At 48.5% G+C, this 71,889-nt stretch overlaps 1 protein-coding gene across 1 annotated transcript; it reads right to left on the bottom strand.

The window, feature by feature from the left end:
* Positions 1 to 2,123: 2,123 nt before the first annotated feature.
* Positions 2,124 to 56,459, bottom strand: LOC103082015 (cadherin-like protein 26). Its single transcript, XM_082931485.1, is given in 15 exon segments — positions 2,124 to 2,156; positions 2,249 to 2,326; positions 7,400 to 7,637; positions 11,714 to 11,910; positions 13,514 to 13,728; positions 15,671 to 15,782; positions 15,980 to 16,140; positions 17,696 to 17,849; positions 17,907 to 17,964; positions 42,509 to 42,871; positions 43,309 to 43,361; positions 43,703 to 43,710; positions 44,224 to 44,231; positions 54,317 to 54,557; positions 56,438 to 56,459. Coding segments are annotated over 15 exon segments (1,941 nt in total).
* Between the last annotated feature and the right edge of the window lie 15,430 nt (positions 56,460 to 71,889).

Raw genomic sequence — 71,889 nt, forward strand, 5'->3', positions numbered from 1 at the left:
TGAGACCTGTGTTAATAGTGTTGTACCACAGTCAGTTTTCTGGTTTTGAAAGCATACTATGGTTATATACAGTGTTATTCTTGGGGGGAGCTGTGTGAAAGGTACACAGAAACTCTCTGAACTATTTTTACAACTTCTTGTGAGTCTGAAAAGTCATGCTAAAAAGCAAAGCCGTAGTTGTAGAATTTTTACATGGAGTGTATAAAGGCGAGTCGGGGTTCAATTTGGCAGGAGGTATGGAATCACTGGGCTGGAATCTGCCCAGGGCCAAGGCCACTGCTCTTGATCTTACAGATGATCTCTATAAGAGATGGACACAGGGAAATGTATCTACCTGTGGCTATTCTGAGAAGTGTCATATTTGATCTGCATTATCAAATAACAACCCAGGAACAACCAACGATCACAATAACTAGGTAGACAGATGAGAAGGTTTTCACTGACTATGTGTTTGCTCTACCCATATCACAGAATCTTGTAGAAGGGCCGCCTCTCAAGGGAACCAGCTGTCAGTCATCAGTGAAGTCCCAGCAGGAGGGAGTGAGCTTGTGGAACTCACCAGAGTCCCCAGCACAAAGCGGACTTGGTCTGATGCACTTGGCGAAGTTGGCAGCATTTTGCCTAAATCCTGGGGGAAAACGCTGGGGGAAACTCCAAAGACAACACGTCTCCCTCCAGTTGAAAACGAAGGCACAGCTTTCCCTGCTCAGATACTCATATGCAAATAAAACTGGCATTGTGATGGGGGAGGTGGTGGAGTGGGAGTAGAAAAGGAAAGGTGGAGAGAAGCAAGGAAAAGGGACTATAGTGAAATGGAACTGCATGCCCCAATGTGACCTGAAGACGTAGATTCTAACATTCTACTGATGACGTTATAGACACCTGACAATTGAATATGCCCACGGACAAGATCTAGAAGGTAACACAGACAAATGAAATTGCTTAGATTTAGGGATAGGAGTGTGAACAATTTTTGCTTTGGGTTTCTATTATTTTAATATAAGCCCTTCAATCATGCAATAAAATTTCAAAGAAAATAAAGCAGGCAATGGTCCTTAGCAACAGTTTTAAGATAGTTCATGTCTTGTCACAGATTTTAAAATATCAGGTTATCTGATAAATCATAAGTGACAACTTCACTTAGGGAAAGTATGTGAATGGCTGTCGACTCAACTAGCCACCACAGGTGCACTTACTATTTGCAGGACATCATAAAAGGAACCCAGAGACACTCCAAGAAATAGAAGCCACAGGCCTCGGTGTCCTCCCCTGCAGATGGGGCAGCAAGATACCCTCCTGCACGGGTCTGGTGAAAATGCAGTGGGATTATGCTTGTAGAGTGCAAACCCCAGGGCACGGTCAGTGGATCAGAGCTCTTAGTGTGCTTACCAGGAGCAATGCTCTGGCCTCCGGAAGCTTACAGACCAATTAAGGAAAGAGAGGCCCCCGCCAGCCCTGCAGGAGTCTCCGCACTCCCTTCCCCTGGGAGCATGGACTGGTGGGCAGATGCCCTCTGGACCTGGACCTGCTCACCCCAGCCAGGCACCTGCCCAATAAATGACGGCAGCCCTGGGTCAACTCGCTCTTTTTCAAAGTGGGATCATCGTCCTCTTTGAGAAGGGAAGGTTCAGCCAGTTCGGGAACAGGGTTTTCAATGACATTGAATTGCACAGCAAGAAAATTAGTCCCTTTCTAATTCCTCTTCCATACTCCTAATGACAACAAGGAGAAAGTGTCCATCGGGTGCCAGCCTGGCTTGGCTCTCTGTCTCCTTCCACCTTTTCTACCTGGAATTACTGGGTTCTATTTCTATTGTGTCTGTGCCCCACTTACCTGCTCTTTATACAAGCAAAACTGATTTTTCATTTACAGTTGAAATATAACATTTCCTATTTAAAGAAGTGTATCTCATTGGTATGCAAGTCCATTTAAAGAAAAAAAAGTTTTTAATACACTAGTGCAAGTGGCATCTGCATGTGGCAAAAAGTCGTAATGGTAGCACTGGACGGACTGGAATGTGGGCCCTGAGTCATCTGACACCTGAGCTGGGAGGCGAAGGCATGTGAGCTTGAGCAGAATTGCAGGGCCTTTGCAGGTGGGGCCGGGGTGGAGGCAGGTATGGATCAGGCCTGCAGGGCATCATTCTGGGTTGGGGACTGGGGGAGCAGCCAGGGTGTCCCCAACCAGGGGGACCATCAGCAAAGCCCCCGCTCTGTTTCAACCCAAGCAGCAAATGACCCACACTTACCTTAGCTCCCAGCTTGGCGCCTGCCTCGGCTGTGTTGATGGACAGGGCTGACATCTGATCCCTGACGTATGACCTTTCCTGTGGGGCACAGGGAAAGAAATATGACAGGAGCTGAAATTACAGATGGCGGTAATAAATGCAGAGAGCAAGGAGTATCATCTCCCCCAGATGCGTTATTCTACGCCATCACAGAAAGCATCCAGACTCTGCAAAATACACCTGCCCTATAAAGCAAGAGGACATACTTGGGGAGGGGATGCTTTTGTAATTGCTGGTTAGGAAGTGGAGTTTCTTGTTGTTTAGTGTTTCATGTAAAGTGATGGTAAAAACAAAAACCAACCAACAAAACCAAAAGCCTTGTTTCACTAGGGCCTCAGCATCTAAAAGCCTGTACTCATCCTCTTCTAAGACTCACAGTGAAGGCTCTTGGGGTCACCACGGTTGGGCAGTGCTGTGTGCAGCCTTATCCATTTCTCATTCAACCAATATTCACTGAGGGACTCAAAAGCTGATGGGTGCTGGATTTCATTCTGTAAGAGCTCACCAGCTTCCACCACAGAGAGGGCAGGCCCCTATGCTATCTTGCAGACCCTCTTGATTGGGGGTGTCCAGCGGCAGAATAGGACAAGGTGGGTGGAATCAGTGATGGCATCCGGGATGAAGGAGTCTTCCCAGGAGTGTACAATGTCCCCGGTGTGTGAATGCAGGCTGGTATATTCAGGCTAATGGAGATGGGTAACGGAGAAGCGTGGACACTTTGGGGTAGCCTTATTTACCAATGGCTACAAAGACATAATTGGTAATTACTGTTAATAATACTAGTAGTAGCAGCCACTGTTTACTATGTACCAGTAATTACTAATTTACATGTGCTATTTGACTAAACTGTCCAATAAGCTTGAGAGAAAAAGAACATCATTGATCTCACTTTATATATGAAAGTCGAGGATTGGTTAGATTCTGTATCTGATAAGACACAGTTTGGGAACCGAAACCCAGGTTTGTTGGATCCCCGTTCTCAGAGCCCTAAGATACTGTGGCAGGAACGGGGGTGTGTCCTGGGCTGTGAGTAGCAGATGAGAGGAAGGACATCTTCTGGGACAAGATGAGCTAGAGGCCCCTTGTCCCGGATTGGGTGCTCTTGTGCCTCTGATAGCTGGCCCTTGGTCAGTGCCACCAGACCCCCTCCAACCTGCCGGCCTAGCCCTGCAATGACCAAGCTTCCCTTCCACACACTCTGCTTCTGTAGCTGCTCCTCCTTCCCCAAAAGACAACCACTAAGCAGCTGGCCAACAAGAACAGGCATTACCAGCTCCTCTCCCACCTTGGCAGTGCCCTCAGCCAGTGCCTGGGGAGACGCCCTCCCCACTGGCCTCCTTCCAGCCAGGCAGCCTCAGCTCCACCCACCAAGTGGGAGGCTAAGCACAGCCCCTTGGCTCAGGAGCTCTTTCCATTTTCCTGGATGGTGGAGCATCAGAGCAGAGTAGAATTGCCTGAGGCAGGGAATTCTATCTGTCCCACAAAGCACTGTTGTTCGTCAGGACGGTTTCCTTCTTAAAATTACACAAACAAATCAAAACAGGTAGCTGCTATTCTCATAGCTGGGGGCAAGGGGCATTCCTTCTGGGAACCCAACTATCTAGGTAGTTCGGACCACGCCTCTGCCTTCCTGTCCCCACGACAGGGAGGGCTGGACGCAGGCCTGCACAGACACGGACTTACAGGTGTGTGCACCCTCAACGTGGTCCAAAGCTCTTACTTCCCCTTCCTTTGTGCCAACAGAGGAGAGAAAATGTGGGAAGAACCCTAGGAGTCTTGGTCAACCACCAGCTTCTCCAACCACCAATCATCTTTTAGAATATCTCCCTATTTATCCGAGCCAGGGACCAAAGTTAACTGGACTCTCTTTTCCCAAAATCATCTCACTAAGTCTCTTCCTTCCAGGAGAAAACCGAGGGTAGAGGTCTCAGACAACAGCAGATGAGGCAACCTGAATCTTCTGCGCAAAAGACAGTGTTCCCTTTTGACATTTCTTGGCTTTCGTCTTTTGGATCAAGCAGCCTTAGGTCAGAGTGAAGTGAAGACAGACAGGAGCGCTCAGCGCTTGTATCTCACGGCCCAGCTGCTGACAAGGGCGATGGAGCCAAGGCAGGGCCAGGATCAGAAGCAGCAGGTGTGAAAACCCAGCAGTCGCTGGCTGATTCCACCTTGTGTTGGAGGCTTGTGAGGTGCTGTCATGGGCTTCGTCTTCCTTGACCCATAACCGACTTGTGAGGCTGGTTTCATCCTCCCTCGCTCACAGCTGAGGATGCGCAGAAATGACTCGCCCACTGTGACAAAGGCCCAGGGTTGTCCCTGCAGGGCCAGTGGGCTCTCTGCTCCACCTCTGCTGGAGAGGCTGCATGAGTGGGTTCTGCCTTACTTCACCCCACACCACGGCCAAGAAGCCAGTGTGGGCTCACTTAATTAGGGAGCATAGCATGTTTTCCGTTTAGAGAAACTCCACCTGGCAAAAGTCACTTTTCCTAAACAAGGTTTCTCAGCCTTGGCACTGCTGACACTAGGGCCAGTGACTTTTCTGTTGTGGGGACTGTCCTGTGTCCGGTAGGATGTTCAGCAGCCTCCCCGCCTTCTACCCGCCAGACGCCAAAAGCATCATGCCCCCACTGCACTCCCAGTTGAGTTGTGACCACCAAAATGCCTCCACACTGCCCACTGTCCCCTGGGGACAGGGGGGAATGGGGGGGCAAAATCGCCCCTAGTTGAGAACCAATGCCCTAAAACAATAAATCAATTTAGTGGGGTTGGACAATTTTCACAGGACTTTCTTTCCCATTTGCTACTCAAATATGGTGATATGGTGAAATGAGAAAGGACAGTGAGTGAGAACAGTACGGCCACGCCTAACTCGCATCGACATGAAACACAAGCACTGAGTTCACTACCTGGACGGGGCAGCTCCACTCTCATCGTTCCACTTGATCAGGGTCTGGATGCCTTCCTCACGTGGGATAGAGCATCCCTGCCTCTGGCTTCAGACACAAAATAGCATCTCAGCAGGAAAAGCAGAGCGGCTGTGATGAGAGAAAGGCGGAAACGAGGTGCACAAGCTCATCTAGATCAGAGGTTCCAACAGGATCCTGTGCTGCTAACTTGTAACTCAGCCGTGAACTCAGGGGTCAAGTGCACCTTCATCATCTTTGTAGCCACAGCACTTAGCACAGCTTGGGGCACAAGTAGGTGCCAGATGACTATTTGTTGAACTGATTAATACCATGTGACCAGTAATATTTTATTATTTCCTTGAAAATTGAGCTTCCTCGTTAGCCTTTGCCAACCCTGGGAGCTTGTGTTCACTGCTGCCCTCAGCTATTATAAACCATACAGTCACCCTTAGACTGTGGCCATCTACAGGTTCCATGGCTGTAAAAGCTGCTGTGTACTAAGTAGAAGCTGCCTTTGCCAGGCAGGCAGCATTTCTGACCAGGGTGGCAACCTCTGATCTGAGTCTGGGACTCTGACGAGCCTGGGGGTTATTCTCAACGGCATCGCGCTGACCTCGGCCATCATCTGCTCCCCACCCCCGAGGACTCATCCCCCTGGCTCACAGCCTGGGGAGAGGAGCCGCATTCCCAGGATAGCTGCTGTATCTGCTGACCTGCCAGAGCTACGAACGCTGCACAGAGAGGGGCCAGGACCCCCTGGAGGAGCCCGGCTCCCGACGGAGGGCTCTGCACATGTGAATCCACCGGGACAGGAACAGACCCTCACATGGACAGTCTGCTTCTGGGAAAGTCCCTGTTTGTCTCCGAGGAAAAGCGGCACAAAGTACTCACCACGTGGGAGGCTTCTCAGCATTAAAAGTTCCACTGAGTGACCTGCAGAGGGAGAGGGACCTTAGCTGCATTGACTTGTGCATTTGTTCAGCTGCTCGGTGGGTATTTCCTAGGTGCCTCCCATGTGCCAAGGCTCTGTATGAAGTTAGGGTCGCCAGAGCGACCCTCACTCGGACACCAGCTGCAAGTGCAGGGGTTCCCAAGACCACCCTCAGGTTGATAATTCTCTAGAAGGACTCAGGACTCGCTGAAAATTGTATACGCAGGGTTAGGGTTTATTACACTAAAAGGATATGGATTCAAATCAGTCAAGGGAGGAAGTACATGGGGCAGAGTTTAGAAAAGTATCAAATGCAGAATTTCCAGCTCTCCTGCCCACGGAGTCAGGACCACATCACCTCCCGGCATCCATGAGTGACAAGATGCATGGAATATTGCCAACCAGGGAAGCCCACCGGGCCCTGTGTCCACGGTCTTTATCAGAACTTGGCCTTGTAAAACTGGTTAGCCACCCACATGGCTGATTAACTGACACCCACACGCTTACATGACCCAAAGGCCACACCCTAAATCACATTGCTCCTATTGATGGACACAAGATCCCCTCCCCTAGGTAAACAGAGACACTTTTATCAGGCAGGGTATTCCGAGGGCTTGGAGATCACCTCCCGGAAGACCAGACCTCTTTTGGGGTATGTTTCAATGCTTTACGGCACACTCTGGGTCTGGGAGATATAAACATGGACTCGCAGTTTCAACTAAAAAACAGGTTACGTCCTAGAGACCAGGTAATAGAAGCACAAAGTAGGATGTTGACACTGGATGCCGGTGGCTCCTCCTGGTAAAAGCACCCCGATTTTCCTTTGGGGTGCCCACACTTCCTGAACTCTCAGCCCATGCGGGTCAAGAGAGGCTTAGCCCAGATCCCAGCCAGATCCAGGTGTGGGCTCAGAACCAGCCAATCAGCACTTCTGCCCTCCCCACCCACGATGCTGAGCAGGACAGGTAACTCAAGCCTTGCAGTGAGGTACACCTTCTTGCTAGGTGCCAGGATGAGTCCCAGGGACTCCCAGCTGCTACCCTGCCACCTCCAGAGGACAGCCTGCCTTAAGATGAAAGGATCCAGGGAAAGGCAGGGCCAAGGTCCGGAGCTGCCTCCTCCAGGAAGTCCTCGGGGCCCCCAGCTCTGCTGACAGGCTCACTTGGCCTCTTTCTCGGTTACCTAGCTAACACACTCCTCTTTTGCTTAAGTCTGTGGAAGTCAGGTTTCTGTCCTTTTCCATCCTTTATCCCCGACCAATGCCAGTACACTCACCATGATTCTCCCCAGTCTCCACGTGTCTTCTGTGTTTGCCCACGCATTGTCCAATCTGAAGGTGAACGGGTGCAAGTAGGGCTGCTGGGCCCCGCCCTCCGCCTCGATGGGGCGGGGTCTGCCTCCTGCAGACTCCAGACCTCCAGGTATGGAGACCGTGGGTGAAGGGTGGGCGCGTGGTCGTTGGTATCTGACAGGAAGAGCAGCATGGGCCCCGTCCCCGTCCGTGGTGGGACACCTGTGGCGGGGGCATTCCAGGAGGGCTGCTGATTAACTAAAGAGGCTGCTCCATGCACACAGACCCCTGGGAAATTAGCGTTCTCGGCCTCTGGGGAAAGAACCACTCCATGGAAACACTGAGGCCGTTTCCCTGTCAAAGTCATAAGCTTTACTGCAGGGGCTCAATCTGTTTTCCTGCTTTTTTGAAAATTCAGAATATCTGGGCAGGATAAGTTAACAAAACACTTGGGCTTCCCTGGTGGCGCAGTGGTTAAGAATCCTCGAGACCTGGTCCGGGAAGATCCCACATGCTGCAGAGCAACTAAGCCCGCTCACCACAACTACTGAAGCCCGCGCGCCTAGAGCCCGTGCTCCGCAACGAGAAGCCACCGCAATGAGAAGCTTGAGCACCCCAATGAAGAGTAGCCCACGCTCACCACAACTAGTGAAAGCCCGCGTGCAGCAACGAAGACCCAGCGCGGCCAAAAATAAACACATAAAATAAATAAATTTATAAAAAAATAAAAACGCTTTAAAAAAAAAAAAAAAGGCGGCGGCAGCCATTGGAACCAAGCCGGAATGCCAAGCACAGCTATGGTTCCTCCTGAGGGACCCGCAGAAGGAAAGGCCTGTACCCACAGGTAAACACAGAAAAGGTGCAGCTCCACCAAAGGGCCGGAGAAAGGGAGTTTCCGTGCCTTCTCTTTCATGTTGTATAAAGGCTTTGGAAAAGGTCAGCAACTATCTCTCTGATATTTGACAGGTCATGGTTTTTAAAGGGACCAACCATACTGTAGGGATGGGAATACAGCACTGAATCAGATACAGGCTCTACATGGGTGTATCCAAAGCAAGGTCCAGGGACCAGCAGCTTCAGCATCACCTTGGAACTTGCTAGAAATGCAAATCTCAGTCCCCACACCAGACCTCATAATCAGAAACCACAAGGGTGAGGCCCAGCAACGGGCATTTTAACAGGCCCTCCAGGTGATTTTTATTCTAACTCAGCATGCACCTGCGTGGACCTGTGCTGGTCTGGAGCTCTTGGTTAGCTGTCCACAATGAGACAATAGCAGAAACTGAGAGCAAGTGTTGGGGAATTTTTAGTCAGTGGCATTTTACTGTGACCCGCAGGCACATAATCATTTTTTGTAATTTATTTTTTAATATTTTATAAAATTATTACTCCACAGTGAATTGGAAATTAAAAGAAGCAAAATATGGTCCTTCTCAATGGTTAAGTTGAGAAGCATTGCTCTAAGGAAGAATCTCAAACTCTCGTGCCCATGACGGTCCGAGCAGGTGGCAGAAATGAGAGAACTGCTCGGATGGGGATTGGGGCCAACCGCTGAGTGAGAGGTGGAAGGGCCATGATGCAGGACCCTCTCTATGCCCCAGATGATCGTGACCTCGTTGGACACAGACCCAGTGATGCCGAATCTTCCTCTTTTTCAGGAACATCCAGGTAAGTCGGGTTGTTAGCTTAATCTCTTGATTTTTAAATGATGGCAGCTTGATTATTTTTTTCTTTTTTTACTACAGTAAAATACACATAACATAAAATTTACCACCTTAACCATTTTTAAGTGTGCATTTCAGTGGTATTAAATATTTCACATTGCTGTACAACCATCACCACCATCCATTCCCATAGCTCTTTTAATCTTGTAAAACTGAAGCTCTGTACCTATTAAACAATAACTCTCCATTCCCCTCCCGCCAGCCCCTAGAAATTGGCATTATATTTTCTGTCTTTATGACTTTTGACTACTCTAAGTACCTCCTATAAGTGGAATCACACAGAATTTGTCTTTCTGTGACAGGCACATTTCACTTAGCACAATATCCTTAAGGTTCATCCATATTGTAGCATGTTGCAGAATTCCCTTCCTTTTTAAGGCTGAATAATACTCCACTGCACGTATAGAGAACATTTTGCTTAACCATTCATCCGTCAGTGGACCCTTGGGTTGCTTCCACGTTTTAACTATTGTGAATAATGCTGCTATCAGTGTGGGTGTACAAATAACTCTTTGAGACCCTGTTTTCAGTTCTTTTGGGTATATACCCAGAAGTGGAATTGCTGGATCATATGATAATTCTATTTTTAATTTTTGAGGAACTGCCATACTGTTTTTCACAGAGGCTGTACCATTTTACATTCTCATCAGTGGTACACAAGGGTATCAATTGCTTCACATTCTCCCCAACCGTTGTTTTCTGCTTTTCTTATGGTAGCCATTCTCCTGGGTGTGAGGTGGTATCTCACTGTAGTTCTGACTTGCATTTCCCTGATGATTAGTGATGTTGAGCAACTTTCATGTGCTTATTGGCCACTTGTATATCTTCTTTGGAGACATGTCTATTCAAGTTTTTTGCCCATTTTTGAATCACGGGTTTTTTGGTTGTTCTTGTTCTTGTTGAGTTTTAGAAGTCCTCTGTATTTTCTGGATATTAATCCCCTATCAGATATATGACTTGCCAATATTTTCTCCCATTCTGGCTTTGTACTCTGCGGATAGTGTCTTTTGGTGCACAAAATGTTTCCATTTTCATGAAGTCTGATTTGACTATCTTTTCTTTTGTTATCCGTGCCGTTGGTGTCATATCCAAGAAATCGTTGCCAAATTCAGTGTTGTGAAGCTTTTGTCTTATGTTTTCTTCTAAGAGTTGTCTTATTTTAGGTCTTACATTTAGGTCCTTGATCCGTTTGGAGTTAACTTTTGTATATGGTGTTAGGTTACCTGTTTGTGTCTTTGGATCTCAAGAAAGCCTCTTGAAGACAACATAGAGTCAGATCATGTGTTTTTATCCATTCTACCAATCTCTGTCCTTTGATTGGAGAGTTTAATCTTTCTATATATAAAGTAATTACTGATAAGAAGGGAATTAACTTCTGTTAATTTTTTGCCCACCCCGGCTCCCACAAGTAGTGTGCGCGATTCCAGAGACACGTGCACAGCTGCCTTCTGTGGGGCTGGAGGTGGGGAAGGGTAGCCCCTGGGGAAGGCACTGTGCTAAGAGTTGAAATGGATCAAAATTAACCACAGTTTACAGTCTGCCTTCCCCTGGAAGGTGCAAGCCTTCAACAGATTCCTGAGTTCCAAAATAGGTACATCAGACAGATTCTGCCAGCACAATTGTCTGGATGGGGAGAGAGATTCCTGGTGCTTCCCACTCTGCCACCTTCTTGGGGATTATCGAAACTTTGTTTTTAAAAACAAAACACTAAGCAACCCAAGTGTCCATCAAGGGATGAATAGATAAAGTGTGGTATATACATATAACGGAATATTATTCAGCTTTAAAAGGAAGGAAATTCTGGGGCACATGCTAGAACATGGGTAAAACTTGAGGACATTATGCTAAGTGAAATATGCCAGTCACAAAAGGACAAATCCTGTGTGATCCCATTTATATGACATAATTAGAGCAGTCACATTCATAGAGACAGAAAGTTGAATGTAGTGCCAGGTCCTGGGGGTGGGGGGAACGGGAAGTTATTGCTTACTGGGGGCAGAGTTTTAGTTTAGGAAGGTGAAAAGAGATGGATGGAAAGATTTTGCAGATGGACAGCGGTGAGGGTACACTGTGAAGCACAATATGAATGTACTTAATAATGTTGCCGAACTACACACCTGAAAATGCTGATAGTGGTAAACTTTACATACATTTTACCACAATGAAAACGAAAACACTTCTGTTGCCCAGAAGCCAGAGGGCTGCCAGTTTACAACCTTTGATAAAGGGGAACTAGAAATACATAACAAATTCTTTTAATACAAGAAAAATCTGTAAAAGAATTTTGTGCTAAATGCAAAGGAAACGGACAAGTGGATTCCACCTTTGGGGGTCAGAGACCGCTATAGAAACAAGAAGGCATTGAACCTGGGGAAGTGTGTTCTGGGTGGCTTCTGGTAGTCTCATAACTGGAATGGAGTCGTCCTCAGGAGCACATGAAAGGAGCTAATTTCCAACAGGAATCCTCTGGGGCATGTGGCTAATTCTGCATAACCCGCCACCCGTCCTGCTCCTGTCTCCCCACCTTATCCGGCTGGCAGTTCTGTCCGGATCAGTAGCATTAAAAATTCCCACCTGAGTCCCAGGCCCAGCGCCGACGCCTTCACTGACGATGAAGGTCCCGGGGAGGAAGGCGGCCGGGTCGCTGATGCCGGCCACCCGCACACTCGCGGTGGTGCTGGCCGCAGCCTGCGGGGCCTCTGCAGCCACCCCCCTTCGCAGGAGAAGAGCGGCTCCTCGTGCTCCACGGCCACGACGAGGCTCCGCACCGGCTGTCTCACAGTCCAAAGGCGGCCGCCACAGAGAGAAGATTGCATTAGCACCCGCAGCTCTGCTGGCCAGACGAAGCCTGCTCAGCACGCGTGTCACCGTCAACCCAGCGCCTGTGGCTTTTGTGCTTCATTTATTATTTACATCGTCTTTGATAACAATCAAAAGACAGTCATCAGCCCATTTTCAGATCACTTATGGAGTTCTCCTTTTCCCCTCCCGCTCCTGGTTGAAAAGAGCCACCGTCCATCAGAGGGTAATGAAAAATGCAACAAAAACCATAACCTAATAAAACATTAATGTGACAACTCTACTGCAGAAAAATTAGGGGAGCTTAGGGAAATACAGATATTAATGATCATAGCTATTCAGGGTACAAAGTGGTCAGTGACTTAAAAGGATTGAAAGACTCGGAATTTTTGGGAAATTCAGCCCCAGGCAGCTGGTGTGGAGAATCCACAGAGCCTTGCTATTCAAAGGGTGGATGTGGCCCGTTGGCATCACCTGGGAGCTTGTTACACTGACAGGCAGAAACGGGCCCCACCCCAGACCTACTAACTCAGGTCTGCTTTTGAACCTGACCCCCAGGTTGACTCACCTGCACTGCACCAGAGGCACTGGTCGTTCTAGGGTCTACTGAGAGCAATTAAGACTAAAGGCACTGGAGTCAGACTGCCCCAGTTTGAACCGCTATTCCAGCTGTGTGACTTCCTGAAAACAACCCAACCTCTCTGGGCTTCAGTTTCCTTATCAATAAATGAGACAATAATACTTTACTGCAGGGCCAACTCTCTACTAGTCACAGCAGGCAAACTGCCAGGAGCTCACAATCTTTTTACGGGTCCGTGCAAATGTTCTAATTTCTTTCAAACCCAGGAGGAAAAACAATGAACTCATAGGGTTAGAGAAAATATTTTAAGTGCTTTTATCACAACAGGAGAAAAAAATGTTAGGGACTATATAAATCTATTAAATTTTGTCTAAAACAAAAAATTTTAATGTTGGAGTAATTAGTCATATCAAAAATAATCTTAAAGGGACTTCCCTGGTGGCACAGTGGTTAGGAGTCCGCCTGCCAATGCAGGGGACATGCATTTGAGCCCTGGTCCGGGAAGATCCCACATGCCGCGGAGCAACTAAGCCTGTGCACCACAACTACTGAGCCTGCGCTCTAGAGCCCACATGCCACAACTACTGAGCCTGCGTGCCACAACTACTGAAGCCCACGCGCCTAGAGCCCGTGCTCTGCAACAAGAGAAGCCGCCGCAGTGAGAAGCCCACGCACCGCAACGAAGAGTAGCCCCTGCTCACCGCAACTAGAGACAGCCCACGCGCAGCAATGAAGACCAAGTGCAGCCAAAAATAAATTAATTAAAGAATTTAAAAAAAACTTTAATATTGATATGTATAATTTTGGTGGGAGGAGCCATGCAGGCAAAAGGGCTGAGGGTCCACATGGCAGAAATCACTGTGCAGCCCTGCCTTCCTCACTGGCCATGGGGGTCGGAACACACGGATCATCACCACTGTTGGCGCCTATTTCATTGCCAGGAATCCTACAGAAAGGGCCCCAACATCTACAGCTACCTGCGGGGATGCATTTACCTTGATTACATTTAAAATCCCTTCATTGGTCTCAGGATCAGTCAAAATGTCAAAATGACCCTCTTCATTGCCATTTAATATATCGAACTTCACTCTCCATGCTGACGTAAATGGCGAATCACCATCTTGGACCTCAAGACATAACCCGCCCTGGCTGGCTCGGCCTTCCGCCATCTAAATGTTATACTGACAGAAGCAATCATCATTTCAGTGTCCTGGAGAAAAAGAAACGCCGTTGAAAAAGAAAAAAAAGAAAGAAGAAAGAAAACATAGGCCTTGGAGACAACAACCTGGATATTTCTCTTGTGATTGAACTTGACCCCTAAGGATCTGAAACTCTGCCTGTTACAGCAGAACGAGCATCAGTAACAAACATCTCCTCCCTGCTCCTTGTGACTTGGTGTCTGAATAACTGAATAGCTGAGTAACTTTAAAAGTACCCTTCAATTCAACGTGATGCACTACTTTTTAAAGAATTTTTAAAATAATAATACATACCTTAGTTTATGCTGCCTAAAAAAAATCTAACTCTTCTCCTAAAATAGAGCTCTTATGATTATTTCAATTAAGACAATCATTTTTCTAACATATAATAGATCTTTCAAATAGCTCCTTATTCAACACTTTTGGTGACAAGATAATTTCTCTAGATGAGCACATCAAAATAACAGCATATATTTTCTCCAGCCCTACTTTTGGGAGCACAGCTTTTTACTAAGCCAGAGAAGGATTTTGAAACAAGACTCAAATATAATAAATATGTTTCAGTTATCATATACTGTTAGGTGAGGTGCTTTCATTGACAACATTTCAACTTTGGTCTATACAATTAATTTTTTTAAATGACAGTTAAAAAAATAATTGTAGCATTTATTTATTCAACAAAGGCTACTGTGTACCAGATCCTGGTTTAGGTGCTGTGAACAAGACAGCAAAAATCCCATCACCAGGGAGCTGAGAACTGAGTGTGTGTATGTTGCAGGGGTCAGGTTGGGAATTTAACCAGTCATCAGGAAAGGCCTTCTTCAGAGAGGTCAGGAGAAGGACATAAATACAATGGACACTTTCCTTTTAAAAGTTCATATAGGGCTTCCCTGGTGGCGCAGTGGTTGAGGGTCCGCCTGCCGATGCAGGGGACACGGGTTCGTGCCCCGGTCCGGGAAGATCCCACATGCCGCGGAGCGGCTGGGCCCGTGAGCCACGGCCGCTGGGCCTGCGCGTCCGGAGCCTGTGCTCCGCAACGGGAGAGGCCACAACAGTGAGAGGTCCGCGTACCGCAAAAAAAAAAAAAGAAAAGAAAGAAAAAAAAAGAAAAAAAAAAGTTCACATAGAAGAATGAAAAATGAAGAAATTGAAAGTAGATCATGACTGGTTTTTATTTTCTCTCTTAGCAATCTTCCGTATTTTAAGTGGTATGGTGTTTCCAAACTGATGGGAACAGTGGGTGCCAACACTTTCTTCAAGCCTGAGGACCTAGTAGCATGTGAAATCCTGTGTGGAACCCAATATATATAAATCAGGTGAGCTGGGAAAAGCCAGGCCCGAACCCACCTACCCATCTTTCCTATTTCAGAGCTCTGAACATTGTGTGCAAAGCTCAGGCCCAGACTTCTCACCCAGGGCCAGTCCTGCAACGTCTGCAGGTATTTTCAATTGTCACAACTGGGGGTGCTACTGGCATGTAGTGGGTAGAGATCAGGGAGGCTGCTCAGCATCCTACAATTCACTGGGCAGCCTCCCCTACCCTCCCCCGTACCCTTCCTCCAGCCCCAAATGTCAACAGTGTGGAAATTGAGAACCCCTGACGTGGATGGAGCAGGGATCCTCCGTCCTCCCCGAGCCTCAGTTCTCTTACCTGCAGAATGGAAATCACGCAGCAGCTCCAACCAGTAAGAACCTAAGGATCCATGTAAATGCTCTGAACACAGTTTCTGGCACAAAATAGTAAAAATGTAAGCTCACGTGACTGTTATTAACTGGTTCTCTATCAATATAGTTGACATCTTGATTCTAATTTACGTTATTTTGGAGCATTGCACACATCTTGGGTGATATGGGGAATTCCCTCAGCAAAACCAAGCCTAGGACGTGGAGGCCATCCGTGTGGGGACTTAGAAGCCGAGGCCGCGCAGGCGCCTTACACAGTCCCGGCTGAACGTGGCATGTGGTTGTAGCCGTCTCGCACACGTATGTGAACCATGGCCGTGGATGACAACGGTGGTCCTCCACAGTCCTCCGCTCTGATTAGTAATGCAAGCCGAGGAGCAGTCTAAGTGGAGAGGAAAAGGAAAGTCAAGCCCTTCAGACACAGGAAAGGGGAACGTTAATACAGAAATATTCCATTTTAGCAATTTCAGTAGCCAGTCTAGCCACAGAGGGTTTCTCACTGCAAACATAAACCCTAAGTCTGGGGCTCAGAGAGCGAGAACCCATTTCATTTTTCCAAAACAATAAAGTGCGCATAACCTCATGATCTAAGCATCCTGACAGTCGTATTTCTCTACTAATACGGTCAATCCAGAAAGCACTTTCTCTCAGTAACGGTGTCTGGGAAACAAGGAAGTAAAGGACATGAGAATTTGGAGTATTTTCTTGATCCAAATCCACTGTTAACATCTGAAAAATAGGTTGACTTGGAAAGAATGTTTTAAATTGTTACTGTCGGCCAAAGGCAGCCTATCAAACCAGTAGGAGGATGATTCTTTGCTAAATGGCATTGAGGCATACACCAGAGTGGATTAAATACTTAAATACAAAGTCAAGCTGTAGACATACCGGACAAAATAAAGAGGGATAAATAGTCATAAGGTCCAGAAGCACTTTCTAATCATGATTGCAAATGTAGCAGGCTTAAAGGACAAAACTGGTACATCGATTTTTTAAAGTGTGGCAAAAAAACTATAAGCGGAATTTAAAAGGAAATGATAAACAAGGAAAACATATTTGAAATACATATTGGCAGATAGAGACATAGACATTGTTAATATATATGTAGAAAAGTGACAATCACACCAGCAGAAATGGACAAAGAAAAGAACAAGCAACTGATAAAAGAAATAAAAATGGCCAAGAAAGCTGTCGTGTGTTCAAGCACTTAATAATCAAGAGATGAACACTGAGCCCTTTCATATGTTGCTGGGAGATGGATAAACTGCAACACTTAAGTTGTGTGTGCAGTTTGAACCAACAATTCTACCTGTCTGAATTTGTGCTTGGCAAATACTTGAATAGCACACACATTTAGCTCAGATATGTTCACTGAAGCATGTTTTATAAAAATAGCAAAAGGTGGCAAAATGGTTGGTTAAAAACCTTAAAGCATACCATAAAATAAAATATGACACAACAGGATGCTGTAGGAGAACACTGTTAGGTTACAAACAGCAAAATTGCATTTTTAAAGAGAAAATTCATAAATATGCACATATAAAAAAGCATGCCCATATATTTATAAATATTCGATATGTACACATATACATTTTGCACTACCATAAGGATGAAAAAAAGCATGTAGATATACGAATACACATTTGTAATTATATGTATAAATCTGTGAATATATACACATGTATAAATATAACATACCATGGGTATATACATACACACATATAAAATGCAAAGAAAAATATTGAAAGAATATAAACTAAAACATTAATTGTACTTACCTCTAATTGGTAGTATTAGAGATGCTTTCCGTTTCAATCTTTTTGTTTCTTGGAATTTTCCAAATTTCCTAGAGACAGTTTTGCAAAATAAATAATGCTTTTGTGTTATTAAAATAGATGCACATTTTAGTGAGGGTGGCTTGGATTTAAAGACTCACAGATTCATAGAAATTTCAGATGCCATCTTGCTGCCATTTTACAGATGAGAAATTTGCAGAGATATTCAGGATCCTACCACCCACCTCTGCTACTTCTTCCCTCATTCATTTGGCTTTATTTTAGATTGATATTTATGTATCAGCTCTTCCAACTGACAATTTTCACATCATTTCATTGCCAATACAAAATGAGGCTCGCAGACCTCAAAGCATTTTGCTCTAATCCACACCCTGCAACCTTTGGGATGTGAACAGGGAAAAGTCTCCCTGAAGACAGCTAGGACCAAGTGCCCTGTCACTATGCAAGCAGGAAAACCTTCACGGAACAGAGAGGACAGGAAGCCCCGAGGCCCCGTCATGCATACCTGCAGTGTGGTTCTCCCTCACACTGATGTTAAATTCCTTCTCAGGGAACTGGGGTGCATGATCGTTCACATCGCTGATCCCGATGTTGAAAATCAAGGATTTACCTACAATTTGTCCTGTTAAGCGATTCGCAACATCAAAATAAACCTAGGAGGCAGAGAACCACATTAATGTTGTACAAACCATTGATGAGATGACACTAACCCCATACCTGTCGGTGTAATTGTGTCCTGCATCCTTATCCTCCACAGACTGAAAGTTCCTGAGGGCAGGGATCACAGGGTCTCATTCACCCTGTGGCCCCAGGGATTGAGCACGGCGCTGGCACAGACCAGGTGCTCGACCAGCATCTCTAGAACAAATCAGTGCACTGACTTGAAAGATTACTTCATTCGTTATTATTAGCTTCAAATCTCAATTTCTCCACTTGTGTCAACATAGGCAAGTTGTCATAAGTCTCAGTTCCTACATCCTATCAGTCTTCTGATGAGAAATGAACACACTAATGAATATTGGTGAAACATCACAGAGAGCAGACACTTAAAAGCTTTTGGGAAAGGGAACATTTAAAGTAACGAGGACTGGGAATTCCCTGGTGCTCCAGTGGTTAGGACTCGGCGCTTTCACTGCCATGGGCCTTGGTTCGATCCCTGGTCAGGGAACTAAGATCCTGAAAGCCGTGTGGTGTGGCCAATAAATAAATAAAGTAACTATGACAGCCATTGACATACAGTGGGTTCTTAAACGGTCACTGCTGTTACTTGGGTACTTGAATAAGGAAGGTCAATTCATCTCAAACATGCATTTGAGAAGTCTTTCCTTTTAGAAGGTCTCAAATCAACAATTTAAGCTTTTATCATTAGTTTCTTAAGAAACTTAAAAAAAGGAGCAAATTAATCTTAAACAGAAAAAAGGAAGTATAAAGATAAAAGCATAAACAATAAGATTGAAAACAGCAAAATCAATAACGTCGATAAAATCAAAAGTTGATTGCCTTCCCATATAAATCTTGGGATCAGCTTATGGATGTCTATAAAAATTCTGCTAATCTTTTGAATAGGCTTGCACTGAATTTAAATTTGAGGGAATTGTCATCTTAATAGTCAATCTTTCAATCCATAAACACACTACATCTTTTCATTCAATTAAGTCATCTTTGATTTCTTTCATCAGTGTTTTATAAAAGTTTTGAGTAAACACATCCTGCACATATTTTAGATTTACACCTAAGTATTTTAAATTTATACCGAAGCACCTCATTTGTTTGGTGATATTGTAAATGATATTGTTTTAAAAATATTGATTTCCAATTATTCAGAGCTGGTATATAGACATACAATTAGTTTTATGTAGTAACTTTAAAATTGATTTTCATATGTTAAAAATAGGCAAAGGATTTGATCAGACGGTTTTCCAAAGAAGCTATACAGATGGCAAATAATGCATCATTTGTCATTAGAGGAATCCAAATTAAAAACCCAATTCAATACCTCTATACATCTATTAGAATGGCTAAAATAAAAAACCTGACAAACATGCAGAGCAATTGGAATTCTTACATATTGTTAGTGAGAATGCAAAATAGCTCAGTCATTCTGAAAAATAGTTTAGGAGTTTCTGATAATGTTAACATATGCTTTTCATGTGATCCAACAAGCCCACTCCTAGATATTTACCCAAAAGAAATAAAAACTTATGTTCACATGAAAATCTGTACGCTTTTAGCAGCTTTGTGAAAATTTTGCCAAAAATTGGAAAGTACTCAAGTGTACATCAAATGATGAGTCGGTAAATTATGGTACATCTGTAAAAGAAATACTAATCAGCAAAACAAAACAAATATAAAAACTTTTGCTGCATGCAACAATATGGATGAATATCAGATGCATTATGCCAAGTGAAAAATCCAGATTTAAAAAGTGACATTCCCTTCCCTGGTCGTGCAGTGGTTAAGAATCCACCTGCCAATGCAGGGAACACGGGTTCAATCCCGGGTCCGGGAAGATCCCACATGCCACGGAGCAACTAAGCCCATGCACCACAACTACTGAGCCTGCGTGCCACAACTACTGAAGCCTGCACGCCTAGAGCCCGTGTTCTGCAACAAGAGAAGCCACCGCAATGAGAAGCCCCTGCTCGCCGCAACTAGAGAAAGCCTGTGCACAGCAATGAAGACCCAGTGCAGCCAAAAATAAATAAATAAATTTATTAAAAAGTGACATTCCGTGTGATTCCAGTTTACCTTCTAAACAAGGTAAAAATGTAGGAACAGAGAACAGATCAGTGGCTTCCAGGGGTTAAGGGTTAGGGGAGGGTTTGATTATAAAGGAGAAGCATAAAGAAATTTCAGGGGTAATGGAACTATTCTGTAGCTTGGTATATTAAATGTAAAATACTAAATGTTTTAATAAAAAAAAAAACTAGTCAGACAAAAACATAACTATGTGCTCCTTATAAGGAGATACACCTTAAATATAAGAATATGAAAAAGTTGAAAGTAAAAGGGTGTATATATATATATATATATATATATATATATATATATATATATATCCTTTCTATATATGACCTTCTCTATATATTATCTTCTTTTGGTTAGTCTTTGAAGATACAGATAGGTAGATAAATAGACTGATTTTCAAAGACTCTCCAAAAGCATCTCATCTAGTTATCTAGCTACAGGTACAAAACTTTAAGGCAAGAAGTCCTACTAGTCATCAATGGGGACATTTAAAAATCATAAAAGCCTCAATCTGTGAGGAAGATATGACATAGCAATTCTAAATCTGCATGCACCCGATAACATAGCCTCAAGATATAAGCAGATAAGATTAACAAAACTAAAATGGCAAGCAGAGATTTTAACACATTCCTCTCAGACAGAACAAGCAGATAAAAACAGGTAATCAAGTATTTAAACAACATAATTAACTGACTTGATGTTGACTGATGCCATAAACAGAACAATCTATCTAACACTGCAATATACACATTCATTTCAAGAGCACATTGACTGTTTACCAAAATTGATCATATGTTAGGATATAAAGCAAGTCTCAACTAATCTCAAAAAATTACAACCATATAGAGTATATTAAGCTAGAACTCATTAAGAAAGATAATTTACAACCCCAAATGTTTGGAAGTTAAGCAAAGCACTTCTAAATAATGTATGGGTCAAAGAAGAAATCACATTGGAAATCAGAAAATATTTTGAATGAATGGTAGTGAAAACACAATAAATCAAAATGCATTTTCCTCTCATCATTCAAACTTCAAACCCAGACTTTATATGCATATTTTGATTCTATCGAGGCTAGCAGGTCAATAAAAGCTTGCAAGATGATTGTTTACAGACAACCAATCATTTTTGTATTTGGCAATAAGGGATTTTTGAGATTTGCCCATGCCATGACTCCTAGGTCTCAAGTTCCTTGTTGAAAGCATGTTACCAAAAAACTTTCTTCCTGAATTATATTCTGCTTACACAAAATGCTGGGTGATATAAATGTGTGATTCTTTTATTTTGTGTATCAGAGGCTTGGGTGTAAGGAAATAACCAGAAGCCTTTCTAAATCTGACAGTGTGGTGGTGTAAAAGTTTCTGCTTTGCTAGCTTCTTGGAAGATTTTGGAGTCTTGCAAAACTCACCTCATAGTGAATTGGATTGAAGAAGTATTTATGGAACGAAAAAGCAGAAAAGGCAACAATAACCTACACATTTGCCATTGACAAAGGAGCATATGTGGTGAAGCCTCCATTGATTAAGGAGCCATGACTGCACAAGGCTTTGTTTATGTCCCTGATTTGTGCGCCGGAACAGAAAGACTGCCAAAAGCAGAAAGACTGTGGGCCACGTCCACGTTAATCATTCTGCTTCAGCCAAAACACGCCTCTAAGAGATTCAGGAAATGCATCATCACCTACTTATACAAAACAGCTATTACATGTGAAAACAAACAAAAAGGCTGCCTGAACCACAACAAAAGCCTTGATTCTGTTTTTTTGCAAATAACAATACCACCTAGCACTGCCTAATGTTTGCTTGCAGGAAAGGGCATTCTCTGGAACTGCTGAAGATGTAAGCAAACTGAAGCATCTTGAGAGAACAAGTGTTTCTCACGTGATCCCTGCTGCAAAGATCCTCCCACCATTCTGCTCTGAGCAGATGCTAAAATTGGTGTGCGTGCATGTGTGCCTGTGTTCCTGTGTGCAATGAAAGCTGAGATGCCAGTGGGAATCCTCAGGTCATTTTGTTTCCTTGAAAGCCAGTTACACCCCGTCACTACCATATTTTTTGCAAATGATTATGTGAAGCCGTAAGGACACACAAGATATTAGATATAAAAAAATATAAGCAAAGGCAACAATCTTCAGTCCACTTCTGAGAGCATCTTCTTCAAGTGGTTCATCTCGGGGGATGGACCATGAGACTGCATCAGCACCAATGACCAGCTCTTGAAGACCAAGGTTTTAAGGGAAGAGGCACCATTGTCTTAGTCATTTACCTTTAGGGCAGAGGAAACAGCTAAGGACTCAGTGACCACATCAGAGGGAGCCAACAATGACCCTGCTCCTCCAAGTGAGCAGTTCTCTAGTACCACAAATGTACCTGTCATGTCAGTGACAGGCCGATTTAGAAACTGTGAAGAGAAATTATTGTTCTTGCACTAGGTCAAAATGTTTAAACTGAATCCTTAATTTTCATAGAATTGTAATAAATTTTGAGCTTATGTATGTTGACAGCATATAGTAAAAATGCTTGGAAAGACATAGATGTAAGGTGATCACTTCTGTGAAATCAGACCAGAGTGGAAAGTTGGGGGTGAGGGAGAGGTTTTTAATGACTATTCCATTAAAATAAATAAATAAATAAAATCTTATGGAATTTAAAATTCCATAAGAAGTCTTTATTAATTTTACACCTAAAAAGTAAGATAAGCAATAGGAATTCTTGTTCACCGATGGTGGGAATGCAAAGTGGTGCAGCCACTTTGGAAGACAGTTTGGCAGTTTCTTACAAAACTAAACTTACTCTTACCATACGATCCAACAATCCTGCACAATGGTTATTTATGCAAAGGAGTTGAAAACTTATGTCCACACAAAAACCTGCACACAGATGTTTAAAGCAGCTTTATCCATAATCATCAAAACTTGGAAGCAACCAAGATGCCCTTGGGTAGGTGGAGGGATAAACAAACAGTGGTCCATCCACAGTATTCCCCAATGGAATGTTATTCAGCAATGAAAAGACATGGAGGGGGCTTCCCTGGTGGCACAGTGGTCAAGAGTCCTCCTGCCAATGCAGGGGACACAGGTTTGATCCCTGGTCCAGGAAGATCCCACATGCTGCAGAGCAACTAAGCCCGTGCACCACAACTACTGAGCCTGTGCTCTAGAGCCCATGAGCCACAACTACTGAGCCCACATGCCACAACTACTGAAGCCCACGCACCTAGAGCCTGTACTCCACAACAAGAGAAGCCACCATAGTAAGAAGCCCACACACCGCAACAAAGAGTAGCCCCTACTCGCGGCAACTAGAGAAAGCCTGCGTGCAGCAACGAAGACCCAACACAGCCCAAAATCAATCAATCAATCAATTTATTAGGGGGAAAAAGAAGTAAAGACATGAAGGAAGCATCAGTACACATGGCTAAGTGAAAGAAGGCAACCTGAAAAGGCTACAGACTGTATGATTCCAGCTATATGGCACTCTGGAAAAGGCAAAACTATGCAGACAGTAAAAGGATCAGGGGTTGCCGCGGGCTCAGAGGGGAGGAAGGGATGAATAGATGGAGCACAGAGGAAGTTTAGGTCAATGAAACTATGATACTAGCAGGGTGGATGCATGTCACTAAACACTGTCAAAATCCATAGAATGTACAAAACAAAGAGTGAATCCCCATGTAAACTATGGGCTTTAGTTAATAATAATGTGTATTAGCTCATCGATTGTAACAAGTGTACTCCACTAATGCAAGATGTTAATAATAGAGGGAACTGTGGGATGAGTCGGAAAGTGAGGGGGTATATAGGAACTCTGTACTCTCCAATCTATTTTTATGTAACACTAAAATGGCTCTAAGAAATAAAATCTATTAAATTTTTAAAAGGGTCCCTACTTGTAAAATAAGGTATGGGCAACCATATATATACATATATATATAGTCAGTCTACTTTGACTTGCTGCTGAATCTCTCATTGCTCTAGGATAAATAGCGATTTTATTTGTTGAAGGCTGAAAAGATTTCAGGGAGTCCGCAGAGAAGCAGGAGCAGCCCTGAGGAGCTCTCAAGGCAGACGACCCCTTACAATGGGAGTGTTGGTCTCTCAGGGGCCTCTGGTTGCCAGGTACAGAGCCCTGCTTGGGGATGCTGAGTAAGTAGGGGGTTTATTCCCAGAGAAGCAGCTTCTGTGAAGCCCAGGGAGGGCGGACTCACCAGGGGACTGGCTGAGCCCTCGCATAGATCAACTCCTTTCTTCTTTCACAAGTCCTGGAGGGATGCCCCCTTGTCACCCTGCTCTGCACCATATGAGAGGTTCCCTGGCTGGCAAGCTCTGAGCCTGGAAGCAGAGCAGCCCAGATTCAAGGCCCGGTAGGTGTCGACTTGACTGTGCCACTAGCCAGTCGTCTCTTCCCTCTGTGGCCCCAGAGTCCAGAGCAGGCTGCTTCACCGGACAGGTGTCTTAGGGCCTTGGCAGCTTCAGGCAGCCATCTTCCCACCCCCCTTTTTCCTCACAGCTCACACTGTCTCCTTTACTTTGCTGTATGTGCCTCCTTGGGCCTCCTTCCCAGCAGACTTGCTGCCCTCTCACCGGCAGCCACCACAGTGGTCCCACTCGGCATCATAAGATGCTGGCCTGGGCCCCGGGTCTACTCCTGTTCAGCTCTCTCCTCTCTCCCTACGGGACAAAGGATGCGGTCAGGCTACTAGTACTGAACTCATCTGCTTCAGGGACTCCAGCATACATTTTTAAATTTTTGTGCAAGCAAATTGGCTTTCTCAAAAGCAGCATTTTCACGTGCTCCTCCATAATTTATGACTGTGCTGCAACGCTCTGCTCCTTAATCACCCTGACTTCTGGCTCTAAATCTGTGCCAACTGTAATCCTTCCACTTAAAAACAGGAACCACATGTTTGTTTTATGTTTATTATTCTATATTCCATTTATTATCCTAAAAGCTACATCTGAGACCTTTAGTTCTGTAAGATGCCTGAGAGGCCTATGTGCTATTTATTCTTTGGCAAGATGCTAAGAATTTCCGGGGGACTCAGAATCACAATGGAAAACGGAAATGTCATGGATATTTTCTGCACTTGTAAAGGGCTTTCAGCCTTTTGTTATTAGCCTTGAGACTTATATCCTTGGATAAACACACCACAGGGCATTGACATGATGGCTACTTGAAATTACATGTACAAGATGTTTACTCTTAGACACTAATGAGCATACAGAAACATCTTAAATGCCAAACACACAATACAAAATCACAACTATGCATAGGTTATAAGTAGGTAAAGATGACTGTTGAGATAAAGATCCACAAATAATCGTTACAAGGAAGATAAAAAGGTGATTTTCTTGAGTGTATTTGTATCTTATGAAATTGAGCATATTTTGATATAAACAGATAAGATTCCTACACAGAAAGAAGACTTTTCCCCTCTCCAGCTCTGTCTTCGAATTTTCAGCGATTCTTGACTGGTGCTACTGCTTTCTCGTAGATTTCTTATGGGATTAACAGGAAATTAGCTCCCCCCGCCCCTGCCACCTTCCGGACACAAGTTTTTAAAGGTTTTAGTCAGTTTTAGTGACTCCTTTGCTATCCTCAAGGGTAAAGCAGTGCTACTAGAACTGTCTTTTTGCCAATACATTAGGGTTACTTAACTTTTAATAACATCCTCTCCTTATGGACAGCCAAAAAGCCATAATAAGCATTCTTACAGAAGCAGATGGTTAAGCTAGAATACTCGGTTTGTGTACTGTGCCTGTGACACTCTGCTTATCCCACTTCCAGGGCTGATAATTCTCATCAGCCTCTTTCAAATCTTCCTAACTAGTACGTTAACCCCTGTGGGTTAGTTTCCTATGGCTGCTGCAACAAACTTGGTACCTATGACAGGAATGTACTCTCTTACAGTTCCGGGGGCCAGAACCCAAACCAAGGTGTCTGTAGGGATGGTTCATTCTGGGGGCTCTGAGGAAGAATCTGCTCCAGGCCTCTCTCCTTACTTCTGGTGGTGTCAGCGATCCTTGGTGTTTCTTGGCTTGTAGACACATTGCTCCAATCTCTGTCGCCAGCTTCCCATGGCCTTCTCGTCTGTGTCTTTTTCTCTGTGTCCAAATCTCCCTCCCCATACAAGGATGCTGGTTACTGGACTAAGACCCACCCCAATCTGGTATAACCTCATCTTAATTTGATCACACCAAATTAAGGTCACATTCACTGGTACCGGGGTTAGGAGCTGAGCATATCTTTTTAGAAGACACAGTTCAACCCTCAACACTCGGGAAGTCTGACACTACATTTTGCTGTTCTCATTCACTCATCCAACATAATTAATTGAGAATCTACTATGTGCAGAGGCCAATTCTTGACTCTGGGGTAATAAGAGCAAATAAGGCAGGGTCTCTCCCTTCTTAGAACTTCCATTCTAACGGGGAAATTGAACATCATTAGAGAATCAAACAGGAAAGTAGGAAACATAGGCCTGGGGATGCCAGATCTAATTTTTCAGAAGAAACTAGAATTTTGAGATTTTAGGTCAAATTTCCTTTTTTTTTAAGGAAAAAAATTAGAAATAAATTTGGTTTTTGAAAACTGTTAACCAAACAAAATGCTTTTGCTGGCCGGAATTTTATCCTGACCGTGCCCATTTCCCTCATTTTATGGCTGTGGAAGTTGTGGCTCCAGAGAGGGGAAGCAAGTTCCGCACCTACAGAGCAGCAGGTGTAAGCGCTGGGCTGGAATCCGACACGCAGCCTCTAGTCAAGTAGCCTGTACACAACCTCCATCTCCCTTCCCGGGAGCTACAGAGGCCTCCCCGCCGTGCCCACCCCAAGGCAGAGGGTACAGAAGAGGAATAAGTCGCTTCTTATTCCTGAGAAGGCAGTGCTTCTGAGACTGCACTGTACTTAGGAATCGCTGGCGATCTTATTAAAACACTGGTTCTGGGCTTCCCTGGTGGCGCAGTGGTTGAGAGTCCGCCTGCTGATGCAGGGGACACGGATTCGTGCCCCGGTCCGGGAGGATCTCACATGCCGCGGAGCGGCTGGGCCCGTGAGCCATGGCCGCTGAGCCTGCGCGTCCGGAGCCTGTGCTCCGCAACGGGAGAGGCCACAACAGTGAGAGGCCCCCGTACCGCAAAAAAAAAAAAAAAAAAACCAATAAAAAAACCACACTGGTTCTAACATGGCAGGTTGGGATGGGATTTGGAGATTTTGAATTTCTGACGACATTCCAGGTGGTGCTGATGCTGTGGGGGCCAGGTCAGGTTTGGGGTGGTAGAGTCTTTAGGCGCTAACAGTCCTGCTGGGGACGCGGAGCTTCCCCAGACGGTTAGAGCTGGGTGTCAGAATCACCTGGAGAGAGTTAATGTGATCTCCTTGCTCAGGCTGCAGCGCAGACCACTGAAATCAGAACATGGGGAGGGGGAGGGTCCCAGCATCAGGATGTTTTAAAGCTCCTCGAGTGATTCCAGTGTGTGGCCAGCACTAGACTAGAGAAAGTGGGTTCACACTGAGGCGCTGCGGGAAGTGGTTCAAGGCAGGAGGGGTGAAAGGAGGGCTTTCTGCAAGAGCAGCTTCTGAGCTTTCAAGGGGAGGTCCTGGAACTGCAGAAAGGAAGCCATGGGGTGGTAGATGGTTCCTGAGCACCTGGTGTGTGAGAGCACCTGATTGAGCTGTGCTGCAGTCAAAACACACCCTTGATTTTTGAAGACTTAGTATAAAAGAAGGGAAAAGATTTCATTAGTCACTTTTTTACTGGTCACATGCTGAAATGATATATTTGAGAGGTACTGGGTATATTGGGATAAATAAAGCATATTTAAAATTTAATTTCATGATTTCCTTTTACTTCTTAAAATGTGGCTATTAGAAAACATTTGAATTGTAGCAAAATACACAGCTATTAGAAAATTTTATATTACAGGGCTCACATTCTATTTCTTAAAGTCTAAAAGCCACAGAGCTAGTTTAGAACTACTGGCATAGCTTTTCTCCATGGTCCCTGGACAGCAGCATCAGTGTGACCTGGGAAATTGTTAGTGATGCAAATTCCTAGGTCCCATCCCCAGACCCACTGAATCGGGGCCGGCAGTCAGTACTTTAACAAGCCCTCCTGGAAAGTCCGATGCACGCTGAAGATGGGGAATGGGGTCAGGCAGGCTTCCCAGCTCTTCCCAGGGGGCAGGGCAGTGTCCCAGGAAGATGAGCTGCGAGAGCAGAGGTTCTGGCATCAGCCCCAGTGGGGTGAGCTTTGATTTCTTTAGGAAAATGAAAGTTTAAAAGGAACAGGACGGAATCTTCAGAAGCCAAGTAAAGTTGTTGGAACGGCTGAAAGTGACTGAAAAGCTAAGAAACCCAACTGACTTGAGGGAGGAAGGGGTTTGGGCAGCACAGTAGCAGCTGTTGGTCAATTTTGTAACCGAATGTGGGAAGACTCCCCAGTAGGCTGTTCTCCCATCCGGGGCACAGCCCCGTCTGAAGGAGACATCTGATTTCATTCCCTGAAAGCACAATGTCTGTGGCCACCCAGCAGCTGACTTTGTGCGGGATGGGAACACGGCCCCCACTCCGGGGAACCCATCTCCTCCACGGCAAGGGCAGGACAGTTTACTGTGTTTAATCCCCAAAATTATCGTCTTGAGTTTTCTCTTCCTGCAGTGGCAAACTGGTTATTTCAAGGTTGTAGAATGCGTCAAGACAAGGACCCACAATTTACCCAGCCACATCCCTCTGGGTCCAAGGCATAACACACACTTGAGTTTTATCTCTACTTTGGGGCCAGACTTTAGAGTCATGTTTGAATAGCAGAAGAGAGAGGAAACAAATTATCGCTACTGGTTTCTGAAGAGGTTCTACCAAACCCACAAGTTGTTGGACACCAAAGGGAAAGTGGTTTTAACACATTTTGATTATCTGCCAAGAAGGACAACCTAGAAGATGACAGACTTGTGACCAAGATCAAGGGGATTAGCAGCGTCTTCGGTAGAGCCTCCCCCAAAAAAAGGCTGGCCCGAGGTCTTCCAAACTTCTCCCAGTGTGGAAGTGGAGAGCCACAGCGATCTGCTCTGAGAGTGGAACAGGACCAGGAGATGGTCCTCCTTAAAAACTGCACATAATCTATGCTGGCTGCATTAGGAAGTGGAAGGAAAATTCACTGCCTGAGAAAACTCTTTGTTGGGTTTATTTGTCACGAGAAGAAAAACACAGGGTGTTGCCTGGAATGGGGACATCTTGGCTACGTTATTCCGAAGAATAAGATAAATGTGAGTCCCCCATGTTCCAATTAGAAATGTTTTTCACTCTCTGGGATGGCAATGTTCCCTATTGTAGCTTACACTTCCTGGTCCTCTGAGCACTGGCTCCTAAATGCAATTCTTTGGGGAGGCCCCAGAGACAGAAGATTTGAGGTGGGGCATGGGACACCAGGGAAGTGGGGTTGGGGGACCCGGGAAAACAGGACCCTATGTGTGTGGGGTGGGGGAGACAGCAGTTAGGGCCTCCTGTGATAGGATGAGGCTGGCTTACCGACCGTGCCGGTATCCTCTGACATCCGGTTTTCAGCTGTTTTCCGTTTTGCATTATCATATGCCTTTGTCATATTCCTCCTACTCCAAACCATTTTGCAACTTTATGTCCAGTAACTCTGCCTGAGCCTTGGTGGGGTGGTGTACTGGGTAAAGAAAAAGAGACGGTGTTCAAGCTTGGGGCAAAATGCAGCAGTGCATGGGCCCCAGCGACGACAAAGACATTAAGGGTCCTGGACAGAAGCAAGAGGAAAGGTTAGGTGACTGTCAGAAAGTATAAGCCCTCCTCCCCAATTTCTTAGAATCCTCAGAAGTATTCTGGAGAGGACTGAATTCACCAGAGAAATGTGCGATGTTGAGCCTTGGGTTACTGAAACTGGATGGTGAAGGACAGGGTGGTTCTAGGGGCTGGAGGATTGCTGTCCAGGTATTCAGGAAACATGTGTGCTGCAGTTAAGAAATATTTCCGCCCTAGAAAGCTAAAGCCATAACAAAGAACCCTCTCCCTACCTTCCCATATTTATTCCCAAAGAGGTAAGGTCTTTGCTAACCAAAAAATGTGACTTCCCGGATTAAGTAAATTCCTGGAGGGTTCCCCACAGTTAAGGCCTTCCCAGATTTGACTCGTAAGGATATTTTTACAAATGTTTGTTTCCAACATTCCAGATTGCCTGACTTTCCCCGAGGGCTGGGACTGTCCCTTACTCACCTGTGTGTCTCCAGCACCTAGCACAGTGCCTGGCATATGGTAGGGCTCAGAAGGTATTTTTTCCTGGTGAGTGAATCCTTAGTAACAAAAGTCCTTTGAAGATTCCAAGGGCTGCATTCGAGTGCAGGACGCCGCCTGACTGACTGGCCAGCAGCCTGGGGGGGCCCATGAACAGGACTATTCCTGAGTAGTGTGGTGGAGCGTTGGGGCCTCATGAATCCATCCACAACTGTCCCATCCTAGCACCTGATATGTCTGCAGAACTGAAGGTGGCGAGGTGTGGCATTGCTTTAATGTTCTCATCAAGAAAATGGGGGTAAAAATGCCTTACCCGGCGGGCTTATGAAGAGGATTAAACTGGACAGAGTAAGTGTCCAGGAAATTTTAGTTTCCCCCTCTTCCCTTCCTGTCTTGTCTAACACTTCCCTTCTGGGAACTTCCCTCATCTTCTCTGCCGGTTTCTGGTGGGACTGTTAACCTGGTTGGCCCCAACCTGGCCAATCAGAGTGTCCCATTGTTCCTGGATCCAGTGATTGGCCCAGGGGTGAACACGTGACCCAAGCAAGCCAATGGGAATCTTTTGAAAGGGTCGATAGAGATGCTGGTTTCTCTCCTTCCCTGGGTCCCTGGGCTGCTGGGTGATGGAGCCATGGAGTGGGTTGTGGCCAGCATTGCCCCATGGTGCCTACTGGACATGTGGCCGATTTGAGAGACGGAGGGAGGCTGGGTGCTGACACATTGTTTCGACTCCTGCATCCAGCTTTGCCTGAAGCCTATGCATCTTTTGATTTCTCCATTCCATGAGTTCAATATCCTCCTACTTCCTGTTAATCCAATTTTGTCACTTCTAATCCAGAGGGTCATCATAATACTTTATCTCTGTCCTTCTTTCCTCTTTTCTTCCTTCCTTTCTCCCCCTTTCTACTCCCTTTCTCCACCCTCCTCCCATGCTTTCCTTTCTCTCACCCAGATTCCATATTTCTCTCAGTACCTAGCCAGGACCTCAGCTGTGTTCTTATCTTCCTGCCCATTCGTCACTTCAATGGTGTCCTCATATAACTGAGATAGTGACTCCTGCACATTTAAAAATAATAATGAAAAGATCCTTTCATGACTCACAGGCACACAGCTCTCTTAGGAGCACGATGGGCAGGGATGTTGACATTTTGGATCAGGGAATGGTTATCCTTCAGTCGCAGTCCAAGCCATACTTCACATTGCTGGCTTCTACCTCACTCATTTTTGTCTTCATGTAAACAAAACCATTTTGTTTTCACGTATCATGAGAACCAGGCTTTGTTGATCCCCTGTCCAGGTGTGTTCTGAATGAGTCTCTAGCTCCCGCTAGTGGCTGACATGGCTAAGGGCTGAACTGGCTGGGGCCGAGCCTGTCAGGTGAGAAGTCCCACCCTGGAGATGGGGTTGAGGATGATTGAGGCCTACTGTCCCATCTCTGGGTCCGGCACCCCAGGACTCCACTGAACAATCATAGGCAAAGGATGTCATCTGCCTCCTGGGGTCTCTTGAGCAGTGGGTGGTCTTGTCTGCCAGTGGGGAGCTTGTGGCTATTGACAGGGTTGAAATATTGTGCTTAGAGGAGAGGGGATGAATTAGTCCGTTAATTTGCTCGTGGTCTAAAACCCAAGGAGCATCTGTTTGAGCCATAAGGGGCTTTTTTTTGTGGCTGGAGGGAAGCCTAAGTTGATGGTTTGATTACAACCATCAGCAGGGGTTGTTTGGAAGCTTCATGGAGAGAAGGCAATGAATCACCACCAGGCACAGTGGCTCAGGTCCCCTGTGTAGTTATCCCCATTGCCCTCAGAGCCAATCTCTTTTTCCAGAGGGCGGTGGCTGGAAGTGGGTTAGCACAAGCCGGCTCCTTTGCTCTCACTGGGCCAGCTAACCAGGGCTAATGATCATGATGACAACAGCTCTGCTTTACAGCACACTTATTGTGTTCCTGCTGCGTTACATCCGTTATCTCTGGCCTCCCCAACTTCTGTCGTTCAAATACCACCTTCAAGATCTTTGCTGTTTGTGTAACGCTGGTCCTGTTATTTTCTTCATTAAAAAATACACCAGTCATTTTTTTCCCCTTAAAATAAATGTACTTAAAGAGTAAACCTTCCAAATGGAAAAACATCTTCTAAATGGAAAACTAATAACACCTGCCATGAATGGGAGGAAACCATAAAAATATGATGTGAAAAATATAATTAGAGACTTCTGGTTTCTGGCCCAGCATGTAAGAAGCTGAAAGACGCCACTCCATCCTAAGAACAGGTACAAAGCTGAGCAAACTGAAAAAGCTCTTCTTCGATCTGTCAGAGAAGTGAGGTCACAGGGCAAACTGCTGCCCCCCAAACTGGAGATACTGACAGGCAAATACAAAGAAACACAACTTACTTGAGCAGAAACCTCCGCAGAGGCCAGTACTGGGGTCGGGAAATCTGAACTCTGGTGATTTGCTGAAGCTCAGTGTGAACAAGCCTGGGAGAGAGAAACTCCAGGAGTACCCTGTGTCAGGGCCCTGACACTTGTGTGGATTTCACCTGGAGGAGCTTGGCCAGGTTTCCACAGTGAGCATGGGCGGGGCGAGGGGTGGGGTTCGTGGACTCACTCTGGCTTCCAGCAGGGGAGGGAAAAAGGAACCATTTTGAAATACACCAGAGCATTCAGTTCTTAAGCAGGCCTGCCCTCGGGGAGGAGTTAACCCGGAATCTAACCTCCTGGGGATTTACCAGCCCCTAACTGACCTGGAGGAAGGGAAATGCCCAACTCCCAGCTCACAGCAGCCATTCTGTCCCACCTAAGGGGAAGAAAAAAAATCAGAAACACTTGCGAAGTTCACAGCCCAGAGGCACAGGCTCATTAAAAGACTGAGACCTGAATATAGGCTAAAGGACCCTTCCCCTCCCCCAACTCCTCACCATTTTACCAAAGGCCTACTTAGAGCATTTCCTTTTACCTGTCCGGTACATCATATTCACTTATAAGTAAAAAAAATTACAAGGCATGCCAGAAGACAAAAAACACAATTTGAAAAGACAGAGAAAGTATCCGAACCAGATTCAGATATGGCAGGGATATTGGAATTATCAAACCAGGAACTGAAAACAACTATGATTAAGATGCTAAGAGATCTAATGGATAATGTAAACCGCATGTAAGAACAAATGGGCAATGTAAGTGGAGAGAAATTCTAAGAAAGTACCAAAAGGAAACGCTAGAGATCAAAGACACTAAGAGAAATGAAGAATGCCTTTGACAGGCTTGTTAGTAGATTGGATATGGCTGAGAAAAGAATCTCTGAGCTTGAAGATCTCTCAACAGAAACCAGCCAAAGTTAAAAGCAAAGAGAACAAAAGATTAAAAAAAAAAAACCCAGAACAGTATATCCAAGAACTGTGGGGCTACGACCAAAGGTGTAACACACGCGAAACGGGAATTCCAGAAGAAGAAAGAGAGAAAGAAACAGAAGAAATATTTAAAACAACAATGACTGAGAGTTTCCCAAATTAGTTTTAGGTAACAAACTACAGATCCAGGAAACTCAGAGAACATTGAACACAGTGAAACGCCCCTAAAACTACATCCAGGCTTATCATTTTCAAACTACAGAAAAATCAAAGATAAAGAAAAAATCCTGAAAGAAGCCAAAGGGAAAACACACAATACCTATAGAGGAGCAAAGATAAGAATTACATCCAACTTCTCCTGAAAAACTGTGCAAGCAGGAGAGTGAAGTGAAAGGTTTAAAGTGTTGAGAGGAAAACACCCACCAATCTACAATTCAGTTCCCTGTGAAATTATCTTTCAAAAGTGAAGAGGAAGTAAAGACTTTCTCAGAAATGGAGGGAATTTGTTGCCAGTATACCTGCCTTGCAAGAAATGTTAAAGGAAATTCTTTAAAGAGGACAATGATGTAGGTCAGAAACTCAGATCTACATAAAGAGAGAAGAGTGTCAAAGAAGGCAGAGGTGAAGGTAAAATAAAAACTTTTATTTTTATTATTAATCGATCTAGAAAATGTTTATTTAAAAAAATAATAGCAACAATGTATTCAAGTATGTGTATCTCTCTACATAACCTTTTGTGTGCTTATGTATAAGTGAAATGAATGACAGCAATGACACAAGGGACAGGAAGGGAGACTAACACTAGCCCCCAGGTCTGAAGAAGTGGGTGCCAGCTCAGTGCCATGTGGGCTGTCTGCCACCCCACACAGGCAGCAAGAAGCCCCTGGAGAGACGGCCAGAGTTGGTCACATCACTTTCGAGCAAGAAGGGATCTTAGGGAGCCTTTTAGCTCAGCTTCCTGAGCCCTTGGTGAGGGGCGGTTCTGGCACTCCCTTCCTGGCGTGACACCGATAGACCTGCACACCCTCCAGGACCCCAAGCCCCCTGCAGCCTCCAAGCTGCTGTTCATCTCAGCCATTCTCTTCACAGAGGGGCCAACCCCGATTCAAAACAACACCATACAATTGCAGCCTTACTCCCATCATTTAAGAAATGAATATCTTGGTATATCTTTTCCAATAATAGGTTTCATTAAATTAAACCCAAGGCACTTACAGTCCCTGGAAATAGCAGGCTGATTCAATTTGGCAGACATGTGCTGAATTTCTTTAGAAATCATCACATTGGTTTCTGAGGCTTCTGGTGATCAAGGGCATAGGCTGCCAGGGTTTAAATCCAGGCTCTGCCACCTGTGGCTGTGTGACCATGAGCAAGTCACATCACCTCTCTGTTCTTAGCATTCCCATCTCTATAATATGGCAACAGCAGTTCCTACCTCCCAGGATTGTTGTGAGGATTAAATAAATTCACATAACGCTCCACCAGGTTAGCTGTAAACATGTACACACAGACTTATAGTGCAGCTCTTGTAGGAAGAGACGTGTCCAGGAAACTCATTGCCACCCAACAGGATGCAGGGAAAGTGGTTATTTCTTTAAAGTTGAGAGCAGGAGGAAGCTGCCCTAGACCCTCTCCCCTCTCCTTGCTTTGTTTTGTCTGTCAAGCAGAGGCCTCCTTTCCACTCTATTTCTTAATTGAGCAAACTTCATGACTCTAAACGCAAACACACCCAGAGCAGCACAAACAAGCACTGTTCTCTGCACACACAGCTTCCAGGAGAGCAAGATGAGTGACGGGTTGGCTGCTGAGAGACAGAGATGGAGCCCGAGCAGCTGCTGCTTTTTGCCAAAAGGCCCTGCAGGTTCAACCCATTTGCTCCTTCTTTGTCAGATTGTTCATTCACTCATTCATTCATTCATTCGTTGACTCATTCATCCATTCATTCATTGACTCACTCATTCATACATTTATTCATTCATTCAAATATTTGGTTTCCTGTCTCATGGGCTCGGATTTTGGCCCCTCATTCTCACTAATCTGTTAACTCCTTGATATCTTCAAACGGGTATTTTAAAATTTTTGTCCAGATTTTATTATTTTTAAAATTTTCTATTTCTTTCATGTCTTCTCATGTTTTATTTATTTTATTTTATTTTTGGCTGCATTGGGTCTTTGTTGCTGTGCACAGGCTTTCTCTAGTTGCGGCGAGTGGGGGCTCCTCTTCGTTGCGGTGTGGTGTCTTCTCTTGTTGCAGAGCACTGTGCACAGGCTTTCTCTAGTTGCGGCGAGTGGGGGCTACTCTTCGTTGCGGTGTGCAGGCTTCTCATTGTGGTGGCTTCTCTTGTTGTGGAGCACGGGCTCTAGGTGCGTGGGCTTCAGGAGTTGTGGCACATGGGCTCAGTAGTTGCCACGTTAGGGCTCTAGAGCACGGGCTCAGTAGTTGCAGCTCGCAGGCTCTAGAGTGCAGGCTCAGTAGTTGTGGCGCGTGGGGCTTAGCTGCTCTGCAGCATGTGGGATCTTCCCGGACCGGGGCTCAAACCCATTTCCCCTGCATTGGCAGGCGGATTCTTAACCACTGCACCACCAGGGAAGTCCCAGATTTTGTTATTTTTTAAATGAGAGGATTGGTTCAGAGACCCTAGCCTGCCATTGTTGAAAGGAGAACTTTCCCCAAACTACATACATGAAAGCTTGGAAGCACCTTAAACTGAACAATGGGGGGTCCATTATGGTATATCCAGGTAAATGGAATAATACACTGCCATTAAAAGCGTTAAAATATATTATTATTATGCTAAAATACTAAAAATAAAATTTTGAAGAAAAATCAGAATATAAGTTTTTTATATTATCCCCATTTTTTGCAAAAATAAAATGTCTGTCTGAGCATAGATGGCTAGGAAGAAAGCAAACTATTTATAGTGGTTACTGCTCAACGGCTGGGTTTCTTCTCCATATGCTTCTGTAAATCCTACATTTTATGCCTAGAGAATATATTACTTCTATAGTCGGAAAGATTAGGAAGAAATATTTACCTTTGCTTCAGGCACGCAGAATTGCTGGGTTATATCGTCAGTACGTGCCCCTGTGTCCCATCTGTACGAATGTCCACAGGGAGGCCAGTGTTGCTTGGTGAGGGTCCTTGGTCGTTTCAAACCAAGAAGCTTTGTAAACCTGATTTTCTCTGAGTCTGGGGGGAGGTGAGGAGGGCGCTGGCTGTGTCTCCTGGATGTTTTGCCTGCTGTTAAATGTCTTATCCTATCTCTGTCTCATCAGTACCTCTTGGTGAGCATTTATTGACAAGTCATTGCATGCTAATCACCACACTAAATGGATCCAGTTATGAAATGTTTGTGCTGGATGGGAGCTCAGAGATCCTGTAACTAGATGAAGCCTTTGGCATGAGACATACAAGCCCCAGCTGGGCTGCTCTAGATGGTGTGTGTGTGTGTGTGTGTGTGTGTGTGTGTGTGTGTGTGTGTGTGTGTGTGTGTGTGTGTGTGTGTGTGTGTGTGTGTGAGTGTGTGTGTGTTCAGGGGGAATTCCACCCGTCCCTGAGGTCCCCCATGCTCTCCCCAGCAGGTGGCTTCTGGGGCAGGCTTGTGGGGCCCAATGTTCTGTAGAACATCCTGTGAACACAGATGCTCTGGGCTTCTCCCTGTGGAGGTGGAGCTCTCACTCCCCCGCGCCCCCCACTGACTAGGTGAGGCCACCATGTTCTCTTCACAGCACACTGTTCAAAACCCTCCACGCTGCCCCGCCCGTGGCCCTGCCCACCAGGCCCCTCCATGTGGCCCTTGACGCCCCATGCCTTGTCAGTCATTCTGTCCTTCCGATGTACCCTGGCCCTTCCTGGCACGGGGCATCCTATGTCACCACTCCCTCTGCTGGGTCACCCCTTTCCACTTATCTGCTCCCTTCCGCTGCCCACCCCTCCACTCTCCTCTGAGGTGCCCCACTCGGTGAAGGCACCACGTTCACTCTTCGCAGCATCACGCAAAAGGGGCCTCGTGACTCACCCGTGTGGGGAGAGCCCCCCGGCATCCTCAGGGCCTCATCTCAAGCTCCTGGCCGCTCCGTGTTGTGTCCCGTTTTACGAACGGGGGCGGCCCACGGGGGTCTCAGGAGAAGAGTCACTCTGGGAAAGAGCTCAGAAGGCCGGCTGGTGGGTGTAAAATGCAGGCACGTAGCCGTCACCTGGAGCTGGTTACTGTCACAGCGTCAGGCCAGGGGTCGCCCGCCGTCTGCATCCAGGCCTCCTCACCACTCCTAAAAGCTCTGATTTCTGGTTCAAGGCTTCCTCGCCCTGAAAAGGAAATGCAGCCCTGCAGCCTCTACAGCCTGGCCCCTTGAACTCGCCCCCCTACTCGCTCTCTCTGCAGACATTGCCTCAGATGCCGACTCACTTCCCTCCTCTCGACTCCGACCCCAACAGAGAGGCTGGTCACCGGCTTTCTCCATCCATTTCTGGGGTGTTGCCCCAGCAGGAAGGAGTGGTTTCCTGTTCACATCCTGTGCTTTGGGCATTGTGAAATCCTGGTGGACAGCGACGCCCAGCAGGGCTGAGTGCGCCTGACGGCTGCCGTGGTCCAGGTCGCCTGTCCCGAGAATGAAACACTGAGAAAGGGTGTCGCCCCAGTGGGTCAGGCCAAACCAGTAGTTATCACAGCCTGGGGCCTGGGAACACGGGTCTGCTTTGCAGCCATTTGGCTGATGGTAAACTTTTACTACACAGTGCAAAAGCCATTTAGCACCTTTGAAGAAATTGGAAACGTGTGTTTCATGTGTGGTGGTGCTGAAAATTGAGAATAATGACAGAATTATTAACAACAGGCTTCCCGGGCTTGGACTCTTAATTGCCTGTGGTCTGTAATGCTGACAAGCGCTGCAGAATCCAAACGTGAAATATTTAGTCTTGGGAGCCTGGGAGAATGGCTCCTAATTCTTTTGTTTATTGGTTGTGAGAACTGCTTTTGGGGTAGAGAGATGGTGTAAAAGCAAGAAAGAGCATAGAGCTCGGAGTCAAGGGGCCGGGGTTCCCACCCTGATTCTGCTCTCAGTGGGGCCTGAGGCTCCCAGGGCTCTCAGGAAGCAAAGTAAACTGATGAGGGCAAACGCACTCTGTGCAACAATGCATCTTGCAGGGTTCTGCGATGGCTCTGTAGGCAGCTGGGCTGGGGAGAGGCTAAGCTAAAGTTGAGCAGCAGGCTTTCCTGCGGGACTTCTCAGAGCCTTTAATAGCATTGTCGTGACAGGTGATATTTATTAAGCACTTACTCTGAGCCATCACAGTGCTAACAGCTTTGCAACTGGCCTCATTTTTATCCTCATGAACAGGTAGGAGAGGAGAAGCTGGGGCTTAGAGATGACACAGAACTTCCCTTCTGTTCACAGAGCTAGTGAGTGGAAGTGACTGGTCTTTACCTTGGGTCTTTCTGACCAGAGAGCCTGGGCTCTAACCATTATACCTCTGTCTCTCTATCCTGTCCAGAGAACCCTGGATGGAACCTTGAAATCATGTAGTTCAATGCTCCCATTTTCCAGATCAGAAGATGGAGGCTCAGAAGATGGAGGCTTCTCTAGGCCTCCGAGAGGATGAACTGCAGGACTCCTCTTCTCTGTCCTCCACTGTGCCCACATCCCTCTTTCTTTGGTGCTCCCGTGGGGCCCCGTGGAGCAGGAGGGGCAGGGCATCTGGGCCATCTGCACAAGTGTTGGTAGAACGTGCCCTCAGGTGCCTTACTGCTTGGCTCCACCCCCTGTGCTGTGCAGCTCTGAGCGGCTTACTTAACTCTCTGTGCCCTAACGCCTGCATCTGTAATAGTGCCCCTGACTCACAGGCTTGAGGTTGATAACAGAGTTAATATGTGAAATGGGGAAAAGTCATAGCTGCAGGGCCAGTGACTTTCCTCAACCCACCTGTGGCCTAGAACCTGCCCTACTCAAGGGATGGGTCAGCCAGGCGGCTCCTGCCAAGGGAGGAGTAAACCTGGCAACGACTTCTTCCTGGAAGGAAACAAAAGCTTGTGTGAGCCTGGAAACTAAACCCTTCTCCGAGGCATGTCAGTGAGTGGCCAGCAGATGGCAGAAGCAAGCCAGGAAAGGGAGCCTCTGCCCCGCCTGCTGGCAGCAGCTGCCTTAGAAAAATCCCGTGGTGTTTGCTTGTTGTATTAAGAGATCTCCAGTGTGAGAGCCATCCTTCAACCTGAGCAGGATTCTAAACAAACAGCATTGGCTTTGTGGCCGGCACCAAGGACCCCAGGGCTCCCGTGTACTCCCAGTGGGCACCGATGCCCACTTGCTCCCAAAAGTCGGCCCCCTGCAGAGAGGACTGGCCCTTCTCTCTGCTCCTTGACCGCAGAGAACATTCCCACTGGTGCACCAAGGCTCAGAGAGATGCTGCCTTTAAATAGGGGGTTCTTGACAATGCTTCCATGAGGCCCATCCTGCTGCTGTGGTTGATCATTCACTTAACAACACGGGTTTATGGGCCTCAACTGTGTGCCTGGGCCTCTTCCAGGGTCTGGAATGCAGCATGATCAGCACACACCAGGTCCATGACCGCCAGGAAGCTCACATTCCAGTAGCAGGGAAAGAAAATAACTAGCAAGGAGTTAAGATAAAGTGGGATTGTGCAAAAGGCACAAGAAAACCGGATTAGGGAAGGTGAAGAGGGTGTCGGGTGGGATTTATTTGAGGCACAACTTTAGGGAGGGTGGCCAGGGAAGGAAGGCTGAGACCTGAGTGGCCAGAAGGAGCCACCGCCCGGGGAGCTGGGGGCGCTCCCAGGCAGAGGTGGCAGCTGGTTTGACTCTGGAGGCGGGATGGGCTTGCTTGTTCAGACCAGAGAGGAGGCCAGTGTGGCTAAGCAGCATACGCTGTGGGGATGGGAGGGGAGGACGGGGGTGGCAGGGGCCCAGGCACCTGCAGGGAGGGTCAGGGGTGGGAATTCCACCTGCAGAGAATGTGAAATTGTCCAAATGGTTCAACCTGACCGGTTCTGTGCAGTTCCCTGAGGATCCGGTTGTGACCCTCGCAGACCCTCTCATTCCACCGGCCCCTGCCTCCAGTGGATCAGGCTGCCCAGGCATCTGGAAATATCTTCAAGTCTTCAAGCGGCTCCTCGCTATGTCTTGCTGACATCATTTCCAGCGGTCTCCAGTGGGTGGCTGCCCCCTCTCTCACCTGCACATCTGGCTCTCGCCTCCCCACCAACCCCCCTTTCAGCCCCAGGTCTAGGGAGGCCCGGAGCAGTTTCCTGGGGCCTCTTGGGGGTGCTCAGGCCAGGCGGAGCCGGCGCCAGAGGCCTCCATCCTCCCTTCTCCACTTTGACACGTTCCTCTCCCGGCGCTTTAAAGCCGAGACGTGGTCTCCACATCTGAGAAAACAGTTAAACTGACAATTCCTCGCAGACTCTGGTTCAAATCCTTATTAGGCTGTTAAGTGAGAGGGGATTTCACTTCCTTCCAGGGGCCTTCGTTTCTGCCAGTTCCCAGGCCTCCCCTCAAGGCCTTGCCCATCGTGTCCTCCTGCAGTCACCTGATGTGGCCAGGGAAGCAGCCGGGGGTCCTGGCAGCCTCTGGGGAAAGTGGGACCCATGCAGCAGGGCTGAGGGTTGGGAGTCCCAGAATGGGGCCCAGGGGAGGGTGGGGTGGGGACCCAGAAGTGAGACCAGCAGGTAATAACTGAGGGGTCCTTGGAGAATGTGTTCTGGGGACACGGCCATGAAACACCTGCCTCCTGTCTGTGGGGATTTTACAGCTCCGCTCTGGACATGCACAGAGAAGTACCTATAAGCACGCATCCATACATATAGACACACACATATATACTTGCACATACACACATAGACCTACGCATAGACATACAAATATACACACATAGATACACACACACGTGGACACAAATGCATAGGCATGTACATATGCATACACACACACATACATGTACATATACACCTATGCCTACATGTACACATAGATACACACATACTCCCAGATATGTGTATACCTACATGTACACACAGCTATGCACACATACGGATGCATATATAAATAATGTAGATATATACCTACATAAATCAGCCTGGGTCCAAACCCGGTTCACTGAGGTCGGCAGGGCCTTTAGGGAGCTGCCTGCCTGGCTCTGGGCTTAGTTCTCATCTGCAGCGGGACAAGGTGACAGTGCATTTTCAACGAGAAGATGCATGTGGCACATGTTCCCAGTGGAGACACGGCCACAGCATCCAAAGGGAAAGGGCTGCAGGTCCCTGTACCCGGGAAGCACAGGTGCACCTGCTGCAGGTGACCAGGCATTGTGACTCTGGCCCGTGCCTTTGGGGCACACTTCGAACACGAGACTTCCTGGGGGCGTGCATGGCCCGCTTGAAAACTGGATGCTGCTGCACAAAAAAGTGGATTTGAGGAAAAACTGAAACAAATTTTCCAACGGAACCTGGGGCTCTACCTGTCCTGTCTCAAATCAGTGTCCCACTTAGGGAAGCACAATCCAGCCACCAAAAGCCCTCAAGGTGAGTGAATTCCCAGTGTGAATTTCTCAAAGAACTTTAAAAAGATCCAGTTATTATTTATCTCCACACCTTAACCCCCTCTCCTGGCTTTCTCCTCCCCCACGCTCTCTCACCGGTACCTTTTCCAGAGACTTCCTCTTTCCCAAACTCTCTGGCTGAGGCATCCTCTGGGGTCCTTGTCCTGCTTCCTGCTCCACGTTTTCCTCCTGTCTTGTCCCTCCTCCTGGTGATGTCACACCAGCCTGGGCTGGCATGGGGATGAGGTGGATGGGGAAAACAGCAGAGGGGCCGTTTTCTTGAGCAGGTAAGGGGAAGAGGAAGGCTGGTCCCTCCCCCTGTGCTCAGAGTCGTCCCTGTGACACACAGTTATTGCTCAAGGAACTTCGGGGAGACGAGACCAAGTACTGAGCACCTCGCCACCCACACTTCCATGACCTGAATACTCACCTTAATGACTTGTCAAAATATCCCCCAAATTCATTCACAGAATAAAACGTCCCTGAGATGGATCTGTGAGGATGTGCAGTGGAAAGCACGGCATGGGTGTGAGGCCGGGTGCAGGCCGGGTGCAGGCCGGATGTAGGCCGGATGTAGGCCGGGTGCAGGCCGGCTGCAGGCGGGTGCAGGCCGGGTGCAGGCCGGATGCAGGCCGGGTGCAGGCCGGGTGCAGGCCGGATGTAGGCCGAGTGCAGGCGGGTGCAGGCGGGTGCAGGCGGGTGCAGGGGGGTGCAGGCGGGTGTGTGTGTTATCCCCCCACCTCCCGGCCCCGGGCTGAGCCCTCCGTGGTGCCCTGCTTGCTCCTGCAGGGCGCTGGGGGCACTCCCAGCCACGCTCTAACTTACGGAGAGCCTATCTTCAATCTGTGTCTGCATTTGTGGGGTTACGTTTTATACCTGCCCCTTGCAGTGTAGAAGGAAAATAGATTTCGAATCTGATTCTGTTCAGTGCAGTTAAATACTGCACGAAAACATTCCCCTCCCTGAGTTCATTCGGTGTGGACTAATTAGAAAGTAGGTGTTTTACATACTTGCATTATGCAAAAATCCTTTGTGTGTCGTTATGTAGGTGTTTTGGAGTGTTTTAGTGACACCTGGAAAATTGGTTGGGGGTTTTTGGACGGTCTGGGAATGTGTTATTGTTTTTTCCCATTTCACATAATGAGATATGAGCTCCCGATGAAAATTTGCTCTGCAAAGCATTTCCAGGAATTGATAATATATGGATAATGAGGGTTACCTGCATTTTACTTGATCTGCACTGCTGGTCGGGGGTCGTTCTCACACGACTGGCCGAAGCCAGACTGAGAGTCAGGGAGAGAACAGGGGTTGACACAATGAATCCCTACCTCTTTTTGTTATTAACAAGAAAATTAATAAGTGCCTCAAAGAACCCTGCTGGGTGAGCAGCTGATGAAAATGCTCTCTTAGGGGCTCCCCTGCGAGTTGTCTGGTAGTGGCTCCCCCACCACCACGGCAGGGGAGGGCACTTTGCAGCCACGTTGCAGCTGGACGCTGGTCCAACTGAGGGCTGTGCCAGGCCGGGATGCAGAGCCCTGCCTCTCATGGTGCCAATCATGGGGTGAGCTGAGCCTGTAATTAGTTAGAGCTGCAGCTGATTGATTTTCTCAAGGCTGGCACTCACCTCGGGGCCTGGGAGGCCCGGGGGGGGGGGGGTCTGTTGTGCCAATGTGCAGCCTGGCTGCCCGTGTGCCAACTGCAGCTGGGATTTCACTGCAGCCTTTCCTGCAGCAAACCGGGGATGGCCTCAGCCCCGCCTGTCACCGTGGCATGGACTGTGTGAGCCCGCTGCACCTGGAGGCCAAAACAGCCCCGGATTCTGCCGGAATATGCTTGTGGCCTGAAAACTCACTTTGCTGTCACTCTACCCTGAGATGCAGCTTCTGTGCTGGCAGGATTCACGCAAACAGAAGTTGCTCTGCTCTTTCCTCCTCGGGCCTCCACTGCTGCCATCTGCCAGGGAGAGCCACTTGGTGATACTGTTAATTAAAACCATGGCACTCGGGGGCAGGAAACCCGCTTAAAACTCTGAAGCCACTTTTCCCTAATAGAAATCTTATTGTGGAGGTGTTTGTGGAGGTCAGGCTGACCAGGAAAACCTGCCAGCCTCAAATGAACTCAAATAGGTTTACCTAATTTACTCACCTGGGGGCCTGGAGGCAGAGCGGGGAGAAGGGCCTGCCATCGGCAATGGATCAGGGCAGCCACCCTCACCTCTCACCCCAGATTCTGTCCTGGGACTGGGAGCTGGGAGGAAAGAGCCAGGCTTTCGTGGAGGAATCAGGAACTGCAGAGTGGATGCTTTGGAAATCGCTGACCAGGCATCTGGGAGTGAGCCTAACTGGCCATCTCTGCGCTGAGCTGTCTATAGTCAGACGGCTATTGTCACCTGGAAATTCATTTTAAAGCGACGGCTGTGACTGGGGAGTGGCTCTATGCTGGATCCATTAGTCACCCACACAGAATCCCCCCTTTCCATGTTTCCTGGCCCAAGTCGCTACTTTGAATGCTGACGACGCTTTGGAGCTGGCAGCATCCAGCAGACCTAGCTGGCTCCTTGGAGAGAAGCTGGAGTGATCTGAACAGGCCCAGAGGGAAAGGGCAGCAGAAAGCCTCATGAATGTGCGGGCCCAAGGCTTCTGCAGTGGAGGGAGTCGTACTCCTGCCGCAGAGGGGTTAACTTATTCAGGGTTCTTGGCTAATCTGTGAAATTACCTCTTCTCACGGGGCTGGGAGAGAACAGTCTTAAATAGGAGCAGTTTAATTCTTGGATCCTGGTCCTAGTCAAGGAAAAGCCAAATTTTATCCTCGCTCCCTCACTTGCCCATTTAAAGCCTGAGGCAGTGGGGCTGGGAGGGTGAGGGCCTGGAGTTGCTATGGAAACTCAGGGCCTGGAAGTGGACACAGCGCTTGAGTGCAGACAGTGGTCCCTGTGCCGGACACGGCCACTCCTCCTCTCCCCCGCCTTCGAGCTCTGCCTGCCTCTGGTCCTGGAGAGACATGGAGACCACAGAGCCCGGCCTGCCCTTCAGGTACCCTGGCTTTCCCAGAGACTCACATAGCCCTCCTATAGGCTCCTTCCAGAATGTTCTCCAAATTCTCTCCCAGTTCAACTCCTTTATCTCCATAGCAAGCAACACCCCATGATTAATGGCCAAACCCAATACTGTCTTTTATTCCTGGCACCTTGGCCTCTGATAAGCAGGTGGGGGTCTCCTATGCCTAGGGGCTGCATCCCACTGGTTCTGTTGAAGCTCAGAATCCTTCAGTGGCCAGCACTTGTGCAGTACAGACATCCCTGCAATACAATAAAGGATTTGTCTCGCCTTTATCCCTGGTTTCTGAGAGGAAACTTCTAAATCTTTAGAATTTCCTGGGTGATAGCAGTATCTTTGCTATTCATGGGGGCCCCTTGGACCAGACCTGGGTTTATGCTAATGAGATAAGTCAGGATGAGGCTGCTAGAAAGATCAATTGCAGGAGGGGAGGGGGCTAGAGGGTGAGTTCAGTGGTGCAGCCAGTGATCCAGTCATCCTGCCTACAGAGAAAGCTCTGGACCCCAGGTGCAGGTGAGTTTCCTGGGTGGTGATATACAACCATGTGCTAGAAGGGGGACGAGACGAGCCCTGATTCCAAGGGGAGACAGCACAGAAGCTCTGTGTTTGGGGCCCTCCCAGGCCTGGCCCTAAGCATCTCTTCATCTGGCTCCTTGTCACTTGTGACCTTCATAACAATGCTAATCCTAAGTATAACGGTCTCCTGAGTCCTAGGGTCCTCCTGGCAAATTACTGAACCCAGGGAGGTTGTGGGAACCCAAATCTGTAGCCAGTGGGTCAGAAGTGCAGGTGGCCTGGGGACCCAGGAGCACTGGGCTGGCATCTGAAGGGAGGGGCTCTCATGGGGACCACCCCCTCGCAACCTGTGAGGTCAGAGCTAAGTCCGGGCCGTGCACGCCAGGTCGCGCTGCAGTTCCTCAATATGAGTTCGGGGAAAGGAAAAGGAGGCACCTCTGCACTCGGACACATCGGCTCGGCGCTTTCCTACACTGGCTGCTCCTTGAGGTCTCCCGAAGGGCTGTTAGGGACACGAGCTGTCTGGGGCCCTTCCTGAGCGGTCTGCTTTGGTGGGTGTGCAATGGGTGCCTGGAATCTGCATGCTTAACAAGTTTTTGCAGGAAGTTCAGAGGCATAATCGCATTTGAGAGTGACTTTCTCAAGGAGCAGAGCACACGTTCCGGGCAGGGAACGTCTGCTTGAAAGGAGAGAACTTGCAGGAGGCCATTTGCCAACATTCAGACCAAAGGGAACAAAGGGACGGCAGAGAAAGAGTTAAGTGCTGGGCGCAGGGCACATTAAGATCTGTGTCTGGAAGGGCACAGCTTGAAAGCCAGGGTCACCCGGCCTGTGCTGTGACACAGCAGCCACGTGAGAGGCCTTCTTGCCTCTCAGGACGCTCTCCCCTGGCTCCAAGGGCCTCCAGTTTTTCCTTAGGGTCAAGGCATAGTGCCCTCTGAGGGGACCAGGCTGGAAGCCACGAGCTGCTGCTGGAAGGGGCCAGGGACCTCAGCAAATGGAGCTGTGAACATCTGGATGTGGGGCACAGGGCAGAAATGCCTAGAGAACTGGTGGCACCTGATTAATTGGCCGTGACAGCTTTCTCATGTCTGACCCTTTTCCCTTCTCCCCGGCCACTGGCCTGAGCCACTGTCAGCCTCCACGGGGGTGATGCCCACTGGCTCCCTCTCATCTCCCTGCTGCTTCTCTTGCCTCCGTGCAGCCTTTCCTCCTCACAGCAGCCAGGGTGCTCCTTTTAAAAGCCAATCAGATCATGTCTCTTTTGCTGAAAATCCTCCAATGGACTCTCCTCTCCCTGGGAAAAACAGAAGCCCCTGTGATGTGTCCCTGCCTGTATCCTCCACCTCCCTTGGTCCACGCCTCTACCGATTCGCAGCCACACTGGCTCCCTTTCCGTCCCTTAGCGAGTCCCACACCCTCTTCTACCGCAGGGCCTTTGCATAAGATGTTCCACTGCTGCAGTGCCCTGCCCTCCCTCCCACACTTGGCAGGGCTGGTTTCTTGGATTTTATCATCTCGCCCTAATGTCCGTCTTCAGAGAGGCCTTCCTTGAGCAAAACAGAGACACAGGTTTACCCCTACTATTGTCCAGGACATAATCCTGTTGGTGTCCTTCAAAGAATTGATCAGACTTCTTAATATGTGTTTACCTGTTTGTTTTTCCTGTCTTTTCTACTATGCTGTTGAATGTTCCATCCAGTGCCTGGCAGATAGTAGGTGCTTATTTCAGTTCAAGTGGCAATAGGAGTGTGGCAGGCGATAACCCCGACACCCTCGGTGGCTTACCTCAGAAAGTGTTCTTTCTTGATCACAGGGCTTGCCCAGTGCCGATGGGTGGGGACTTCTGCTCGCCACACTCCAGCTAAAGGGGGTTCTGCCACCACGTAGCCGCTTCATCCCGACTAAACGTCCTGCAAAGTTTGCCAAAGAAGAGGAGTCAAGAGAAAAAGGAGATACATGGTTTTCACAGCATGGCAGCTCCATGTGCCACTTCTGTTCCTGGTCTGTTCGCCCCATGCAGCCATACGGCTCCAACTTACTGCAGAAGGTCCGGGAAACGGAGGGGGCAGGCGGGATGCTGGGTGAGCACGAATGGGAGGACCTGGGGAGACAGAAGCTCTATAAGCCAGAGGTCCCATAGGGGGCGGGAGGACCCCACCCAAGGCAATGAGCACAGAATCTTCCCCGAGATTTTCTCTGCCTGTATTCTTCTAGAAACTAATGGTCAGGCTGAAGAGCGGGCAAGGACTCGGGACAAATCCTCCATTTCCTTTTGCACGAGCCCTGGCCTGTGTGACGGAGTAGCTGTGTCTTCCGCGGGCAATGTAGATGTTAGGAGGTGGACAGAGACCCTGCAGCCATTATCACGCCCTGCTTGCCTAATGTTCCATGAAGCACCTTGGAAAATAGACCGCCGGGGGAAATAAGTGATCACGGGGGCACCGGCGACCTCCAGCTGGCTTCAGGGGTACTCCTGTTCCCTGTGCGGCCTCCCGCCCTCATTGTGGGCTCCTGGGAAATGGGCGGCAGAAACCAGCCCAGTGATTCACCTCCCGCCTTCCTGTGACTTCCTCCCCGTCCCGTGCGTGTCACATTTAATTATAAGGCTGTGGATGGCGGTGATATTAATTATAGGGCTGAGGCTGTGTTACCTAGAGAAAGTCGGTGCACATGTATTCCTGCTTTCCTCAAGGAGGAAAATTGTATTTTTCCTGATCTCAAAAAGAATGCCAGGGAAAGGAGCAGAGTCACACTTAGGAGTTTTAAACTAATGAGATTCAGTTAAAAAAATTAAAAACCTTTTTATATGCAGAAGATTGGGAGAATCCATTTCTGGCATTTGGAGTTTCTCCTCAGCTGCGTTACCTGGCAGTGGTCTGGTGAGGGGCAGTGGCTTTCCTATGGGGAGGGTTGGGGTGCTGTCTTAGGTAGAGCCAGCTTGGCTCCTGGTATAAAGCCAAGAGTAGGTTAGGCTGGGTTTTCTAAATACATAGAGCAAAAGCGTTCCTTGGCAAGAGTCTTTTTGGCAAAAAGCAAGCATGTATATTCCAAAGAGTAAGATGGGGTGAGAGTCTGACATATTTTCATTTGTGAATAAATAAAAAACAAGCTAACATTGATAATAATAACAACAAGAACTGTTCTTTGAGCTTGTGTTATATGCCAGGCCGCATTCCAAGTGCTTTGGGTGCACTCTGCCATTTAGTCTTCACAGCAGTCCTGAAGGTGGTTCCCACTTTAATCCCATCACTCATGTGTATATGTGTGCATGCATGAATGTGTGCACACACACGTTCTTGCACTCGTATGTGCATGCATGTGTTCCTCTGTGTGTGACACTTCGTACCCCACTTGGTGTCAGGCCCTTCATGTGGTCTCTTTCATGGATCCCCCAATAGCATGATGAGGTTGGTACTGTCACCTGCTCCACTTTGCAAGTGAGGAGAGCACTGATTTTAGATGGAGACGGAGGCTGCACGGTGGAGGTGGGACCCGAACACAGATTAACCCAGTCACAATCCTGAGGACCCCTCTGGTCCTACACTACTCTTGGAGTTTAGTTTTTTTCCTGTTTTTTTCTTTTATTCTCTTCTGCTTGGTGGGCGGTGGCTGGGACTGTTTGGGTGCAGGTTGTTAGAGGGTCAGGCCACTGGCTAACTTGTTCATTTTGCCTTTCCCAAGACTCGTGGGGCCCCATGAAAAAGTCAGCTTAAGTGATCAATTATTCAACGCAAGGACAGAAAGCTCCGCATTGAGGCTAAAAACAGGGGGTAGACAATGGTAATTTATTAATAAAAGGAATTCCACCACGTTCCTCATCCTGTACTAGGAGAGAGAGTCATGGAATCAACTCTGAGTGAAGGCATCAAGTTTAAGCCGCTAATTACTTCCTAATCATGCAGAATAAAAGCTACATTCCTTAAAATACATCAGACAGCTAAACATAATCTTTGCTTTTCCCGGTATCATCTAAGGCATCCAGATGTTACTGTAATAACTGCTCCATAAACAAACACAAGACCCAGCTGCAGGGCCGACTTCTCAGCATTCTTGTGCCTCCCAAAGTCTCTCCCCAGGCTGGGTTCTCCATAGCTGCTCAGCGTCGCTGCAGCCCTACTGGGAGGGGACGGGCTGTGGGTACAACCACACGCCAGAGGGAGGCCAGCGGGGAACCTGCCAAATGTGAGCGTGATTAAACCCGGAACCCACCTGAAACCTTTTGTCTGTGGTCCTTTAGCAAAGCTGAGGGGTTTGAGCATAGAAGAGGATGACTTGAACAGATTGGAATAAATTACCTCAAACACTGAGACAAACTTAGGTGGCACAATTTAATTTAGGGCCATCAACATTAGTGATAGTGAAAGTAGCTAACATTGACTGGGGGCTTATTACGTCTTACTGCACTGAAGCATCCACTCTGTGAGATGGCCGTGTCACAGAATGAGAGTCAAAGAGGTGAAGTGATTTCCCCGAAGTCCCTCTATAAGTAGGTGGGGAAGGTGGAATCTGAGTACCAAAAATCTGGTTCTGCTATTTTACACGTTTCCATTTGGTTCAAGCTGGCCTTTCATCTTTCCAAACAACTTCTGTAGAATTCATGATTTGGTAAAATAAAGTTGGTTTTGACATTCAGCAAAAGATCGCATTTTTAGTGTTTATTCTTTTTTATCTTGTGTGTGTATAAAATGATACCTGCTCACTTGCTGTAAACATTTCAAACAACACAAGGCACAAAGACAAATTAGTGACCACCCAAATCCCATCCCCTAGTTTAATAGTTTGTTGAATATTCTTCTGGGCATACTCCATCCCAGAATGTTTCATGATATGGGATACCCCAAAGTGCTCCAAGCAAGGGGCTCTGCAGTCATGATGGCTGGGAGACTCTTGGAGGGTCATGATGTGTATCCTCACGTTAAAGGATCTAAGATGTTCTGCAGTAAACAAACTCATTTGTCTTGATCCCGTCTCATGCTCCCCAACCCAACTTGTCCATGGAATGCCTTATCCCATAATATGGATTTGCGCTCCTTCCAGAGAGCGTGCTCTGGGGAATGCTGGCCTCAAGACCCTGCCCTCATCCACAGGCGTTTATCAAGCAGAGACTCTGGGCCAGGCTCTGCAGGCTCAGGACTGAAGGAGGCAAGCCCCCATTCCGCAGTGCCCACTTTTTCTATTATTTCGAGATTTTCCAAGAATACAACCTTATTATCTACAAATTATGATTGTTTTTCTCTTCCAACGTTCAGAACTGCTTTTATATTCTTGTCTAATTGCTTTGTTTAGCACTTCTGGAAAAATATTACACAATAGTAGTGATAAAGGGCACTCATAACTTTGTGACTCTAATGGAATACTTGTAGCATTTTCACAATGAATTATGATGGTAATTTTTGGATTGAAATGTGTATTTAAAAATATTTATAAAGCGTATCCCCTATTTCCATTTCAAGTATCAGAAGTGGATACTAAATTTTATGAAGTGTATTTACGGCTTATAAGAAAAGAAGTGATTGCATGCTTCTTTTTCCCTTGTCCTATTAATTTGGTAAAGGCATTTTTAAAAGTTTCCTAAACTGAACAGTTCCTGGATTGTGCACACCATCATGGTGTGTCATTTGCTTCTATCTGCTAACTACGTTCAAGCTGTTTGCATAAACCTTCTCTAACTACCTTTTCTGTGGTGATCTATGTCAGCCCTGGCTTCCAGGTTATACAGCCTTCATAAAAACAGTCAAGTGATTTTTGTCTTTCTTTGTGCACTGGAACTGTTGAAATAGTGTAGGAATAATCAGTTCCTTGAAGATTTGAGAAAATAAGAGTCTGGCAAGCAGCAACTCCTGCTCTGCTATTATTGATAGTGTAAATTGTTTCAGCCACTTTGGAAAGTAATTTGTTAATACCTAGTTAAGTCGGAAACATTTATACCGTATAATCCCACAACACACTCCTATATCTGTAGCCTAGAGAAACGCTCTTACGTGCACAAGGAGACATGTACCAGAATTTTCACTGCAGTGTTGTTTTGGTTAACAAATCGAAAATGACCTAAATGTTCTAATAGGGGATTGGATAAGGTAATTTATGCAACAGACTAATCTGTGGCAGCTGAAGTGATTGAATTAGGTCTCCCATATCAACCTGGAAAATTCTCAAAAACAAAATGAGGGGAAGGGAGAAGAAGGTGAAAAAGAACATGTCCATTTAGATACAATTTGCATAAAAGTAACACAGGAAACAATACTACGTACGATTTTTGGATGCACATCTATTACCAAAAGTACAAAAGGGAAGGATATTCATCACTTTTAAGAATCCGGTTTCCACAGAGGAAGGAAAGAGAGGAACAGAAATGGTACTTGAAATGTCTTGGTATTATTTTATTCACTAAATCAAAAAGGTCTGCTGTAAATACAGAACAACCATGGCATCTCCTAAAGCTGAGTGGTGGGACACGGGTGTTTGTTATAGTAACCACATTTCGTTGATGGCCTTACCACATCCTCTGCTGCCTTTATTAATTTTTACCTGGTTTCTCGAGAAAGGGCTGAGAGAGGTCTTCCAAAGTCACCTGTTATGTCTCTAATCCTTTCTCCTGTTTATGCTCTTTTCAGAGCTGGAGATGGAGGCTGGATGGTGACGACTGACATTCTCTGGGTACCCTGACCTGGATATCACGGTGCTCGGGATGCAGCAGGTATCCCGTAAACGTGAGGTGACATCACCCCCACCACCAGCATCACCCCCACTGCGGCTCTACACTTATCTCCCCAGATTCTCTGCACCACCTGCCTCGGTATGAAGCCCCTGGACTGTGGTCACTTCCAGGTGTGGGTGGGAGCGGCACCTCGTGAGGAGTGGGGCCATGGGCCCTGTGCGTGTCACTTCTCTGCTCCGTCCACTTGCAGTGCTGATTCCCAGGTTATTCTTCAGGACCTGTCCCACCGGGTTGGTGGCAATAAGGGGGCTGTAGCTTTGCCCCCTCCTCTGTCCTGCCCACGCACAGCACTTCCTCCTTCCCCCTGACGGCCTGTTGCTCCATCCCCAGCTTTCACAGCTTCTCCTCTTGCTTCTCCGTGAATTGAAATCATGTGTGTCCCCTGGCAGTCTCCTGCTGTGAGCCAGTTCTGATTGTAGCTGGTGGACTTCTGTCAGCGTCTATGGCTTGCGGGGGAGGGGGGGGCGGTTCTTGTTCCCTGATTTCAGAGGAGGCCAAGTTTACTTGTCCACGTGTAGATTCCTTAGGTCAGTGGTTCTCAACGTGGAGCAATGGTTCCTGCATCCCAGGGACATCTGGCAATGTCTGGAGACATTTTTGGTTGTCACACTTGGCTTGGGGGTGGTGATGCTTCTGGCATCTGGTAGGGAGAGACCAGGATGGTGCTAAACACCCCACAAGGCATCGAGAGGACAGCTCCCACCCCAATAAAGAATGATTCTGCTCCAACCGTAACCAGTACCGAGACTGAGAAACCTTGCTTTAGGCTCAATGAGCCGTTTATTCAGGTCTGCCCCATTTTACGCAATGGCTTGGAACCGTGACATGTGCTTTATCTGGTTTTATTTAACACGCACCAGGCACCTGGTGCTGGACTATTGCTGGGCGACCTTCCATCTATCTTGTAACTTTGCTAATGTGCACAGTACAAAATATCTACTTGAAGTCAGAAGATGGGTTTGAATCTTTGTTATGCCACTTTCTTCTGTGCATTCACTTGACACATCTTTGCAGAGGCCCTACGAGGCACCAGATCTGGAGCCAGACTATGCCCTTCTGGTGCTCACAGCCCAGCGGGAACACAGGAAGTAAACAAGTAAAGGAATAAAGCAAGGCACATTTAGGACAGCAGTGTTCAGTAGGAAGGAAATAGCTCCGAGAGTACATAGGCAGGTGGTGCATTAGTTTCCTGGGGCTGCTGTAACAAACTGCCACAATTTGACTTAAAACACCAGAAACATATTGTCTCCAGTCTGGAGGCCAGATCTCTAATGCAGGTGTGGGCAGGACAGAGCTCCTCTGCAGACTCTGGGGAGGGTCCTTCCTCCCCTCTCCAGCCTCTGGTGGCTCCAGGCCTTCCTTGGTTGTGACTGCCTCACTCGGCCTCTCCCTCGGCTTCAAATGGCTTCTCTGTGTCTCCTCTGTTTCTTATAAGGACACGAGTCATTGGATTTAGGGCCTGCCTGGAAAATCCAGAACGATCTCATCTCAAGATCACTAACTTAATTACACCTGTAAAGACCAGACCCTTTTGTCCAAGTAAGGTCACATTTACAGGTTCTGGAGGTTGAGGTGTGGACATATCTTTCTGGAGGTGACCATTCAACCCGCTACAGATCCACATAATCTTCCCTGGAAGTCCCCAGCTGATTTCCTTTTTTGATCTTTAACCATCAACAGGAGAGGCTGGATTAGACCAGGCAGCATTCATTAACCCTTCCAAAGCACACTGATGGTCAAACACGAACAGAGTTCTGACACCAAGAATAAGGCAGGCAGAAATCCTGTCTGTTGGCTGGACAGAGAAGCAGCAGGCTCTACCACCGTAACCCCCTCCCCCTCCTCCCCGCTTTCCAGACCTGCCAAGTGTCACCCTCCCTCCGTGCTCTTTATCTTATTTTTCCTGAAGCAGAGGCTCTGAGGCTGGAGCGTGCATCAGAATCACCTGGAGGACTTGGGTTTCACTTCTGACGAGTTCCAGGTGACGCTGAGCTGCTGGTCCAGGCACCACACGTTGAGAGTCTCCGGGCTGAACCTGCTTCCTGCTGCTGCCGGCTTCTCGGCCTCTTGACCCTGGGATCCCCGCTCGGCCCCGCTTCCACCCGGCCCTTCCAGGTCCTGCCTCCTTTCCTCTTGTGTGGCATTTACTCTCGGGCTCCCCCCATCACCGCACTCCGAGTTCGTGTCTTGCGGCCAAGGACAGCGTCTGGTCCCCGCGCCGCAGCATCTAGCACAGCATCCGCGTGGATGGCACGCGTCAGATGGGTGGCGCGAGTGACATTCATGCAGCCTTCCTCCTCGAGGAGCCGGTGGGCGCTGTGAGAGCTCGCGCATCAGTGGGCTGTGAACTCCAGGCTTGCTGCCTCCAGCTGGTTCTCAGCATGGCTCCCCGGGGAAGCCATTTGCCCTCCCTGGGCCTCCGTTTCCTCATCTGCCAAAGGGGCACAATAGCCCTTACCTTAATCTCAGGACTATCAGATGTGGGGAAAGCAGGGGGAATGCTCATGGCATGGATGAAGGGCCCGTCAGTGTTAATTGTGGGGAATACAGTCTTCTCTCTGGGACGAGGCAGGCCAGATGCGCGTGCTCCCCCGGCTGTGCTGGGTTGAATCGTCAGGTAGAGCTTCTGCAGCTAGGCGTGTTCCTCAGCGGCTGCAGGGCTGAGAGAGGCCAAGCAGGGCCACCGGAAGAGCCTGGTGTGTTGACTGGGAGCGCTGGTCTCCTCCATAGCGAGGAGTCACTTCAGCTTTTGAAAACCATAAGACAGGTGCAGTTACATTACAGTGTAGAATGAAAATGCTGCTAAGTTTTAAGGTACGGTGTGCAGATGTTAGCAGTTCCTTGGGCAGAGGCCCTGCCCCTACAGGGGCTGTTCCTTCACTGCCCCACCCCCACCCTAGGGCGCCCTGCACAGAGCTGCACACAGGCCAGGGGCTCAGGCCTGGGAGAGAACAGACTAGCGAAGCTGCTTTCCCAGCACTTCTCTTACCCTAACACAAATGCTTTTGCAACCCCTGTGCCCCAAGGCCGTGTTTCACACTGAGGCAGGGCCTGGAGGCAGGAAGTGACACCAGGCAGCTCTCACCCTTGGAGGAGAAAAGCATTTGATTATTTGAGGCCGGAATGGTCCAGCCTTCACCTCCCTGGCCTTTTGCACTGGAACAGGGCCAGTCAGTTCTGTGTGCTCCTGCCGGTGGTGACTTGGCTTAATCACACAACTGCGTGTCCCTGGCTGCCTTGACTACACATCCTCACCCCTGCCCGGCCTCGCACACACTCCCCAAGTCACAGTCAGCCGACTTCACCCCATTCCAGATGAACTTCAGGAAGGGCTATGGTGCAAGCTGCAGCCCAGTGTCTTAGAGAATGTCTTGTCTGAGCACAGCAGCTGTGTGAGCTCTGCTTGGCACGTCTTTGCTGCACCGAGTGGTTTCGGGTCCCGAGTGGTGGGAGCAGGCCGGCCTGGCCGGCTCCCTGCTCTTCTCACTGCTGTGTCCGTCCACAGCTGGCCACGACCTCCCGGCCTCTCCGCATCACCATCCCCTGACGTGTGGGGTGGCTGACAGGGAGCGGGGCAAGGGCTGGCTCCTCAGGCACCTGCTTCAAAAGCAGTGCCTTTCAGCCTTTTGAAGGGCCAGCACTGTAGTTTTAAGAATTGCAACCAAAGTCTCCAAGACAGGATTTCTCAACATTTGGGTCTGGCTCATTTTCTGTTGGGGGGCTGCCCTGTGCTCTATGGGTGTTCAGCAGCAGCCCTGGACTCTACTAGATGCCAGTAGCGACTCCCCCCCACCCCACGTGACAACTGAAAATGCCTGCAGACATCGCCAAATGTCCCTGGAAGTTAAAACTGCCCAGCTGAGACTCATTCAGAGACAGCGAGGTGCAGAGCAGGGCCAGGCCGCTCAGTGGGTGAAGACTCGGTGGTCAACCCAAGGGATGCCTCAGAGCTTAGGCAAAGGAGGGAGGCTTTCCTGGGCCTTGCTCACCCCGAACCAAAAGCTCATGCTGCACCCCAGGCCCGTCCTTGGCTGCTCAGGGGACCCTGGGGCAGAACAGGCCTCACCTTGGCCTCCGAGTCTCCGCATCGCTCCTTTCTGAGCACGATCCTCCACTGCGGGCGGTCCTGAGACAGCTCCTGTCCCTCATTCCCACTGCTCTGCTTCCACGTCTCTCGCTCCCTCGTGTGAGAGCCCCGAGGCTCTTGGCTTAGGGGTCAGAGGTTTCCCTTAAAAGCAGGTGATGGATCTCGGCAGGTGCTTCTCTCTTCCATTGGCCGGAAGCTCTGATATTATTTCCTCCCTTTATTAGTGTATTTTTTAAGTTATTCAAATAATGAGATCAAAAATATGTAAAAATGTGTAAAAACTGGCACTCACCCTTCAGGAGGCACTCACCTATTCAGGTGGTGGGCTTTTGATTAGGAAGCCATAAGGGCTAGACTTCTCCCACAATTATCATTTACAGATCAATTTAACCAACCTGTCCCAATTTACTGATTGCACCTTCAGGTCCCTCTATGCGCATATAGAATAGCTTCGTCTGACTTACAAAATTAAGAACAAGAAAGGCTGACCCTTACGGACAGTGTGAGGACTTGGCCCAGACGGTTGCCTGTAAAAGCAGCCCATTCATTATGCAGTTACCTGCGAACGGCGCTGGTATAATTGGCACATTTGATTTCATATTGCACGGTCCTTTAAGTATCTCTTCTGATGTGTTAAAATTAGCCTTTTCCTAAACCACAAAAAGAGAAAGGAACGTCCTTTTTAAGCAAATGTGTAGAGAAAGCTCCCATTTGTCTGGATCAGTTGAAAGTGGTCCTGTCTAAAGACGGGGGTGTACAGCAGGTGACCTTTCAAGGCGGCATCCAGACTTAAGATGTTAGAATTCTCCCCTTTTGATTAAAAAGAAAAGGTCTTTCTTGACACCTCAGAATGACTGTTATCACAATGGGAATTGGAGAGAAGGAAGGGCAGAGGAAGGGGAGAGAAGAGAGATGTGAAACAGCCATGGGGTCTAGGTTTTGAGTTAGGGTGCCAGGAATGGGAGGGGTGAGTAAATGGTTTATTGCACACAGAAAGGATACTATTTGACTTAACAGCCCTACCCCCCGGACCTGAAGCAGCTGCCCGTGGTCCCTCAGGTGCAAGGGAAGCAAGGACTTGAACCCACGTATGTCTCACTCTGGCGCCAAAACCTCACGAAATTGTATTGCTCCCGAGGTCCAGGGAAAATTGATCGTGCTTGTTTTCTTCCATAAGTAAACAAAAGTCCCTCCAAAGACCTAGAGAACACACTTGAGACTATAAAACTAAAATTAAGCCCTTTGGGAACGCTCCCAGCCTTGAACTTCACCTGGTGTTATTGGTGGTGGAGGTGTCCACAGCTTCCCCTGCAGATACCAGGTCTGACCCTGACAGCCTGACTGCAGTGAGCCCTGGCCGAGAAGCTGCAGGCAGCCGTGGCCTCCAGAGCAAGGGCGGGCAGGGCTTGCAGAGGCAGGTGTGAGGCCACTGGCCTTGGGGCACATGGGTGGAAGGAGGCCCTGAGAAGGGTTGCAAAGAACACATTTTTTCTGACTTCCTTGATATTTCAAGGGTAAGTGCTATATATACAGCAACAAAAGAGACATGAAACAACTAGTACAAAGTTTTGATCATATGTCATGGGACAAGAATAGAAGAGGCAAATATCCATGGGTCTTACAGTTAATTGAACAAAGTCAAATGCCAGATTTGTCAATTTTTGATTGTGAGACCTCATGCAAGTTACTTTAGCTTTCTAAGCCTCGGTTTACTTATCTGTAACATGGGGATGATTGGAACAGCATCAGCTCACTAGTGTGCTGTGCCAGATCGCTAGTAAACTGCTAATTGACAGAGCTGGCACCGGTGGACCCCGGGGTCAGAGACTGTGTTGTCTAATCCTAGTTCTGTCCCCTATGTGCTGTGACTCTTGTTTGGTCACTTCACTTACCTGAGCTCAGTGTTCTCATCTGGAAAAAAAGCAAAAATGAAAATAAAAAAGGTAGAGGCAGAGGGAGAACCACCTCCCAGGTTTGGCCCGGAGACACACAGATGATGGAAAGGAAGCTTCCCTACAAACTAGAAAATGGTGCAGAATTAGAAGCAGGACTGCCAGTGAGATATAACTGATTGGGGTTGAAAATCCTCAGACTTCCTCCTGCTGTACCGTCCATCCACTAAAGATGACCTTGCTTCTGCTATAGCCCAAATTCTTCCCCTCCCCACAATTTGGAAATGGGGTTGAGGAGTCAGGATCTGGTGCAGGGACAGTGAAGGGATTCTGGCTAGCTGGGAAAGTCCCAGGGTTCTCCTTTGTTATAAAGAATCTGGGTTTTAGGTAAACTTGGAGATGCTGCAGTGGCTGGAGTATCTACATAATGACAGGGGAGGCAGGAGAGGAAGAGAGGATTACTTTGGGGGTGTCAGGAGATTTATTTGGGGGTTTGGCAGGTGAGAACCATGAAGGCTATGAGGTGATGGGGAGAAAAGGAAATTTGGAGAAGAGATGCTTTGGGTTACTAATAGGATCCCCATTAATGTTGGTGGACAAGCAAGAAAAGGTTGCAATTTATTTCTAATCATTTTTGGTTGTGGAATTTGCTTCTTTTAACGTGATTCCTTGCAAAGCCTGGGCCACACACGGCACTGGTGTGTGTTAGGGCATACTGCCGTAGTGTTCTGGACCATCCTCTGGGAAATGGCTTTTTCACCACAGGGATGGGCACTGCTTTGTAGTTCATCAAGTATTTTTACAAGCATTTTCTCCTTTGAGTTTCTGCGGAGCACTATGAAAAAGGCACAGCGTGTATTTTTACATGTGTGGATGCTTAGGACTGTGCTCCTCATGAATATTAAGCTCTGGCCACTCACTAAATGTTAAGTTTTATTACTGCATTAATCTCGTCTTTTATTCATTTAAGAAATGTACATAAACATTCACCCTGTGCCACACAACGTGTTTGGCAAACAAACGTGGTCAGGCATCGCTCCTGGAAGAAGCAATACTGAAAAAGACCCAGGAAGGATGAACGGGAATTACTTATGAGATGAATGACCTGAGGATGTGTGTGAGGCCGGGCAGGGGTGAGGATGTGTAGTCAAGGCAGCCAGGGACACGCAGTTGTGTGATTAAGCCAAGTCACCACCGGCAGGAGCACACAGAACTGACTGGCCCTGTTCCAGTGCAAAAGGCCAGGGAGGTGAAGGCTGGACCATTCCGGCCTCAAATAATCAAATGCTTTTCTCCTCCAAGGGTGAGAGCTGCCTGGTGTCACTTCCTGCCTCCAGGCCCTGCCTCAGTGTGAAACACGGCCTTGGGGCACAGGGGTTGCAAAAGCATTTGTGTTAGGGTAAGAGAAGTGCTGGGAAAGCAGCTTCGCTAGTCTGTTCTCTCCCAGGCCTGAGCCCCTGGCCTGTGTGCAGCTCTGTGCAGGGCGCCCTAGGGTGGGGGTGGGGCAGTGAAGGAACAGCCCCTGTAGGGGCAGGGCCTCTGCCCAAGGAACTGCTAACATCTGCACACCGTACCTTAAAACTTAGCAGCATTTTCATTCTACACTGTAATGTAACTGCACCTGTCTTATGGTTTTCAAAAGCTGAAGTGACTCCTCGCTATGGAGGAGACCAGCGCTCCCAGTCAACACACCAGGCTCTTCCGGTGGCCCTGCTTGGCCTCTCTCAGCCCTGCAGCCGCTGAGGAACACGCCTAGCTGCAGAAGCTCTACCTGACGATTCAACCCAGCACAGCCGGGGGAGCACGCGCATCTGGCCTGCCTCGTCCCAGAGAGAAGACTGTATTCCCCACAATTAACACTGACGGGCCCTTCATCCATGCCATGAGCATTCCCCCTGCTTTCCCCACATCTGATAGTCCTGAGATTAAGGTAAGGGCTATTGTGCCCCTTTGGCAGATGAGGAAACGGAGGCCCAGGGAGGGCAAATGGCTTCCCCGGGGAGCCATGCTGAGAACCAGCTGGAGGCAGCAAGCCTGGAGTTCACAGCCCACTGATGCGCGAGCTCTCACAGCGCCCACCGGCTCCTCGAGGAGGAAGGCTGCATGAATGTCACTCGCGCCACCCATCTGACGCGTGCCATCCACGCGGATGCTGTGCTAGATGCTGCGGCGCGGGGACCAGACGCTGTCCTTGGCCGCAAGACACGAACTCGGAGTGCGGTGATGGGGGGAGCCCGAGAGTAAATGCCACACAAGAGGAAAGGAGGCAGGACCTGGAAGGGCCGGGTGGAAGCGGGGCCGAGCGGGGATCCCAGGGTCAAGAGGCCGAGAAGCCGGCAGCAGCAGGAAGCAGGTTCAGCCCGGAGACTCTCAACGTGTGGTGCCTGGACCAGCAGCTCAGCGTCACCTGGAACTCGTCAGAAGTGAAACCCAAGTCCTCCAGGTGATTCTGATGCACGCTCCAGCCTCAGAGCCTCTGCTTCAGGAAAAATAAGATAAAGAGCACGGAGGGAGGGTGACACTTGGCAGGTCTGGAAAGCGGGGAGGAGGGGGAGGGAAGTCAGCGAGGTGGAAAGCACCCAGAGTGTCAGGCCTGACTGGGGGAAACTCCGAGTCTGCAGAGATCTGCTCCTTCAGGCTGTCTCATCATTGCTCCATTTCATGTTCTATATCTTAACTTGGATGTCAGTGACATAGAGCTCAACCTATCTGCAATAAGTCACAATTTACATTTTATAAATACAATTTACCAAAAGGCAACAAGAAGTTGTTTTACTTTATTCATTATTTTAACCTAATTTTCCCATATGTGTCACTGATTTTTGAATTTTTAATATTTTATCTAGAATCCGTGTTAGGCTATACCTGAGCCCAGCAATTCTGTGTTGCTCTGTTTTTCTAAAGATCAGCTATTTTTCAAATAAGAAGTTAGTAATGACATGTTAATAGATAAATCGACAAAATAACTTATTTAACTGTATCCTTAAGTTTATTCTTTCAGCAGTAATATGACATCCAACATCTAGGTTCTTTCAGAATCCCTCAGAGTTATTTCCATTTTAAAGCAGAGAAAATGGAGGCACAGGATAATTAAATGATTTGTCTGTGGTCCCCCTATTAGGAAGGGGTCAAATTGGGATGAGAAGCCAGCTATTCTGATGGAAGCTTATGTCTGTAAAATCACACATTGGTACTGTGGTAAAGGACTCTTATGTCCCACAGTCTAAGGGCCTTTTCTCTGGACTTGAAGGCCTGCCTGTTTCCCGGCGTTCATGCTGGGAGGGGTGTTTGTGCAGAGGAACCCTTGGTGAGCTGCTACATTATGCAAACTTGATTATCCTGTCCGACGTTATTGATGTCAGCAGCCATTGTGAAATGAAGTTTGGGAGATGGAGTGTGGAGGACAGCACTTGTAATGTTTTTTTTTTTTTTTTTTTTTTTTTGGCGGTACGCATGTCTCTCACTGTTGTGGCCTCTCCCATTGCGCAGCACAGGCTCCGGACGCACAGGCTCAGCGGCCACGCCTCACGGGCCCAGCCGCTCTAGCACAGGCTCCGGACGCGCAGGTTCAGCGGCCATGGCTCACGGGCCCAGCCGCTCCGCGGCACGTGGGATCTTCCCGGACCGGGGCACGAACCCGCGTCCCCTGCATCGGCAGACGGACTCTCAACCACTGTGCCGCCAGGGAAGCCCATCCCCTTTTACTTCTTATGGGGAGGTTGCGGGTGCTTTAATGGAATCCATCTGTCATGATGGAGGAGTGGACACAGTGTCTTGGCACACGCCAGGCAAGCTCGGGGCTTCAGTCCGCTCGTTTCTCGTGAACAAGTTCCTCAAGAACCTCAGATATTCTCCACCGTTAAGGCAGACTGGGAACGACGGAGGGGCTGGTGAGATTGTGGCCCCTTGATGTTTAGTCATCTCTGGAACTGGTGCTCTCCATAGGCTTGGTACCCAGCAGGTGTTGGCACAGTGATGGCTGATTCCAAACTTAAAGAACCTTTCCACCTAGAGTTTCAACAGCTCAGTTATCCACTCCTTCAAGTTCAAAATCTCCTTATCTGACTACCTTGTCAGGTTCTCCCTTTTCATGTCATATGGCCAGGAGAGGACAGATAATGTCCCCTTCAAGGATGTTTCATGTGGAGCCTGATGAACGGCATCACCATCTGCCCAGTCATCCAAGCAGGATGACGCCCTGGCATCATTTCTGATTTCCAGTCTCCTTTGCACCAGGCACCTACTCATTTATCAAGCAGTGCCTCTCCTATTCCCTCACTATCACTTGAACCCTCACACTTCTCTCCATCTCCACCACCAACTCTCTGGACCATGCCAGCTGCAAACCTAATTGGTTTCCCTGTCAATCCGTATTCCACATAGTAGCCAGGGTGACATCTAGTCAACTCCTACTTAAAACCTCCCATGGCCCCTCGGGTCAAAGTTCAAGGTCTTCAAATGACCTAAGGCCCTGCGAGCTGTGGTTCTCACCAACTTCTTTACCCCCATCTCCCACCCTGCTCCCCGCCTCCCAAATCCACAGTCTCCAGCGTGCCGTGCCTCCTTGAAGCCAGCCTTCACACACGCTGTTCCCTCTGCCCAGAGCATCCTTCCCCTGCTCCTTGTCTGGCCAACTCTTACTCATCTGCCAGGTCTCAGCTTAACAATCTTCAAGCTGAAAGCTGTCCTCAGTGAGGACTTCCCTGAGTGACAGGAAAGGCAGACACTTGTAAAGCCCTTGCTCTCTCCCAGGGACCCACCAGAGCGCTTTATATACACTGACTTGTTTAATCCTTGCAGCAACCCTATGGCATAGCTAAAACATATTGTCTGCAGCTTGCAGATGGGGAAACTGAGGCACCAAGAGGTAAACGAACTTGCCAAGGCCACATGTTTAATAGAAGAGCCAGGATTCAAATGCATACATCTTGGCTCCCCAGCCTGTGCACCCATCTACACAGCACAGGTCTCTCAGCTCTGACTGCAGGCAATGGCTGGTGATGCACTCACTTGTACCCCACGCCCTGGAATTCATTTCTGCTGCTGCTGCTGCTTACCCAGTGATAGTCTCTCCACCACATCTAAAGCATCGCATGGGAAGGACTTATCTTCTTGTTCACTGGTGCATTCCCATTGCTCAGGAACACATTCTTGACTCAATGAATAAATGATTACGAATCCTCCCTCAGCACGTTTCCTGTTGTTCCCCCAAAGCATTCCAGGTTCACTCAGGGGCAGAAGCAGGGGCTGTTTGTGAACATTCTTGGCTGATCAAAGGTGTCCAAACAGGGAGGGGAATCGCCCACCAGGGGCTTGGATGAGGTCCCTGTGTCATAGAATAATTTGTCTTTTGGTTGGTATGTCTTCTCTCCTAGCCCAGGAAGCATCCAAGCTTTCATTTGGGAGCTCTAAGCCTCTCCTCTCTAGAAAAAGGAGGTTTTAGTGACTTCTCTTGCCAAAAGCAAAAACTGCTAGGAACCTGGAAGGAGCACAGTGCCCTGATTCCTGTGGGGAGAGGTGAACTGGAGACTCAACAAAGGGGAAGTGGACATCCCCTCCTCCTTGGCCAGGGTCTGTGTGGAGACTCGGCTGCAACAAACAGATGGAGGTTGCTGCAGAAGGCTGGAAAGGGGGCTGGCCTGGAGAGCTGCCGGGAGGCTCCTGTGGGTCCTTTTGCACTGGACTGGGCAACGGTCAGGGGCAGCCGAGCGCGCTCCCTGGAGCTCAGTGACAGCCCAGGGTTGGGGACCACTGGCATCTGGGAGCTGAAGAAGCCCCTGGGGCTAAGGGCCTGCCCCGGGGTCCCCCCCACTGGGGTCTGGTACCTGTGAGCTCAGGTCCTTAATGCCACCCCAGGGTGGGGGAAGCGATGTACCTGAAGCTGAATGTGCTGTCCCTGGGCCATGTGGGGATTGCTGGCGACTAAACTGGACTCAAAGATGTGGCGTGTATTTCTCCCCAGTGTCGTCAGCACACCCGAAGCCCGGACAGGGGCCTTGGGACCTTGTCTTAGGTGCTGAGCACACAAAGCAGAATGGATTGGGGGAGGGGGGCGTGGGCAGAGCCTCGGGCGCGAGTGGCATCATCCCTGCAGGATGAGCGGTGGTGACAGGCTGCCTTCGGTGCTGGTGCAGCTCCGATGGCCTTGAGCAGGAAGATGTGGCGATGCAGCTCTGAGCTCTCTGCTGCTGCTCTGTGGGTTCTCCCCACCCACCTCCTGCACCCAGGGCCTTGTAAAGTCTGTTTTCAGGGGCTTGGGAAATTTTCTCTGCCCGGTGCCTCTGGATGTCTGTGTCTGGGGCTCAGGCCAGAAGTCCCTCTTCTAGTGGGGCAGTCAAGCCTCTTCTGGGGCAGGGAGGGCCTTGATGGTGAAGAAAGTCCTGGAAGCCCCTTCGGGAGGGCCCGCCGGTTCTTCAGAGTGTTGTCCTGTTGCAATGATCAGGTTCATCGTGTTTATTCAGCTACGCTCGCTTTTCCTTCTGCCTGTGACTCCCCATCTGTCACAGGGGGACGCCTCCACAGTGGGTCCTCGAAGGGAACCCATCCTCAGGGACACCCGAGGGCCCAGCCTGCCAGGCGAGAGTCGGGCGGGAAGGAACAGTGGCTGGTGGGTGAGGCAGGCGAGGCAGCTTGACAGGAGAGTTTTATTCAATAATTAATAAGCAGTGGGCCAAGCAGATGTGACGTTAGGAAAATTTAATTAGAACATGCAACTTATATATGTAATTGGATGCCTGGGGGTAATAATAATGCATTTTCACAATACCTCTCTAAACAAAAAGAAATAAAAGGTTTGTTTTGAGTCATAAAATGGGATCGGTGGTGAACAGCTGCAGTTGCTGTGCTGTCCTTTCTGCTGTCCTGAAGGTCACTTCTGTGACCCAGCCTGTGGTGCATGGCACGGTGCCTAGTAGGTGCTTGTCATATTTGCTGTTACAGAGTTTTCTGATGAGATCAAATAAGTTAGGGCTTTCAGGACTTCGCTGGATGGTTGCACATTTAATCCCAGAATGAGTCTAATCAGATTGAAAGTGGCTCCTCTTCTTTATTTGTAGCTTCTTTGTTGAGGCACCGAGCTAAGAGCTCATGATAATTATCTCGGGTGGTCCTCCAACAGCACGGCAGGTATTCTCCTACGTTTTACAGCCCAGGAACTTAAGGCCCCAATTCCTCTCCAGTCTTGGCCCAGTTCACCTAATAGGAAGTGATGGAGCTGAGACTTGAACCAGGTCTTCGGGCTCCAGAGCCCCTGCTCTGAACTGCTAAATAAGTACCTTCTCCAGGGGCATCTCCGTGTGGCGACCCTCAGCCCTGCATGCTTGGCTGCTGGGATTAGGAAGGCATAAGGCATGGGGGATGCAGACAGCTGAGGTTTTCATAAAGGGCAAAAGCTGGATTTCACTGCTTTTCCTGCGTGAGGCTGCCTGGTGAGCAGGGGCTCCGGGAAGCAAGGTGAGGCCGTCAGCCCTGTCTGGGGAGGTGGGCACCGGGAGGCTGTGGGGTGTTGGGTCAGACTGTCGAGGCCCAGATCTAGCCTAGCTCTGTGACCTCGGGCTGTGGGATTTGGCATTTGGGACTGTGGTCATCTCCACGAGGTTGATTCCTGAGAGGGTGGGGTGAGATTAATGACGACGTGTTGCCCATCATGCCCCTATTCATTCCATTTCCTGCAGCAGCCCGAATCCCACTCTCTAAGCTACCTCTCTGCCCCGAGCGGCCGACGGCCTCCCACGTCACAGGGTGAAACTCACATCCCTGCCTGGCCCGAGGCCCACGTGCTCTCCCTCCTGCCTCTCCCTCCAGCCTCCTCCTCACTCACCCCTGCTGCCCTGCGTGCCTGCCTCAGGACCTTGGCACGTGGCGTTCCCTCTGTCTGCCAACCCCCCATCCCCCATAGCCTCATGGTTGTTTTTTTATTTCCCTGCGGTCTCAGGTCAAATGCCACCTCATCAGAGAGCATGTCCCCAGCACCACAACTAAGGGAATACCCCCCACCCTGTGCCTGGCACGCCTGGCCCCTTCAATGTGCATTACAGCTCTGCATAGCACTTTCTGCCATCGGGTTCACTTGCCCACAGGGAGGCCTGGACCTCACTGCGGCCCCTGTAGTGTCCCTGTGCCTAGAACTAGCTCATAACAGCCATGGCGCGAGTGAGTGAGAGAATGAAAAGTGCTATGTGGTGAGAGCTGAATCAACATTAGTGGTTCCTGAGAGTTTGTTTCTTATTTTTAAAAAATTTTCATTATCAATTGGTTTATAGTTACTGCACGGAATTTTGCTGTTAATGAAGTCATAAAGAGTTCTGAAACTGTCTATAAAACCAGTGTGTGTTTATAACTTTTCTAATGTTAAAAGAGTACTTTCATGGAAAATTTAGAAATCGCATTATTGTATAAGTAAAATAAAAATCACCTGTAATATTTTTTTAACATTTTCATTCCATCTCATTTAAGGTTGGGTAAATGTTTACAAGTTTGGCTTTTCATTTTCTGCTTTTAAAAAAAATTATGGTGAAATGCACATAACATAAAATTTGCCATTTTAACCATTTTCAAGCATACAGTTCTGTGGCAATAAGTACATCCACATTGTTGTGCAATAGTTATTTATTTATTTTTTTTTTGCAGTACGCGGGCCTCTCACTGCTGTGGCCTCTCCCGTTGCGGAGCACAGGCTCCGGACGCACAGGCTCAGCGGCCACGGCTCACGGGCCCAGCCGCTCCGCGGCACGTGGGATCTCCCGGACCGGGGCACGAACCCGCGTCCCCTGCATCGGCAGGCGGGCTCTCAACCACTGCGCCACCAGGGAAGCCCAACAGTTATTTTTTTAAACCCACACAATCCTCTCACGTTTTCATCTCTGTTGCAACAGAGAACAGTTTCAATGGGAGGAAAGCACGTTTCCCTGACTCACGTGTGTGAGGCTGGGTTAGAAGGAGGCCTGGCAGGTGGTCCTTCTTGAGGCTCTGATGGGGAGGCCGCCTCCCTTTCATGTCTCCAGCTTCCAGGGGCCCAGCCTCCAGCTTGCTCTCATTCGGTCTCTTGCCTGCCCTCCCATGGTGGCTTCCCAGACAGGAGCTGTCCCCACCATGGCCGTGATAACTGAAGGCCTAGCGTGGAGGTCTGCTTTGGCTGCTGGAATGTGTCTGGTTAAAGTGTGGTTCGGCAACACCGCCCCCCGCCTCCCCGGATCATTGGGGCAGCTCCTCGGAGGGGCAGGCCTCTGCTCACCCACCCGGGCCGCGGGGTGGAGGGTACAGGGCAGCAGAGAGCCCCTCACCAGACCCAGGCTCACAGCATCCCCACAGGTCACTTTTGCCTCTCCTCCGTTCTTGCTTCAGATTTCATGGAAAAGCAAAAGAAAGACTTCAGATCTTAGGAGATGCCACAGATAAATAATTTCACACTGTGGCAGATGCATGGGAGGGACAGGCAGCGTCTGACTTTCCTGGTAGGTCAGGGAGGGCCTCTCTGAGGAGGTGGCATTTCAACTGGCCGGTGGGACCAGAAGGAGAAAACAGCTGAGGGGACAGTGGGTGCAAGGCCCTGGGAGGCACACTCGCGAATTCGGGACTGGAGCGAGCAGGCGGACTGTGGGAGTAGAGAGGAAGCACTCAGAAGCTGGGGCGCCACAGGCCTGGCCACCGGCAGGAGAACCCCACTCTGGAGTATGAAAACCACGCATCACGTGGCCAGAGGAGGTGGAGCTGGGAGCAGGATGGACCTAAAGCTGACTGCAGGGTGTCGTGTTGGGGTCACACAGCAGGAGCAGAGGAGGGCAGGGCCTTGGGCACGCCCACTCCCCGGGCCAGCCAGCAGGTACGGTGACCTGCCTCCGGGGGTGATTGTGTGGAGGGACAGGTGAGCGTGTGGTGCAGTCACCCCACTCAGGAGCCCCTCAGCCTCCCCTGTTCTTCAGGAACGTGGGCAACAGGCAACCCTCGGCTAGTGGGGCAAACAGCCGTGGCCAGGAGTCCAGCCAGCCTAGTCGTGGAGACTGTGCCACTGAGGCCTCCTGCAGGTTTGCAGTTCTGGGAGCTGGGCTGTGGCTGTTTTCTCTCCTCTCTGTGTCATCCAGGGCCCAAGGGAGGCTCTGGCCAAGGTGGCGAGGAGGCCAGGGCTGTGCGAGTGCGTGTGTGTGTGTGTGTGTGCATGCACATGTGTAACAGAATGGCTACTGCAGCTCCCTCTCCAGGTCTGGCTACCCCAGCGGCTTGAATGAGTCTGTACACACCGGCCAACACCGCTTGCTCAGTGAAGTGCTGAGGCTGCTCCTTGACACAAATTCTATTCGTTTCTCAGTTATTTTCCTAAAATGCCAGTGTTGCCATGAAGTCTCAGCTTCATTAATTCTTTTTCTGTCTGGATCCACAACGGGGCCTCCACTCTCATCAGCTGGTGCCATATTTATTTCTGGCTCTCTCAAGATTCTTCTGAGATTTTGTCCCAAAGAGCTGCCAGGTGGCCACTTGGGAAATATTCCTGGAAGGCTTAGAATCCAGGCTCGCTGCCTGGTGCATGCACCCAGCCTTCCACAGTTAGCTGGCTTCAGAGCTCAGTGTCAGGGAAACACTGCCTGTCTGATGAGGGCTAGGGTGGGTCCGAGTCCTGTTTGTAGGGTGTTTGTCATACACAAAATCAAGTACATCTTTGGGGTCTTAACCAGAATGGAATTTCCCAGAAATACTGGGCTGTCTCTGTGCCTGAGGCCCTTGCAGTTATGAACAGATGGTTTAAGGGAGCCAAGGGGTCCCCAGGTTTCCCGAGCCTCTCCTGCTGTGAAGTGGCCGCGTGGGGTGGGGCTTCCACTTCCGCACTTGCCAGTGATGGAAACGGTCGTAGCCACCCTGACGTGGCCTCGAGGGGACGGCCTCCTGCCGCCCCTGCCTGGCCATGAAGCTACGGGCTGTCCCCGTGACAGGCGTCTCCGCACCAGCAGCGGAGTGATATTTATGGTGCACTGTGCGGTTGCACCCACAAGATATTTCACTGAATCTGAAAACTTCTTTACTAGCATTCTTTCAGTTCTCTCCGGCAACGAGATCGGCGGGGAGACAAGGAACCCTAGTGGAGACACGCACAAAGTCACGGTGAGGGACGACAGGGGTGACCTGTGCTTTGGGGGTGGGTTCAAGCCACCTCCCTCCCAAGTGGCACTTTAGAAATGTGTTTCCCCAGAAAGCTCTTTGTTCTAGACAATTATTGCCAATTTCACTGATACTGGTTGTTGACTGGGATGATTTACTGTGGATCTCGTTAACTGCATTTTGGGCACGAGCTTTGAAAGTGGTCCACTACCTTCTGACGCTGAGGAGGAGCCATGCCCCTGCCCCCTGCCTCCATTCGCCTAGGCTGGGCCGCCGTTTGCTTTGGGGACCCACCCACCCACCACTCTGCCGGGGTGGCCGTTTGCCGCCTGCCCTTACATCCACTCCTCCTCCTCCCTGCTCTTCCCTGCATCACGAGGAACTACATTTCCCAGCCAGCTGACGTCAGATAATGGGGCACACAGCTGGAAGAGAGGACGAAGGGAGGAAGAGAACTAACCGGGCTTCCCTGCTCTCTCGCAGCCTTGGGAGGGGTCTCAGCACTGGCGCTAGCTCCCACTGGGCAGCCTCCCTGCCTTTTTCCCAGCTCCAGCCATGATTCAACCTCAGCAGGATGGCCTTGGCATCTGTGTTCTGGCAATGCCACCTCCTCCTTCCATTTCTTCCTTGTCCTCTGGGTTATTTCACCAGTGATGGAAGAGCAGAGAAGCCAATGGGATCAGGAGGCAACTCAGAGATGAGAAACACAGGAAGCCACTCCCACCTCTTGCTGAACCTACCCAGAATCCAGAAAGCAGGAAGATCTAAGCTGGCTTCTGTTTCCTTGAATGGACCCTGATTAACCATTCATATGGTGTTCATGTGGCCCAGGCCTGTCAATCGAAGAGCCACACCCTCCTTAGCAACAATGAAGGAGTGAAGGGTACATGACTCAATGAAGCCAGTCAGAAGCAATAAGACTTAATTCTGAGTCTTTTGCTTGAATTAAGGGGAAGCTGCCTCTCTCTTCTGTACCGAGGGGCCCAGGAGCTGCTTTGGACCAGCATCCCAACATCATCGTATGAGCTTGGTCTGTCCTGAAGACAGATCTCCTAAACTTTGCCGAACGCAGGCCAATAACTTCCTCTTTCAAAGGGGTTGGATTTTATCGCTTGAACAGAAAGAGTCCTTTAACAGCCTCCCTTACACATAGTGGGAGTCACCCAGGCGATGGGATGAGGTGAGAAGAACATGAGATGGCATCAGTTACAGTCGGTCCTGGGCCAAATCTTCTGCTTCCTCCTGGGGACCTCAGCTCCATCCCCTGTCATTTGAGAGGTGGACTGTGCCTCCGGGCCTGGAGTCAACTGTTTTGAAACGTGAGGAATACATTCAGGACTCCGAGGTTGTGCTGCTGGGTGTCCCACCACACTGCTCTCCTCAGCCTCCCCTCTTTAAGATGAAAGGCATGTCTTACAATGAACTCACTCATTTAGGGCTGCCTCCCTTAGGGGCAGGACAACGAGTGTCCTGGACTTGAGGGAAGGGAAAGGTGCAAAAAGTTGCCAAAAGGGCTGCTAGATTTGACCAGCATCACATTTTGACAAAAAGTAGGCTCCCAACAGAGGAATGCCCACTGCCCGCTGAAAGGCATGGGGCTGTTGCTATCAATAAGAATGCAATTTACTTATGCTAACACTTATTGCCCAATTCTTAATTCCCATTTACTGTGTTAAGCATTTTATGTACATTTTTTTATTGACTTGGCACAACATCCAACAAGCTGCATAGGTATTTTCCTTGTCCTTGGTTCACAGACAAGCACGTGGAGTCTCAGCTGAGTAAATTTCTCACGGCCAGAGTGGAAGGCTGAGGGAGTTAGTGTATAAACACCGACACTGGGCCTGTGTTCTCAATTGTACTGTTCTTGGGGATTTTTACTGATTAAAAAAAATTCTCCTCTGCTTCTGGTAGCAACATGAGATTTATCTGCGCCAGTACATAGTGACGATTGTGCTAACACTTCTTGAGTCTTAATCATGGTTGTCAATGCTGCCCGTCAGCATCCCTTCCCCACCTCTGTGCCCACAGCTGCTCCCTGGCCCCTGGAATCCCACCTGCCCACGGCGTGGCCACCATTTGTCTTGGCGTCACCCTGGGTATGAATTCCTTGGGAACTGCATTAGCAGAACATGTGGGGAGAGACTTGGAGCCCCGGGGAGCACAAGGTAGTGGAAGGAACCTGGGATTCGGAGGCCGGGTCCTGTCCCTGAGTGGCTACTAGCTGCTCGCTGAGGAAAAGCCCCAGCTGCGCCTTCTCACACAGTTTTAAAAAGGCATCCAAAGGTGGGGCTCTGCTAACCCCTGCAGGTTCTGGAGGTGGGAACACTTAGCAGTTCTGAGCACTGACTTCAGAGTCAGGTAGAGCCGAATTCAACTCCTGGCTCCCTGACGAGACCTCACTGCACCTCACTCAGATTCTTCCACTGCAAACTGGTCTCACAGGACCAA

The sequence above is a fragment of the Lipotes vexillifer genome, unplaced genomic scaffold (genome assembly GCF_000442215.2).
Source record: "Lipotes vexillifer unplaced genomic scaffold, Lipotes_vexillifer_v1.1 scaffold1231, whole genome shotgun sequence".
Taxonomy (NCBI): Eukaryota; Metazoa; Chordata; class Mammalia; order Artiodactyla; family Lipotidae; genus Lipotes; species Lipotes vexillifer.